Below are 72,089 nucleotides of genomic sequence, written 5' to 3' on the forward strand. Positions count from 1 at the left end.
ACTATTTCTTCTGTATCAAGCTCACGAACAATACATCCATTTGATCGAAATATTACCTCATTTCCTTGATCACACATTTGACTAACACTCAATAGATTATGCTTTAAGCCATCAACATACATAACATTTCCAGCTTTGACCTTTTCTTTCAAAAAAATAGAACCTTTACCTTTTATGAGTGCAGGGGTGTCATTTCCAAATGAGACCTTCCTTTCCTTTTCTAAGGCACTATATGACTGAAGTTTTTCTTTATCACCTGTCATATGTTTTGAGCATCCACTGTCGATGTACCACTGATTTTCCTATCCTTTCGCATATAAGGCTATCCCACATCTTTCTGGTTGTGGTTCTTTCTTTCTCCATGTTTTGGGACTCAATGAAGCTTACTCCTTCTGAGTTGTTTCCCAAAACCTACTCCTGCATTCAGAATCTTCATGACCGAAGTTGTTACAAATAGCACATTCTATTTCATTCTCAAGAACAAAAAAGTTATTGTAGGTCATTTTCATGATCCCACTCATACTCCTTTGTTTTTGAGCTTCTCTAGTCATGATGGTCTTGTAGGCAACACATTGAGCAGCTTTGTGTCCAAAGTTATGACAAGAAAAACATTGGCCATTGAAGAAATTCCTGTGATTATCAAACCTACCGACCAAATGATTGTAGTTTCCATTGACATCCATTCTTGAGGAAAATTGAGAATGATTTACCTGTGGTTGGTTGTAGCTTCTATTCATCCTTGAAGTAGATTGCCCCCGATTTACTTGGTGATCTCTGTTCATTCTTGAAGTAAATTGTCCTTGATTTACCTGGTGATCTGCATTATGCTTTTGCTGTCGATTGTCAACATGTTCACTTCTCCTTGCTACATCAAGATAACTTTTGGAGGTGGATGGCTTCTGTGCTTGAGATGATTCTTCAGTATGTCCAAGACCTGTATTGATTAGAGGAGAATGCTGCACTGTGATAATCTCATCTAAAGTTTCATATCCTTTAGCAAATCTAAGATTAAGAGCTTTTGATTTCTCAATATCTTTTCTAAGTCCCACAATTTCACATTCTAACTTTTCATTGTGTTTTTCCCTTTCAGCAAGTTGGAATGTCAGGGTATCTATAATCATATTCTTTTCTTCTAAACAAATTTTAAGTTTAGAAATTTCTTCATAAAGACCTTCTTCATCTATAGTATCCAAGAAATCATCATCTTCAAAAGCCATCAAAAGTCTATAATCATTATATTGTTCATCTTCATCACTATTTGAAAATCCATCACTATCTTCATGTGTATAATAACTCTTCTTACTTGCATTCTATTTTATGCTCCATCTAACTAGTTCCTTACCTTTGTCAAGGTTACCTTTATGAGGACACTTGGCAGCATAGTGACCAACTCTTCCACTAGAAAAACATTTGAAGGGTAGCTTACCTCTGAATCTTCCAAAACCCCATTGAAGGTTCTTGACAAAGTTTGATTCTTCCTCTCCTTATGACATATGTCTTGACTCATTGTGATCTCCTTTTCCTAAGGCTTTGAATGCAGCTTCTCTCCTGTCTGATGGTCCCCCTTTTCTCATTTCGAAAGCAGTTCGGATTCCATGCAGCTATGACATGGTAATGCTCCATAGATTCTGCTTTTCTTCTATGGCAGAAACTTTTGATTCAAACTTAGAAGACAAATATCTTAGAACCTTTTCAACCAAAATAACTTCTTTTATTTCTTCACCCAAGTTTTTCATACAATTAACAATCTCATCTATACATAAGAAATAGTTAGCCACACTTTCATCATTGTGCATTCTGAGATTTTCATACTAAATTCTGAGAGTTTTTAGTTTTTCTCGTTTTACCTAATCATCTCCTTCATAGCTCAGAACGATCTTGTCCCATATTTCTTTTGCGGTTTTGAGTTGCATAACCTTGACGATTTTTGATTGAGATAGACTCCCTAATAGAGTATTGACAGCCTTTGCATTTGTTTCATACTGCTTCTTACCAGCCGTATCTGTAGGAGTTGTTGATGGAAATGTGTATCCTGTTTCCACGATATCCCAAACTTCTATACCAAGAGATTGAAGATAGGTTGTGATTCTTACCTTCCAATAGACAAAGTTGCTCCCATCAAAAATTGGTGGCCTGATCGATGCCTCTTTTTCGTAGTTGCTCATGATGATAGATCTTCCTTCAAGCGATCAAGCTTCTTCTGAAGGACCTGCTCTGATACCAATTGTTGGAAATAATACTGAGAGGGGGGTGAATCAGTATTATGAGGTCAATTATTTTTCATTCTACAATCAGATTTGTATACGCCACTTCAGTTAGTAAAATCTGCATATGTACGCAACTGCAGTTAAGGAAACTAGCGTATAACCAGCAGACTTGAAATTCAAATTATTCTTCAGATGTTGATCATTAATTCGTGCATCAAACCATATAAACAGTAACCAGGAATAGTAAAATAGAACAGGCAGTCACACATAAGAACACAAGATATAAGGTGGAAACCCAATGTGGGTGAAAACCACCTCCTACAATTTGTCTCTATCTTCTTTTAATTAGAAACTTCCTTTTACAATGTTTTTGTACTGGTGCAGTCTTATACCAGTACGCACTTTGCTACCTGCAGAAGGCTACAACCTTCTCTCATTCTCTAGCTTCTCCTGGAAGGGAGCTACAACCCCCTTAACTCTTGTACTAGCTAAGGTACTAGTATGTAGGTGCTGACCTACAGAAGGCTATAACCTTCTCTTTTCTTCCAGGGACCACGTTTGATAAATTTTTAGATTGGATCCATAACGTCAATCAAACATCAATTATATCTGCATCAACCAATCTTCTTTGTACAAACCACAACTGAATGGAACAATCACTTCTCTGAATGTTGTAACCAGAATACAATAATAGTAACCAGACACCTGTCCTGAACCCAGAACACTACAACAATAAACAGAAGTAGCTAAAACATATTTCATGAGACGTACGCTACTTCAATATGTAGAACCTGTGTGCATACGCTTCGGTATTAAGGCCAACCTGCGTATACACTGTTTTGTATTACCTAACCATCGTGCATACACGCCTATGATATGCTGAACCTGCGTACAGATCTAGAATAGATAATTTACCCTTTTCAATTATTCAAACATCAGTTATACCCAGATTATCAGATTTATAGATCAAGTCATGCGCCAAATATAACAGATCAAAATCACACTAAGATACTTCTCTTCAAGCCTTAAGATCTTGACCCATCAATAAAACTTATCCTGTTCCTTTCGCTCAGGTTCCTCCTGGATTCAGATCCAACTATGCACCATAACCCAATCACCAGTATTCTAGTTCTTGCTCTTCATAAGATATTCAATGCTTGAGTGAATGCCCTTGCCTAATGATCTCCTTCCCCTTTTATAGTCTTAGGCCTTACTCAATACCATGGTCCAAAACCATAGAGAATCAATACCATGGACCCAATACCTGGGTTCAACACTTAAGACGAGATACCATGGTTCAAAACCATAGGTCCAAATACCAAGGACTAAATACCATGGACCAAAAATAAGTTTTCCCACATGTATGTGCTTTCCCTTGCATGAAAGTGCGTGCATACGTATACGCACACTTTGATCATCGAACCCGCGTGTATAGCGACCTGGTTAAGAGGAACCTGCGTATATCTCTTTTTCTTTCATTCTGAGAGCTTGAACTAAGATCTTCCATCTGAGTGAGTTGCCATCAAGGACAACACCTATGCTATAGCGCCAAACCTGTGTCATAATGCCAACAGAAATTAACTATGAAAATTACATAGTAAATCGTACTCGTACTAAGGTTTTAAACAATATCACTCCAGAAGAAGCCTAGAGCTAAATTAAAGTAGATGTAAGTCACTTTCGTGTTTTGGGAAGTGACACATGGGCCCATGTTCCAAATGAGAAACATAAAGCCTTAGAACCTAAGAGTGAAAAATGTAGCTTTGTTGGATATTCTAAATATGTCAAAGCATATAGACATCTTCAACCCAACTGCAAAAATATAATCATTAGAAGAGATGTAAAGTTTGATGGAAATATATCTACCTACGAGCCTAGTTCGGTGGATCTACCACCTCTCTCTATCTCTTCTACTTCTGAAAATATTCCTTATTCATATGATGACAATGATGATGAAAATCATCCCCCACCTTCTTGGGATCTTCCTTCATCTCCTCAGATTCCAAAATGAGCCTGTGCTACTCGGGATGTAGCATGTGCTCTTGTAGGCGATCCCAGAGATCAACGTCGTAAACGTTCTCAGTTCGATAGAGTCCCTTCTTTACTCACTCAAGTTTCAGGGACTTATGATCATGACACCTTTGCAGAAGCTTCAGGCCATCCAGATTAGGATGAAACTATGAATGAAGAATATCATTCATTAGTTGAAAACGATACATGGGACCTTGTTCCTCTTACAAAGGGATGAAAACTTATTAGATGCAAATGGGTTTACAGGACCAAGTTTAGACCAGATGGAAAATTTGATCAACATAAAGATTGTCTTGTTGCTAAGGATTTTTCATAAGTTGAAGGCATTGATTTAACTGAAACCTTCTCCCATGTTTCCAAAATTAACTCTATCTGCCTTGTTCTTTCCCTTGTTGCCTCTTTCAAATGGGAAGTCCAGCAGATGGATGCTAAATCCGCCTTCTTTCATGGGGACTTGCGTGAATAAATCTATATGGAACAACCTCCTAGCTATATGCAAAAAGACTCTAGCCTTGTATGTCGGCTTCATAAATTCGTTTATGGTATCAATCAATCCCCTTGGTCTTGGTATGCCAAAATGGATAGCTTTCTTTTAGATATTGGCTTTTCTAGGTGTCATTCTGACAATATTGTCTAGACCAAGAAAGTGGGTAAGTCCCTTATCATTCTTGTTATTTATGTTGATGATCTTATCCTTACTAGTAATGATCCCAACCTTATAAACCATGTGAATTCTAGCCTTAAAAATAAGTATGAAATGACAAACTTAGGACACTTGCATTATTTTCTCTGTCTTCAAGTCTTGCAGTCTAAAGAAGGTATTTCGCTTTCCCGGTCCAGGTATGCATGTGATCTTCTACGCGTCTTTCACATGGAATATTATAGTCTAGCCTCTTATCCCTTTTAGTGTGGAGTCAAACTTTCAGTCACTTGTACTTCAAATGAAGTTGATGCTACCTTATACCATGATCTTGCTGGAAAACATTTGTATTTGACCCATACCCATCCTAACGTTTCCTTTTTTGTTGGCATTGTTGCTCGATTTATACAAAAACCACATTAAAGTAATTGGAAAGTAGCTAAAATAATAATTCATTATGTTCAAGTTATAGTTTAGTTTGGGATTCATTACAGTGCAGGAGAATCTCCTTTATTGGTTGGTTTCATTGATTTGATTGGGGTGGTGACCCTGATGATCGAAAGTCTACTGTAGGTTATGTCTTCACTCTTGGATCTAGAACTATTACATGGGATTTCCAAAAACAACATGCCATTTATCTTTCTTCGTTAGAAGTAGAGTATCATCGCACCATTGAAGCTAGTAAGGAAGGCATGTGGCTTCATCAGATCCTCTCAGAGTTTGGTTTTCATCAAAATCATCTGACTACACTTTGGTGTGATAATAAAAATAACGTTCAAGTATGAAAATATCCAGTCCAACATCAGCGCAACAAACACATTGAGCTACACATGCACTTCATCATAAATATCATTCATTATCATGTTCCCGAAGTGCAATATTGTTCAACCAATGATCAAGTTGCAGACATCTTTACAAAGGCTCTCACAGAGGTGAAGTTTACTAAACTTCGATTTATGGTTAGAGTTCAGGAAGTTGTCACTAAGGGGGGATAAGCTCTAATGCCTCCTTCCTTCTCCTATTGTCTCATATTTTTACATCCTTCAATCCTATCCCAAGTTTTTCTTAAGGTGGGATGTTAGGATATTCTGACACATAGGAATTAATTAAGTATAACTTGGTCTAGTGTATAGTTAGGTAAAGTATGTTTCTTTAGTATGTACTTTTTGTAACTTACAATTTGATGGTCACGATATGTTCTAGAAATGAAGTTATTTGATGGTTCATTCTCTCCTTGGTTTACTGACACTTGATCTATGGCTTAACACCCGATTGGTCCATGATCTCTGTTTAAATAACATGGAGTGTCATTTGTTCGAGACTGTTCATGAGAGAAGCTTGTGTAAATTTTCTTTATTTTATTAATAATATTGCCTGAAGTGGTCGTGTTGGTTGAGGCCATGGACTATTTCCTTTTTTGGGAGTTTTAACCATGTAAATAATATTGGTGTACTGATCTGTGAACTGTTTGTAAGCGATGTCCTTTGGTGTTCAATCTAAGGAAGTTACCCTGTAAATTCCTACACAAGGAGTCTTGTATAAATGAGAGTAGGGATTTTGTTGATCCAAGTGGATATTGGTGTCCACCAACCTATTCCACTTGGACCCCCACCATTGTTTCTTTCAATTTTTTATTTTCCTAAATTGTAGCACAATTTACTATTTTTGGCAATTTTTCGGGTCCTAAACTTCCGGAGCCATTTTGAGGCCCTAAACAACATTTTTTTGGCAATATTCCTTTTGGTGATTTCATTTCAATCATGTTTTTAGTTATATTCCTTAGAGATATCTTTCCAATGAGGTATCATGTGCGTCAAATGGAGATAACATGACCAAGTTATGACCCCAAGCAGTTTGCTTCCCAGCTAACCCCAACGGGGCCCATAAACTCTTGGTGTTACATCTTCTTGGGTTAAGATTTCGGTTTCACAGGCTTTTATCTTAGTGTTCAATAATAAAAAGGCCCTTGAGCCTCATTGTAACTGACTTTAGAGGCATGTAGCCACCAGATCTCTTCTCAAAGATAAGCTACCATCGCCCAAGTTGGTTTCATTTCCGTTCTGTTTGTAAGCATATTGCATTATTTGATATTAATGAAAGGAAGTGTTATTTCTGTTGCATCTATGTATTTATGGTTATATTTTTAATTTGTTGTGTTCTTGTTTAAATTTGGATTAGTGATATCATAGCGATATTCTCTTTCGTTGTTTTTCTCTGCATGTCCCCAACGAGGTCGAGATATAAGGAGTTAGGGCTCGAACTGGTTGAACCTTTGCAAGGGTAACCTCATAAATCCTGATGGCCTTCCATGGGGGAAGAAAATAAAGATGAAGGAGTAGGATATCCTATCAAAATACTCCTCAAGGAGGCCCTCGAGAAACAAAGGAACGCGATGATGGATAATTTTTCCTAGATCCTTCAACGGTTGTCCATTGAAAGCACATCCACATCCAACAACCACTCTAGAGGCTCCACCAAATAGATGCAGTTGTTGTAGATAAATGATTGAATATGCTAGAAGGATATTTTTTTGTTCATGATTTTTCCAGGCAAGAAAATTTTACTTTTTCTCTTCTCAAAGCCACCACCCACGTCAAGGACTGGTGGGAAACCTATTGTGAGTAGGAGGATGAAAGTATGACCTCACTGTTTTTAGCCGCTCTGACCTGGAATTCATTCTAGGATGCTGTCAAGGAGTATTACTACCCTGTCAGGAGCTACAAGGAAAAATACATAATGTGGACCACGCTGCAGTAGGGAAGGGACCATGATGTGCCGGAGTTTAGCAATGTTTTTCTTACCCTTCGAACAAAGTTGGTTATGAAGAATTCTGAGAAACATTTAGTACTTAAATACCGCGACTTCCTACATAGATACATCTAGGATGAGATGGAGTTCCTAGACATCTCCTCGCTCGGCACGACGTAGCAATACATTGTCAAGATCGAGCATAAGTTTAAACAGAAGAAGCGAGACTTTGGATCTGCAAATCTGAAGCAAGGGAAAGGTGCCCCCAAACTACAGAACAAAGGCCAAATCCAAGGCAAGGCGACCTAGGAAAACCTACCAAGGTCACAAGCAAAGGACAACACTCTGAAGCCGAAGAAGGACACCAGAAAGTGGTGTGAGTTCCATAAGATCTCCACCCAAAACACAAGGGAGTGTAGGGCCAAGTAGTGACGAGTGGCCTGAAAAAGGGAAGCAGATTATTGATGTGGAACCAAACACCATCATTTCCACGATAAAGATCTAGAAGGAGGAACCCAAATATCCAAAGGAGGAGGGGCGTCTCTTCCACTCCAAGAGGTGGGTAAAGGGTTCCCCGTTAGACTTCATTATCGACAGCGAGAGCCAAAAGAATCTCATTACAATAGAGGTCATGAAGCGGTCGGGCTTATTGACCACAACACACCCACAACCATACACCATTGGGTGGGTTCACCAAGGACGGGATCTGCGTGTGAGCCACAATGTCACCTTCCATACAACATCAAGCCATTCATGGATGAGGTATTATGTGGCGTTACTCCCCTTGATGTATGTGATGTATTATTGGGCCAACCATACTTTTGGAAGTGACATGATATGTATGAGCCAAGGTCTCGTGTTGTTATTCTTACATTAGGAAATAAGTTGTATAGGATACTAGAGGTAGCACCACCTACTACCATCTCTTTGGTTACTACAAAACAATGCAGTAAGCTCATTTCAGAAACTGAGAAATTTATTTTCTTGATGATACACCCTCAAGGAAAGAAGAATACGGTGGCCATGACCTCCAAATAGGGCCCCTCTGCATGACAAAAACAGATGGACAAGTTCATGGAGGAGTATGGTGACATCTTCACCTCCCCCACAGGGGTGCCTTTGCACTGTCAGGTCAAGCTTTCATCGATCTAACCTCAGGTGTGTTGTTACCCAATGGACCAATCTATTGTCACTCCATTCTGGAGAATGATGAAATCAATAGGAAAATTCAAGAGCTATTGCAGAAAGGTCACATTCGGTTGAGTTCATCGTCTTGTGGGAGCCTAATCGTGTTGGTATAGAAGAAGCATGGGACTTGGAGACTCTGAATTGACTATCAGACGTTGAACAAGATCACTGTCCAGAATAGGTACCTGATCCCACAGATTCATGACCTTTTGGACCAACTCAAGGGGGAAAAATATTTCAACAAGATGGACTTCAAGTCCCGATATAACTAGATACCAGTCGAACCCTCTGATGTGTGGAAGATTGACTTCAAATCCAAGGAGGGCCTTTTTGAATGGTTGGTTATGACTTTTGGGTTGACGAATGCTCCTACAACCCTCATGAGGCTGATGGATGACATCTTGCGGCCATTCACCAAATCATTTGTAGTGGTATACTTGGATGACATCTTGATCTTCAACCAGAGTTGGGAAGAGAACCTCCACCACATCCGAGAAGTTCTCCAAACACTACCGCAACACAAGTTGTGTGCCAATTTGGAGAAATGCGCTTTTGGCCTAACCCAAGTTCAGTATTTGGGATACATTTTTGATGAATGAGGGTACCTGTGGATCTAGCCAAGATCCAAGTCATTCGAGTTTGGTCAGCCCCAACCACTCTGACAGAGCTCTACAACTTTCTTGTTCTTTCCAATTTCTACTGCAGGTTCATGTTGGGGCTCTCTCATATCACTTGGCCCTTGAGTCAACTCACCAAAGGAGGAGCGAAAGAAAAATCCTTTTTTTTCCTAAAGCTCAACAAAATGCATTCATACAGTTGGAACATCGCCTCTTCTCTGTACGAGTGCTCACATTACCATACTTGTAACAACCATTTGTGATCGAGATAGATGCATCTGACTATGCTATTGGGGCAGTCCTTACTCAATAGGAGCATTTAGTGGCATATGGCAATGAGACACTTTTAGACACAGTCTGGAAGTATCCCACTTATGAAAAAGAGATGTATTCCATTGTGCAGGCTTGCCAACAATGGAAGCATTACATTTTGGGGAAGGAAACGGACGTCCACACAAACGACTGACCCATGTAGTTCATATAGATGCAAGGGAAGTTGCAGAATGATCGCCATCAAAAGTGGTCCACATACCTGCAACAGTTCCATTTGAATATCAAGTACAAGAAGGGAAGAACAAATAATGTTGTAGACTGCCTCAGCCGACCAACGATCATGGCGCTAACCACCTTGCTCAACTCTTCTGGGCATGAGACTTTTGATTGGCCACTTCTCTACAAAAGCGACCTAGATGTCAGCCACACATACCATACGCTCTTGAAGGGTCAGCAAGTTCCAGATTTTCGCCTCTAGGATGCTCTGTTATGCCACTTGGGACACCTTTGTGTGCCTTCAAGCAAGTGTGTGAAGATGATTTGGGAAGCACACTACAGTCGGGCTGCTGGGAATTTTTGGGTCGAGAAAATGTACTACAAAAGTATTTCTATTGACCGAAACTTTGACAGGATGTCAGGAAGTACATCAGATCTTGCTCTACCTATGCCATTTCCAAACTGACCATCAAGAAGCAAGGTCTCTATACTCCGTTGCCTACCACTAGTCAACCTTGGGAATCCATTTCCATGGATTACATGTCAGGCCTTCCTTCTACTAAGCATGGGAATGAGTATGTTTTTGTGGTCGTCGATAATTTGTTGAAGATTTCCATTATGGAAGCTTATAAGAAGAGCATCACAGCAGAAGCACTGCTAAACTCTTCTTACAATGAGTGTGGGTACACTTTGGGATCCCACAGTCTATAATCTCAGATCGGGATAGAAGGTTCCTTATTACATTTTGGTCTAGTCTCTGGTTGATGTTGGACACCAAACTCACTAAGTCCACAAATTTCCATCCCGAAACTGATGGGGAGACAAAGGCCATCAACAGGATGATCGTACACATTCTGCACATGTACAACTCAAAGCATCCACACACATGGAGTGAGAGCCTCCCCTATGTCCAGCACAACTACAACCAGGCTCTCCATAGCTCAACTCACCATAGCGCTTTTGAGGTGGGAATGGGATTCCAGCCACTATGTCCCATTTATGTGGTCATACCATTTGCAGTCACTCACTCAGATTCGGCTCATGTCCAGTCTGAAGCTGACAAGTCAAAGAGCTTCATTGAGCACATTCAACACATCTTCCAATAAGTACATGACATATTGGGCAAAGCCAATGCTAAGTAAAAGCAGTGGCATGATCAACATCGGGTGCCACACAAGTTTGAGATGGGTGACAAAGTTTGGCTACATTTGCAGAACGAGTGCCTCACTGGGCCCCACCGCAAGATTCACCTACTTTGATATGGGCCATAAACCATCACCAAAGCTATGGGAGATAATGATTTTGAGCTCAACATTCCCCCATTCCTTGGCCTACACCCAGTGTTCAATGTGGATCACCTTCGGCCATACTTTCCACCATTACTAGAGACATCCAACATTGCAGAACAACTCACACCAACAAAGTTAAATCCAGACTGCATGGAACAACATGCAACTGATCGTATCATGGACATGGAGATCAAGAACACTCACCATCAGAAGATCAAATTGTATCGAGTTTTTGAAGCCATCCAACTCCTCCACGAAGTAAAATGGCTCACTAAGGACCAAGTTCAGCAGAAGTTTCCTCATCTCATGGAGGAACTCAACGTAATGGAGACCATTTCTTCCTGCGGGGGGAACGATCCAAGTGGATATGGGTCGCCACCCACCTATTCCACTTGGATCCCCACCATTGTTTCTTTCAGTTTTTCAGTATCCTTAATTGTACACAGCTTACTATTTTTGGCAGTTTTTCGGGTCCTCAACTTCTAGAGCCCTTTTGAGGCCCTAAACGACATTTTTTGGCAATATTCCTTTCAGTGATTTCTTTGAAATCACATTTTCAGTTGTAGTCCTCAGATAGATCTTTCCAACAAGGTATCACACACTTCAAATGGAGATAATATGACCAAGTTACGACCCCGGGAAGTTGGTTGCCCAACTAACCCCAACGGGGCCCATAAACTCTTGGTGTTACATCTCCTCGAGTTAGGGTTTTGGTTGTTAAGGGTTTTCTCTTACTGTTAAATAATAAAAAAGGCCCTTGAGCCTCATTGTAACTGAGTTCAAAGGCATGTAGCTACCACATCTCTTCTCAGAGATAATCTACCATCACACGAGTTAGTGTCATTTCCATTCTGTTTGTAAGCTTATTGCATTATTTGATATTAATGAAAGGAAGTGTTATTTCTGATGCATCTTTGTATTTATGGTTATATTTGTAATTTTTTGTGTTCCAGTTTAAATTCGGATCATTTGTTATTCTCCTTTAGAAAGGAAAATAAAAGAGTATCAACAATCTCAACAAATGAAAACACCATAGGAAACTAGTTAGCCCTTTTTAACTCTCAAAAGGTTTACAGTCATTTAAGTAATAAAGAAAAATTTTGTAGTTGAATATATTAGGCTTCTAAGATCATGGTCCCATGCTTAAGACATTACATCTTAGATATAGTACGAAAAACTAATGATAGAGGACTCAAGGTTACCTTAAGACCATTATTTAGCAGCAAATTTATGGAGTTCATTTTGACCCTCGACTTCATCCACGCATGTTTCTTTTATTGTAACAATATAGAGTAACCATCATATGTGTAGACAAAAATCCTTGGTTTGGTTAACACTTCTTTAGGCAGAATACCCCAATACCCGCGAGAGTCCATAACCTCATTGGGTTTGCCTAGTGGTATCATAGGTCAGTACCTACTGTCGGTAGACATCCATAGCCTCGACAGGTTAACCTCTTGAAACTATTTTACACTGAAGGCTCTAGTCCCATGTTTCCTACCATTTTAGTTTTATATTACGGTCATTTCTTTTGCAATTAGTATATGGGGGAGTGGATTTAGAAAGCCCCTTAAAGGTATATGACGAAAACTTTAAGAGTGGCTTAGATTACCTGCATAATGTCTTGGACACATAAGGTACTTATAGGTAATCAAAGGACATAGCATGAAGGATTCATTTTTAATGTGAGATGGATGAGGCTATCAAAGAATAACCAAAATACACCTAAAGTTCTACTAATAAGAGTTTGCATGTATGCTTTTGCCTTTAAAGTAGTGTTCCATTGTGAGTAGAGACTTCATCAACTCTCTTACAAGTCTTAATAATGATTCTCTACTGACCAAATATGAGATTATATCAGGTTTTACTAGCGACCTATGGGCCGCATAATATAGAATTTTAACTCTATATAATCTCATGGCATAATTAAAGACAAGACTATGAGTTACTGCTATAAATGATATGAAATTTTGTATAAAGAATGAAAATGAAATCTCTTGAAAATAATTTGTTGTGACAAAAAGTCTATGGTTTGATAATTGAATTCCTTTATTTTTAGTTTTGCATTATTAATGGTTACCTAAACTATAAATTTCTTCAAGGAAAATAGTTAAGAAAAATAGTAGAGAAAAAATAATAAAGGTTAAAGTGTAGTCTTTAGAGAAAACAATTTTAGGAATGTAATAGAAGAAAAAATATGCAATTGTTCCTAAAACATATTAAGTATCAAAATATCATAATAAAATACATTTTAATGAAACAAAGGAACTAAAACAAATACAATTACTTCCCTAAATCATGTAGGAATTTATAGGGTAAGTTCCTTAGATAGAACACCAAAGGACACCGCTCACAAACAGATCACAGATTAGTACACCAGTATTCTTGACATGGTTAAAACCCTAAAAGATGGAAACAGTCCATGGCGTGAGTCAACGGGGCCACTTCAGGCAATTTGTTAATGTTAAAGGAATAAGATTTACATAAGCTTCTCCCATGAATGATCACCTAACAAATGATCCTCCATGCTCTTTAAATAGAGATCATGGACAAATCGGGTGTTAAGCCACAGATCAAGCTTCGATAATACTGAGGAGAGAATAAACCATCAGATCACTTCATGTCTAGAACATATCATGACCGTCCGATTGCAAGTTACAAAAAGTACATACCAAAGAAACACACTTTACCTAACTATACACTAGACCAAGTTATACTTAATTATTTCCTATGTGTCAGAATATCCTAACATCCCCCCTTAAGAACAACTTGGGATAGGATTGAAGGATGTAAACATATGCACAATAGGAGAAGGAAGGAGTCATTAAATCCTATCCCCCCTTAGTGGCAACTTCTTTAACTCCAACCATAAATCAAAGTTTAGTAAACTTTGCCTCTGTGAGAGCCTTTGTAGAGATTTTTGCAACTTGATCATCAGTTGAACAATATTGCACTTCAAGAACATGGTCATGAATGAGCTTTCTGATGAACTGCATGTGTATTTCAATGTGTTTGTTGTGCTAATTGTAAATTCTGAATTTTGTATACCTTCCAAGCCTTGCACATTTTCAACCATGTTCAGTAGACTCATCAGATTCATCAGACTATCCATCAGAAGATTTGGCAGCAGATACGACAATACAGATCCATCTTTCATCCACAACTTGCAGAAGAAGCTTCAGATCAGAATTGCAGCAGCTGAACATGCATGATTCATCCACTTCTTTAGGTAAGTAAGGTATAATGTTTTCTAACCGTTAATCTTGAAATTCTTTTTAGATGCTAAAATGATGATATTTGGAAAATATTCCACTATTTCACTATTCCCTTTCTCATTAAAAATTGCCAAAAACCATCAGTTGGGGTGGAATTGCACACTTCATTTCTTTCTCTTATTCATATTACATCTTAACCCACATAGTCTTCCCAAAATAAAAACTACTACAAAATGATGAGCATATTAAATGACTTCTTAAAAATGATTGATCTCAACAAAGTAAATAATGATTGTAACATAAGAACCAATCACTAAAAATAGATCTCAACAAAGTAAATAATGATTGTAACACAAGAACAATCATTAAAAGGTGCAAATGCTTTGTAAAAATAAAAGTTATCAAAAGATGTGCAAAGTTAAAAGGAAGTCCATGATTGAAAGATGGTTGTTACACAAGAACCAAACATCTTGTAAATTCAATCAAAGGAAGCTCATATAAGAATCAAATCAAATAAATCATTGTAGTAGCTTGCATGAGGACATGCAAGAGCTTTAGCTGGGGGGTATGTTGGGCTTCAAAATGTCATACAAATATCACTCATTACCATACATTTTCCGCCTATGCTTCCATTATATCACTCATTATTCACTACCACGTCACTTCATTTTCCCTATTTTTAATCATTAATGGGTCTCATTTATATCTTCCAAATATTATTTATTTTCAAGCATTTTTAAGAGAAATTCTTGATTAAATATTAGAAAATAATATATTTTACTTCATATATGGAAAGTGGATTGTTTTTGTGACATGTGTAGGTTCCAAGGAAGCTTCCAAGACACCTTTATGTGGCCTTGAATGATCAATTTCGAATTTGATAAGATAAGCCTTATGGAAAATATCATGAGATCATGATTTCATGGAGAAGATCAAGGACAAAAGGGGGTTATGTGTCTAGATGGTTGAGATATGTATGGAACCAAAGAGAGATTAGTGGATCATCATTATGAGTTTGTTATCTCATCCCATTGTATAAATAGGAGTACAATCTCCTCCATTTGGAATCTGAGAGTTCGTTTGCACATCATGATGGAGATTTTGAAATAAAGAATCATACTTTGATTTTGTTGCTTCTACATTTAAGTCTCCTTTGAAGTGGTGTTCTTGTGGAGTTATGGCGGGCCCCCATGGCCTCACTTGCATGCTTATTTTAGGTATAATTTAATTTATGTTTTTATTTCATTTCAGCTTTTAAGTTTTTGTTAGATGTTCTAATATTGGAGGAGACCCTAAAATTCATGTGTTCATGCAAAAAGAACCATAGGATCTTGACGAATGTTAGATCTAGGTTTGTTTAGTTGTTGGAAGAGATCTTGACGAATGTGTTCTTGTAAGAGAACCATAAGACCTCAGACAATTATTAGATCTAGGTTTGTTTAGTTGTTGGAAGAGATCTTGACGAATGTGTTCTTGTAAGAGAACTATAAGATCTCGGACAAATTAGGAATCTTTCTAGACCTATAGGTGGCACTTCTAAGTTTACCTTCCCAGGTTGACATTAATTGAACTCTGATTAACATCATCAATTAGACCCGAACACTGATTTTGGATTGGATCTTTCCATAGTTAAATGGAACTTTTATTATCACACAAAAGTCTAGTCGGAGGCTACTGCTACAAACCAAACTCTATCAGGACATGAAGAAGCCACAGGGATTTCTTACTAGCTTCAATGGTGCCACAATACTATACTTCTGCTAAATAAAGAGAAATGGAATTATGTTTCTTGTAAGAAAATGTAATAGTTCCAGAAACAAGAGTGAAGACATAATATGGAGTAGGCTTCCGATCATCAGGGTCACCAACCCAATCAGAATCAGTGAAACCAACCAATGGAGTAGATGATTCTACACTATAATGAATCCCAAAATGAACTGTACCTTGAACATAACAAAGTATTCTTTTAGCCACTCTCCAAATAATTTCATATGGGTTTTGCATAAACTTAACAATAATGCCAACAACAAAGGAAAGGTCAGGACAGGTATGGGTCAGACACAAAAGTTTTCCAACAAGCTGACGATATAAGGTAGCGTAAACTTCAGGGGAAGTACAATCCTGCCCAATGTCATGTAAGAGTCACCCCAGGGTATGGGAGCCACAAGTCTCCCTGCACAAATGGTTAGATCTGTCTGCGGACCCCTCAACCGCTGAATGTGAATTGGACTGCGGCAGCGACAGAACGCCAACTGCTAGATCAGAATGGTATTGTGTTGGTAGACCCTGAACTGGTGGATTTGATTTTTGTGGCGACACCAGAATCCAACCTATTAGATCTGATCTGGCCAAGAAGATGATGGGCTATCTTCAGAAAGACAAGGCAACGATGGTCTCATGGAGTGTCAGGTGTGACCGATCGCAATATACATAAGGGTCCAACAGTAGTACTTGGCCTAATATTTTAGGGCACTAACTAAGGAGGATCAACCATACCCTTAGCCGTACTACTTGACTACCCTATCGTATACATGAGTAATCTCCCCGAGTGTTGTTCTCAGTGTACTATAGTAGCAAGACAGCCGATGGTTTATCTACTACAAGGTTTCAGGTGAGCCTAGGGGGCTTCCAATATACCTAGAGGGTACATGGAAGACAGTCCATCTGCGGTTTTGTCTAATGTGCTACTACTCGAAGGGGTACCCATAGGGGTTACAAGGGCGTCAAACAAGCGTGAACACATCTTGTATTTCCTGTGTGTATGCATCCCTAAATCCACAGGTTTATGCGTTCAACAATAGATCCCATGGTTTAAAGATGTCGGAACACGTCTCTAGCCAAAAAAATATTATGCTAAAAATGGAGATACCGTCGGGCTTGGAAAGCATTATGATAGCACTTTTTATGCTCTTGACCTGTGAGAAGATGCTAGAATACCAAATATACGAAGAAACACAACCCATAACACAAAACAAAATGAGAAATAACAGCATGTATTTTATTATTCAGAGATGAAAGCAATGGTTACTTGCCTCTTCGTGGGGGCAACCTCCAATAGAATAGGGCTCGATTACAAAATAAGACACGACCCTATTCAATGGGGATTCTCTATCCTTTATATAGGATTCATACTGTTAGTGCCTAAATCTACCTCAGGCTGAAGGAAGGCAGGTCTAGGGTAACATCAAACCACGCTTAACCTGGTAGCTAGCCCTACCAGGTCGGGAGAGGGCTCTCTCCTTGTCAATCTCAATTAGAATATGGCAACTAGGGCTTGAGATGACTAAAAATAAATGCTGATTTTAGGCTAGGTATATTAGGTTAGAGGATTTTATTTGATTTTAATGGTTAGTTGCTGGATGAAATGTAGAAGTCAGCTTTGGGTCTGGGAAATCAACTCAGATTTATAGGAGGTTCTGTGGGGTGAGGTAGGTAGGTATTTTGGCACTTTGAATTGGGTGTGATGGTGAGTATAAGACCAGTGAGGAGTTGGAGAGGGCATGCAAAGTTCATGAGTCCTCTTTAAATAGCAGAAAACATTAAAAACTAAATGTATCCTAAAGGCAGAGCACATTCCACCTATTTATCTTGATTCATTTAGTTATGAGGAAAGAAATAGATGCTGGCACATATACACATAAGAGAAACTAAATAAAAAAGGAAGAAACAATGCTAAGACACATTACCACAAGAATCCCATGAAATGCTGCGAAACCCTGGTTCATTTCCTTGCCAAACTGCAGAAGTGATTTACAATAAAGCTCAAAGCATCTACAAGACTCCAACCTTTACAAATAACTAAGAAAGTACATAATATAGGCATCAAACCACCTATGCTAGCCATCACTAGATGAATCCATGAGTCAAGGAGCTGTTTCAACAACATCTAAACTAGGAACTAGAAAATAGGCAGTGGAACAGCTTGCCTCTAAAACTATGGAAACTGATTCATTCAACATCAAACCACCTCTAACTAATGTATCTACCCCATCAAGTCATTTTTAATGAAATTTACATCATATTACATCATTTACCATCATAAATTTACAAAGGAGAAGATAAAAAGTCAACTAATAGTCAAACTAGGTGAAATTCTGAGTTTTTAGGAAAAATTGGCAAAAATTTGCCTGATGCACATCGCCCTGAGCTTGATGCGCAATGCCAATTCAAGGCTGATTTTGGAGGCCTTCCACTTCACCAAATTAGGCCCAAGATAGCTTGTTGGAAATCGCTACTTGTCTGGCTTCTATAACACTTTGAATTTTCGTATTTGGAGGTCATTTCCACCTCAAAAGTGGATTCTCCCAAGACTGGTTCCTGTGTGTCCAAAAAGTGGCAGAGAGGGCACTTTTAAAGTGTTTTTTGTCCTTTTGGTGACCAACATCTCCTCCAAATTTGATGAAATATTCTGAGTTTGGTTGTTTTTTCATGCTGAATTAACCACTAAAAGCCATTTGGCAAAACAGTGAGCCAATCCAATGCGTAGTGCCAGTGGCACTGCGCATCAGCTGAAATTTCCTGTGTTGCAAAATTTGATGTGCAATGCCACTGATTTGATGCATAGTTCCCTTTTGTAAACCAATTTTGGAGGCCTTCTCGATGTCCAAATTAGGTATAGGATAGCTTTTTGAAAATATCATTGAGTCTACTTTCCAAAACATCTTGAATTTTTCAATTTGGAGTTCATTTTCCCTGTCAAAAGTCAAATCTCCCAAGACTGGACAAAATGTCCAAAATGAGGCTGCCTAAATGCAGAGTGCTATTGCAATCAACTTTTGAAGATCTTTATCAACTTCAAATTGAGCTAATGATAGCTAATTGGAAAGATCTTTGTGTCTAGCTATCATTTCACTCATCCGGCAAGTCATTTGGCCAACCAAGCTAGGAGAAATATTAATTTTCCCAAGGTCACTCTAGAGGTGCAACAATTCTCTTGAGGCAACTATATTTTTGATATTTCTCTAAAACCATTACACCTGTGTGAAAAGTGAGGGAGGTTTTTCTTGCTTCGACTATTGTGGACAAAATCTCTCTCACTTTTTCCAAATTCATGTTTTCTTGCTCAGAAACATCATTTGAGTAAAACCTATCCTGATGTGTGGAACAGGGGATTTGTCGAAATGAAGTGAAATGAAGGGGATAAAGGGATTCTAAATTCTTGAGAAAGTTTTGGGAAGTAGGGAGAGATGTTAGGAAATAGCGGAAAGTGGAATTTCAAATATTGAGTGAGGGGAAGGGGTCCAAAATGGAAAAACATAGGGCTAGCCTGGAAAATTGTCAAATTTTAGCAAGAAGCAACGATTTGTGGGAAAATGATGAATTTGAGGTATATAAATGATGGGAAGTGCTTAATAAGGTACATTAAGGATAGGGGAAGGTGTATGAATATCAGGATACAAGTTTTGTTGTTGATTTGACCATCCAATAAAAATTACCTTCAAATCCCTATTAGAGGGAAATGAGGCTTACCCAAGTACAACTGAAGCACAAACAAGATGTAAAATGACCCATTGGAACCTGAAATGATGATGAAAACTCTTTGAATGATGGTACAATAAGTTGAATGGTGACATGGACCAATACTTGGAAGACTTTGGAAGGGGTGAAAACAACTCTAAACCTAATACCTAGTGACCAAATTTTACTTGAAGACTCACTGAACTGAAAAAATTTGACTTTGAAACCCTGAGACCACTTTGTAAGAGCATATTTGATCACTGATGTAAGGCTTCAAATGCTAACACTAACATTGGCTCCATTGGGGATGGTAGCTCCTTGGAGGTGCCAAGAACACCGTAGGCCAAGTAGCCTTATCCATTTGGCAATGAGTCAAAAACACAAACTGAAATGGATGACCGAATACTGATAACTCAAATACACAAAATGAATCTTACTCAGCTAAAAATTGACTCAATACTAAAACATAACTGACAGACTGGAAACTATACTCAAAATGGAGCTTATTCAATAAAACCTACTCTAACTGTTCCAGTCATCCCCTGATCAAGTGAAGTGAGACAACCAATGCAACCAAGTAAGAATTTTGGCTGTTGTTTGCATTCTCGGCAAGTGCTTGCTTATGAAAAACAAGAGAGAACTACCGAAAGGAAACTCCCATGAAAACTTGTAAACAGATCCAAATTTTCCCAAATTGAATAATATATGTTCTCTATTTGACTCCAAAAATACTGCATAAGGATATTGAAATTCATGTGCACTGGGACTTAGCTCATTCGATGGATTACTTTTCTCCTCCTCATACCATGAATGCAAACTTTCGTCTAAGCTTTGTGACGAGACTCTTGCTGAAAATGACAAAGAAATCGGCTGCCAGATCAAGTTCGTATCAGTACACGTTTTAAGCTCACAATTATCTAGTGGAGAAGGACTTTGACTGCAAACATCATCCAAAAAATTAGCTATCGGATCATGAAAAACTTGAAAATATTGTTGCAACCCATTTTCTATTAATTCCAATGAGATTGCATGATTTTCTATAGGCTGCCCATCTTTTATTGAAGATATACTATGCAAATTTCCTTTCAAAAACTGAAATGATTCAAAACAGAATGGTGTGGAATTGTCTGGCATCATTTGATCATATGGTCCAGCTTCCAGGTCTTCATTTCCAACTTGAAAATCAATGGAATTCAGAGGCTACAACTCTGGATATGAAAAGTCTTGAACAAGGTTTTCACTACCCTCAAGATGGTCTAGATCAAGACTGGTCGATAGTTGATTTCTGATTGCATGAAAGTTATCTCTGATGAGCTGAACAAAGCAAAACAAAAAGGCAAAGATCCTTCGCTTACTTCAAAATATGTTGCACTTTCCTCCTCACTTCCATAGCTGATATGCATCAACTGATCACTGTACTCGAGCTGCTGAAAGTGAACTTCCTCCTTCCACAAACTAGTTGCTGATTTATCTGCAAAACTAGCTTTTGTTAGAAGGACATAATCATCACGATACTAATCAAACTAAGGCAAACCATCAGTAAAAAACACATCATCAAGAATACATGTCATATCAACAGATCTCTCTTCTCCAAGATGATCTATAAAACAATCATTATCAGGTCTATGACAACTGGAATAAGAATGAAAATGTTTTGGATCAGCAACTTGTTCCTCTTCAATCAGCGAGCCATGGTCTTGAACATTATACTCATTCCTTGTGGTGATCCTTTGCATCATCTCTTCCACTGCACTTACCAGAATGTCAAGCTTTTCCTCTAAAGATGTCGATTCCTCTGGATCTATGTTCTTCATCTCTTCTTCCTTCAGCTTTTCCCTTCTGATCAACAAATTAGCCTCTACATCTACTGCACTGTTTTTCATCTCCTCAAGTGTTGTAAGGTTCCTTTCTCTCAGTTGAAACTCCATTTCCAGATCAAAGGCTTCCGGGTAGTGTAAGAGAGCAGATCCAGGAGGAGCTCTTATATTAACCAGAATCGAAAAATAGACTTGGTTAAACCTGGTAGAAAGCTGTTGTACTGTCTCCCCTGGCAATCTTTTCAGCTGGTTATACTCATCTATAATCAAGAAAGGGTTTTGTCTGACCACCCACTTGTCAAGAAAAAATTTGATGAACTGTTGGAAATCTGAGATGCTCGCATCAGGCAGGATTTTGAACCAACTCTTGACTTTGCCTTGCAAAGAAATAGCAAAAAGCCTAATACTGACATCCTCTTCATCAACTTCAAAAAGGTCAAGAAAAGACTCAAAATTCAGTACATGTCTCTTAGCAGTGATGTTGTCACATTCACCATCAAATCTTGGTAGATATAGGTAATGATTTTTAGGGTAAGCATGGGATATAGGAGGTAAAATCACATGCTTTTATCTATCTAGAATTTTACAAGGTATAGGAATATGTACAGAAGGTGTAGAATCAATCTTTGTCTCTTGAGGCCATCAGTTTGAAGAAGATCATCATAAAATTCAAAAGAAGGGTCTTGATCAAGATCAAAGGCATGCGGATATTTTTTATCCACAATCCTCAAAGGCAAACAATCAAATGTAGATCTAGGATATTTCCTCGAATACAATATACTTTGTAAAGCCTTCTTGATATTCTCGGGAAAAGAGAAGAAATAATTTATAACGAAGAACATAATGTCTTGAACGAAATTCCAACTTGAATACCTAATATTTCCATATTTTCCTTTCATGTTTATGCTGGTCAGGTTCATCCTCCTGTGGAGTCCTTGGATCTGATCTCGAAACTGATTTGGAATTTCCAGGTGAATGATTTCAGCCTTCCTATGTCTGATCGTTGTCTGCCATCAACAATCAGATTTGAACTTGATTACATTTTGTTGAGGAAAATAAAGCTACGTCCCTAGTTGAGTTGCCACTATGTTAGTGCCTAAATCTACCTCAAGCTGAAGGGAGGTAGGTCTAGGGTAACATCAAACCATGCTTAACTTGGTAGCAAGCCCTACCAGGTCGGGAGAGGGCTTTCTCCTTGTCAATCTCAATTAGAATATGGAAACTAGGGCTTGAGATGACTGAAAATAAATGTTGATTTTAGGCTAGTTATATTAGGTTAGAGGATTTTGTTTGATTTTGATGGTTGGTTGCTGGATGAAATGAAGAAGGCAGCTTTGGGTCTGGGAAATCAACTCAGATTTGCAGGAGGTTCTATGGGGCGAGGTAGGTAGGCATTTTGGCATTTTGAATTGGGTGTGATGGTGAGTCTAAGCCTAGTGAGGAGTTGGAGAGGGCATGCAAGGTTCATGAGTCCTCTTCAAACAATAGAAAACATTAAAAAATAAATGCATCCTCAAGGAAGAGCACTAAATATCAATGGATTCCACCTATTTATCTTGATTCATTTAGTTATGAAGAAAGAAACAGATGCTAGCACATATACACATAAGAGAAACTAAATAACAAAGGAATAAACAATGCCAAGACACATTACCACAAGAATCCCACAAAATGTTGCAAAACCCTGGTTCATTTCCTTGCCAAACTGTAGACGTGATTTACAATAAAGCTCAAAGCATCTACAACACTCCAACCTTTACAAATAACTAAGAAAGTACATAATATAGGCATAAAAACACCTATGCTAGCCATCAGGGGTCAAATCCATGAGTCAAGGAGCTATTTCAACAACATCTAAACTAGGAACTAGAAAATGGGTAGTGGAACAACTTGCCTCTAAAACTATGGAAACTGATTCATTCAACCTGAAACCACCTGTAACTGACATATCTACCCCCTGAAGTAATTTTTCATCAAATTTACATCATATTACATCATTTACCATCATAAATTTACTAAGGAGAAGAGAAAAAGTCAACTGATAGTCAAAATGGGTGAAATTATGAGTTTTTAGGCAAAATTGGCAAAAATTTGCCTGATTCGCAGCGCCTTGAGCCTGATGCGCATCGCCAATTCAAGGCTTCTTTTGGAGGCCTTACACTTCACCAAATCAGGTGCAAGATAGCTTGTTGGAAAGCTCTACTTTTGTAGTTTCGAGAAGACTTTGAATTTTCTGATTTGGAGGTCATTTTCCACGTCAAAAGTGGATTCTCCCAAGACCGGTTCCTGTGTGTCCAAAAAGTGGCAGAGAGGACACTTTTTGAGTGGTTTTTGTCCTTTTGGTGACCAAGATCTCCTCCAAATTTGATGAAATTTTCTGGGTTTAGTTTTTTTTTGTGTTGAATCTAAAACTACAATCCATTTGTCAAAAAAGTGAGCCAATCCAAGGCGTTGCGGATCAGCTGAAATTTCCTGTGTTGAAAAATTTGATGCGCAGTGCCACTGATTTGATTCATAGCGCCCTTTTGTAGACCAATTTTGGAGGCCTTCCCTGTGTCAAAATTATGTGTAGGATAGCGCATTGGAAATTTTGTTGAGTCTACTTTCCAAAACATCTTGAATTTTTCAATTTGGAGTTCATTTTCCCTGTCAAAAGTCAAATCTCACACGACCCGTCAAAATGTGCAAAATGAGGCTGCCTAAATGCAGAGTGCTGTTGCAGTCAAATTTTGAAGGTCTTCCTCAACTCCAAATCGAGCTATTGATAGCTCATTGGAAATATCTTTGTGTCTAGTTATCATTTCACTCATCCTGCAAGTCATTTGGCGAACCAAGCTAGGAGAAATCTTGATTTTCCCAAGGTCACTCTAGAGGTGCAGCAATTGTCTTGAGGCAACTATATTTTTGACATTTCTCTAAAACCATGACACCTATGTGAAACTTGAAGGAGTTTTTTCTTCCTTGGACTATTATTGACAAAAACCTCTCTCACTTTCTCCAAATTCATTTTTTCTTGCTTTAAAACATCATTTGAGTAAAACCTATCCCGATGTGTGGAATAGGGGATTTGTCGAAATGAAGTGAAATGAAGGGGATAAGTGGATTATAAATTCTTGAGAAAGTTTTTGGAAGTAGGGAGAGATGTTAGGAAATAGGGGAAAGTGGAATTTCAAAAATTGACTGAGGGGAAGGGGTCCAAAAGGGAAAAACACAAGGCTAGCCTAGAAAATTGTCAAATTGTAGCAAGAAGCTAGAGTTTGTAGGAAAATGATGAATTTGAGGGATATCATTGATGGGAAGTGTTTAATAAGGTACATTAAGGATAGGGGAAGGTGTATCAACATCAGGATACATGTTTTGTTGATGATTAAAAATTACCTTCAAAACACTAGGAGAGGGAAATGAGGCTTATCCAAGTACAACTGAAGCACCCACAAGGTGTAAAATGGCCCATTGGAACCTGAAATAATGATGAAAACTCTTTGAATGATGGTACACTAAGCTGAACGGTGGCATGGAAAAATACTTGGAAGACTTTGGAAGGAGTGAAAACATCCTAAGGCCTAATACCTAGTGACCAAATTTTACTTAAAGACTCACTGAAATGACAAAATTTGACTTTGACACCATGAGACCACTTTGTAAGAGCATATTTGATCACTGATGGAAGGCTTCAAAGGCTGAAACTAACACATACATGCAATACCATGGGTTAGTACCATGTTTCTGTTAATACCATCTATCTAATACCATGGCCCATTTGCAACTAACTGTGGTCCCTTTCTTTAAATGCGGGTCAACCACTTACAATTATTAATATGGGCTTTATTGACTCTTTAACTAGCTATAACTATGACTGGACCCTATTACTGTTGGAAATAATACTGAGAGGGGGGGTGAATCAGTATTATCAAATTCTTTTGAATATTCCCTCTAGATTTATAATTTAATTTATTCTTCAGATGTTGACCATTAATTTGAATGTCAGTACCATATAATAATCAACAGGAACAAGAAAAACAGACAGTCACACCAAAGAACACCAGATATAAGGTGGAAACCCAATGTGGGTGAAAACTACCTGCTGCAATGTGTCTCTATCTTCTTTCAATTAGAAACTTCTTTTACAATGGTTCTGTACTGGTGCAGTCCTTTACCAGTACGCAAGCTTCAACCTGCAGAGAGCTACAACCCTCTCTCGTTTTCCAGACTCTCCTGGAAGGGAGCTACAACCCCCTTAGCTCTTGTACTAGCTAAGCTACTAGTACGTAGGTGCTGACCTACTTCTTTTCTTCCAAGGACCACGTTTCATTAATTTTCAGACTGGATCCATGAACATCAAATAATCATAAAGTACATGTGAATCAACCAATCTCCTTTTACAATCAACTAATGAATCAGCCAATAGCCTCTTAGAATGAAGTAACTAGAAAAGAAATACCAGTAATCTGAACCCAGAACTCTGCAGCAATAGACAAAAGGCAGCCAACAAATATTTCAAGAAAAGTTCGCAACTTCACCAATAGAAACCTGCAAATATCCGCAGTTCTTCTATGTCTAGCCTGCGTAGCTCCACACCTTCTCTGTCTACTCCACACCTACGCCATTTACTGGACTGCGGATCTCCGCACCTGATCCGTCTGCTGGACTGCGCACCTCCGCACCTGCGGCTTCTGCTGGACTACGCACCTCCGCACCTACACCTTCTACTGGACTGCGCACCTCTGCACCTGCGCCTTCTACTGGACTGCGTACCTTAGCACCTGATCTTGTTGCTGAGCTGCGTACCACCGCACCTGTGCTATGGATCGCCTGCGGACCTCCGAATAGAGCCAAATTATCAGTCCTCCAATGTTCCATAGACTGTCAGATCCACAGATCTGATCATGCGCTAAAGAGATCATGACCCCTTAATTGATTTGTCTTCTCATGCTTAGGTTCAACTCTAACTCACCAACCGATTACAATTATTTCAGATCTTGTTCCTCTTAAGATATTCAACACATAAGTGCTTAGCCAATTGATCTCTTTTCCTTTTTATAGGCAAGCCCTTACTCAAACCATGGATCAAAACCATATAAAGCCAATACAAGGGACCCAAAAACCGGGGTTCAATATTTTAGATGCAATACCACGGACCAAAACCATAGGATCAAACATGTCAGATAAGATACCATGGACCAATCATAAAAATTCCCACGTGCACGCACTTCTTTGCATGAAAGTGAGTGAATTTGACGTCCGCACCTTTTGTTCGGAGTACCTGTGGGTATTTCCGCACTTTTTGTTCGGGGCACCTGCGGGTCCGCAGCTTTTGTTAAGCGCACCTACGGTATCTCATTTTCTATCATTTTGAGAGCCTAAATAGTGATTTTCCACTTGAGTGAGTTGCCATCAAGGACAACACCTATGCCATAGCGCCAAACCTAAGTCATAATGCCAACAATTACATAAATAAGGGGTTTAGGGTTGGACCCTAACAGAAGATTATGTAAATTTTCTTTCTTTTACATTAATAAATTCCATGAAGTGGCTGCATTGGCTCAGGTCGTGGATTTTTCCCCTCTTTGAGTGTTTTAAACACATAAAGAATATTGGTATACGAATATGTGATATTTTTGTGAGTGATGTCCTTTGGTGGTCTACCTAAGGAACTTACCTTGTAAATTCCTACATGGTATTAGAGCTATTCGAGGGCTCCATCCATTGGTGATCCAAATCTAAAGCCAATACAACTGCATCTGACTATCGTTTCATAAATCTATTGTTTCTGACCATTTTCAGGCCGAAAGGATTGCTCTATTGTGTTAAGAGCATCTGTTCCACTAAGCAATTGCTTTCGTTTCATGTGCAAAGATTTACAGTAGCCCTAGCTATGTCATTTCTAATATCTACAGGTATACAATCTTTATTTGCAATTATAGTTATTTATCTCTCTGTTTATTTCGGTTTATAGTCCTCTATATTTTTTTATTACCTGATCTATACCTCTCATTTTTGCGTATGCTCTTTTCCCTATGACTCTGTGCAACTCTATGCGATCTGGGCAAATCATAAAAAAAAAATTAAGGATTTTTCTCATGATTATGCTATTTCCATTGCACCTTAGCATGACCTCGGAAAACCAGAAACATTGAGGAAAATATATAGTTTCCGACCAAATCTAACATTTAGCTGTAAGGCTTGGATTTATTTTGTGTGTTCTTTTTGGTTTGTGTGGTTGTTTTTTTGTTTTGTAGGAAAAAGGGGTTTTTTTCAAGTAAGGACGCACTCCAAAGCTGCAGTAAAAAGAAAAAAGACCTTCCTCTCCAAAAATTACTGACCTTTTAGACTAGCTCACTTGGTCCAAAGTTACTTTATGATAATAGAGGTGTTGGGTCAAGTATTTCTTTTTGTTGAGTTACTTTTTCAAAAAGCACATGTAACTTATGTTTTAAAGTCACTTTATGTAAAAGTGTTCTCACACATTATAAAAGTTAGTCACTTATAATTCTAAAGTCACTTTATCTTTTATTTAAGTTACAATTTAGTGTATAGTTCATAAAGTACCATTGTAAAAGTGTCTTTAACTTATTTATAAAAGTGGATCACATAAAGTAATCTTTTTTTAAAGTGAGCTAATTAGATTAAGTTTGGAAAGGGGGATTTTTTTTTAAATATAACATTATCATTTACTTCCCAACATTCACGTAGTTCATTGACATCTTCAACAACTTTTCTTCAAAAAGCCATAACTTCTTCATCTGCAGCCATTTTCAGAGCTGTTTTCTTTTAATCGGCCTAATTTTTGAGATCTTTCCATTGGAACACTTAGTTTGAACATATAAAACTTCATTTTATTTTAAAATGGAAAGTCCACACCTAGTTATTCTTGACAGCACCAACTACTTCTAATGGCTATCCTACATTGTCGATTTACTTTGAAGTAAAGGTCTTTATAGAATAGCCTCAGGCCAAGAGCCTAAACCTAAAGATGAAGATAAGCAAGCCAAATGGAAAAATAAGTAAGATCAAGCATGTGGGTTGATAGGGATGTCTATTGCTCCATACCTTAGATTCCATATCACAGAAATTGATACCCCCGATGAAGCAATGAAATAACTCAATAAAGTTTCTGGAATTAAAAATGAAATTAGAGCCCATCAACTTGAAAATGAGTTTCTTACATTGGACCCCAAAAATTTTTCTTCCATTGAAGATTTATTGTCCAAGTTCAAGACCCTTAAACTTCTCTTGGAAGGTGTTAAGGTTAGGAAAGAAGATGGTAGCCTTATCTATTCTGTTCTTACTAAGTTAGGACCAGCCTACTCCGTGTTTGTTTCCACCTTCCATTCTACTAGAGAAGCCTTTATTTCTCAAGGAAAAGACTACAAGTCCCCCTCTTTTGATTCATTTTGTGATTCTTTAATAAGAGAGCTGGAAAAGCTCTTACATCTTGGTCTTTTTAGTATTGGAAACTCTTCTAAGAAACCCTTAGCAGCCCAACAACAACCAAGTTCAAAGAATACTAAGAAGCAACATCCTTAAAAGAATGGTCCTAAACCAAACAAGGGTCCTAAGCAATTTCAGTCTCACAACAAAAAATGAATTCAAAAAAATGACAAGGCAACTAAAAACAAATGGAAGAAGACTGATAGACATTACAACTTTTATAATCATGATGGTCATTTAGAATCCAAATGTTTTGAGAAGATGGAAGCCTTGGAAGAAGCAATGAAGAAGCATACCATCCATTTTGATATTTCTTCAACTTGAACTTCATCTTCAGGAATATCACTTTCTGCATGTGGTTTTCAAGAATCTCAGTCTGGTTATGCACTAAATGTATCTTCTTCTTCTCATTATCATGAGTGTCTCATTGATTATGGAGTTTCTTATCACATGGCAAAAAAAAGCCATGTTTTCTTCTTTAAATGATTGTAACACCAAAAATATATATGTTGGTGATGATAGATCTCTTAGAGTTATAGGGACTGGAACTATTCATCTAGACAATGGTCAATTTAATGATTTATTATGTGTTCGTAGCTTATCCTACAACCTTCTCTATATCAGATAACCCATTCAGGTGAAGGTAAAACCATTGAATTTTCACCTCATGATGTTGTAATTAAGGACCTAAGAGATCCTAGATAGATTTTAGCTACTGGAATTATTGATGATTCTACTAGGTTGTATAAGTTTAACAAATTTCGGTCATCAACTCTTCCCTCAGTATGTGTTTCTCATATTGATCAAGTAGGAAAAATTTGGCATGAGTGATTTGGTCACTTAAAATATCACTCCTGGGACGCTTCTAAGAGACTTAACCCATAAGAATCAGTTCGATGAACTGAGTAAGGTGGTACCATTCACTTGTGAGCTTCAATTTTCGGGTGGTCCCAAATTTTTTCATAGTGATGACAAGTGACCCAGATCTATGTATGGTAGAATCCAGAGCTGAAGCCATGGCCAATGAGAAGATCGAGAACATTGAAAAATATTTGGAGGCTTTAACGGTGCAGATCTAGACATTACACGACACAGTCACAAAGGGCAAGTTGGCGTTACAATCAGAGGTATATTATTTTAATGAAGGCCATGAAGGAGAATCTATTTATTATCTTCACTTCCATGTAAATCACCAACATTCCCACCCTCGACTTCCCACGCTAGACATGTACAAATTTGATGGCTCTAATCTGGCAATATGGCTATCACAAATGGACCAATATTTCACTTTGAATCACATCGTAGATGATGAGACTAAAATACATGTGGGAGGCCTTTAATTGGACCAAGAAAGATGGCAATGGTGGCAGTGGCATCAGAAATGCTATCCCAGGACAATTACCTGGCAGGCATTCACAAAATCCATTTATGACTGCTTTGAACATGAATCAAATTTTTTGGGTCGTCTTACTAAGCTTAGACAGACAGGCACATTAAATGACTATCTTACAACCTTTGAGACATTGGCCTGCCACACAACAGGTATGGCAGATGAATTCTAATTGGAATGTTTTGTAAGCAGTCTCAAGGAAGCCATCCAAGCCCATGTCTGAATGCACCACCCATCCACATGGATGGAAGCTTTCACAAAGGCTATCGAAGTGGAACGTGCTTTAGCTGCCAAGGCACCTCATCCAAATTTCATAGCCAAGGGACACCCCACCCAGGCTCAAGGCACTAGCCAAACACTTAAGGTTCAAAAGGTGTCCTCCACAGAAATGGCTGAAAGAAGAAAGAAAGGATTCTGTTACTACTGTGATGACAAATACTCCCCCGGGAATAAATGTAAGGAACCCAAATTCTTTCAAATTGATGCTATTGATCACAGTTCATCTGAGGAAGCCCCACCTTGTGAGGGATGAGAGGAGGACGATGAGGACAACCAGTAGGATAATGAGCTCCCAGCTACACCAGAAGAACCAGTTATCTCGCTCCATGCTTTGGTAGGCATTTCTTCTCCCCAAACTCTCAAAATCAGAGGTTTTATTAAACATCGCCCTCTAGTAGTATTGATTGATAGTGGCAGCACGTATAACTTTATCCATCAGAGAGTCACAGAAGCTGTTCATTGTTTTTTCAGAGCAGTCTCTAATTTCTAGGTCTAGATTGTTGATTAGGGGACAATGAAATGTGAAGGCCGCTTTGAAAATATCAAACTTCAAATGGGAGATTACCACCTAAAGACCCACATGTTTGCCATCAACATGGGTGGTTGTGACATTGTCTTGGGTGTTGATTGTCTCTGCAGAGTGGGCCCAATCACAATGATTTCTAGGAGTTATATATGAGCTTTAAACATAATGACCACATTCATACCCTTCGCGGACTCCAGGTAGGTACTCCTTCTATCATCAGCTCACATCGAATGGAAAAATTGTTAAAAAAGGGCCATCATGGAGTTATCACCCAATTTAATGCGATTTATGTCATCAAGCCCACTACTCTTCATATTCATCCTGAGATGCGACTGGTCTTAAATACCCACCAGAACGTATTCATTAAACCTCACGAGCTTCCACCCTCTAGAGTGGAACATGATCATGGCATCACTTTGGTCCTAGGGGCACAACCACCGAATGCGCACCCATATAGATACCCATTCGCACAAAAGAATGGAATTGAAAAAATCATCAAGGAACTCCTGGAAGCCGGTGTCATTTGTCCTAGCATCAGTCCTTATTCATCACCTGTGGTCATGGTGCTGAAGAAAGATGGGGAATGGTGCATCTGTCCTGACTTTAGGGCCCTCAACAAGCTTACGGTCAAAGATAAATTCCCTATCCCAGTCGTTGATGATTTGCTGGATGAACTAAATGGTGCTCAATTATTTAATAAGCTATATCTTCACTTAGGCTATCACCAAATACGCATGAAATAAATAGACATTCCCAAGACTTCTTTCCGAACTCATGAAGGCCATTATGAATTCCTGGTCATTCCATTTGGTCTTTGCAATGCCCCATCCACTTTTCAGAGCCCCATGAATCACTTGCTCAAACCATATCTCAGAAAATTTGTCCTCGTTTTTGTTGATGACATTCTCATCTACATCCTCACCTGGGAAAAACATCTTCATCATGTAGACCTGCTCTTGCAACTGCTCTGTAAGTGTTTCTAGAAAAATTAGTGTCTTGTTGAATGACTAACCCTCTAGGTTTGGTAGCTAACCAAGAAACAACAGTTTAAAGCAATTCAAATATCCTTCCTATGAGTGATAGATAAGAGAAAGATGGTAGAAGACCAACTTGGAACTTTCGCTTGATTCCTCGCCTAATCTCCCTCTCCTTTGGCTGATCCCGTAACTTCTCCCCGTACTTAACACGCTTGGAGAGTACCTGTACAACTATAGCAACAAAGACCTGTCAAAGCATCGTGATCTATCACAACATAAACATTATAGAATCAGAAATATTCTGAACAAATGAAAGCATTTATAGTCAACACAATCAATCGGGAAAAATCTTAAAGAACTTTATTGATATCAAGGAGAATTACAACCCATAAGAAGTCTGATCCAGCACCATCCTCCTAGCTTCAAGCCTTCTTCACCTCATGAATTAGCAAGAACACACCAACAATAATACAATGCTCTCTCCTCAATACTAAAACTAGCAGCACTTCCTTACAATTCATAATAATTCAGCCTTCTGATCTATTGGATGGGAGATCATTTTATAGATGATTGCAAGAGGGTGAGTCATAAATGGGGATGATGAATGCCATTCCATTTGTTGAAATTAGTTCCAAAAGAGAGAGGAATTATAGATGCTTTCCTAGTTCCCTTGGTCATCCTTGGGTGAATTCAGAGAGGCAAGTGTCACAGGAGAAGTTTCTAGAAGATTCCATGAGCAACCAACCAACAAACTATCCTGGAATTATGTCCAACCTCGCCCATCGAACTTACTAAAGGGCCAAATTGTGATGCATCTTATTTTGATAGTGTAGCAGGTGAGATGCATCTCACCCTAACACAGGGACTTCAGATATGGTTTATTTTTAGGCACTTTCTGGATGATTTCTGAGATGAAACTTTTGGGGAATGAGGCATTCAGATGACTAAATTTCTTTAGGGTACAAAACAACTCTTTTAGGGGTTGATGAGCCCTAATATCATCGACATATAGGTTTTGGGTTGATGCGCCCAAATATGTCTATAAAAGTAAGCATAAATTATTTGTCAAATTTTCCAAGTGCTCTTTTGGCATGGAAGAAGTCGAGTATTTGGGCCACGTTATGGGGTGTGAAGGTGTCAGGGTGGATCCTAAAAATATCCAAGCAATGCAAGATTGGCCCCAACCAAATACCTTGAATATTTTGAGAGGATTCTTGGGTCTCACCGGCTACTATCACAAATTTGTCCACAATTATGGTCGCATTGCGAGACACCTCACTCACCTTCTCAAGAAAAATCATTCCTCTAGACTGATGAAGCACAACATAAGTTTATGGCTCTCAAACATGCCATGTGTTCCACTCCCATATTGGCACCAGCCGACTTCACCAAATCTTTTGTGATTGAATGTGATGCTTCAGGTATGGGTATTAGGGTTGTCTTAATGCAGGAAGGTCAACCCTTGGCCTTCACCAGCTAAAAACTAAGTGGGAGACATATGGGACAATCTACCTATGAGAAGGAGATGATGGCCATCTTACATGCAGTGAATACCTAGTGACCATACTTATTGGGGCAACATTTCCAAATCCACACGGACCATCAAAGCCTCAAATATTTTTTGGAGCAATGACTATCCTCTCCACAGCAAAATAAATGGCTGGCAAAAATGTTGGGATATGATTATGAGATAATTTACAAGAAATGGCATGAAAATGTTGTAGCGGATGCTTTATCATTCCAATTTGAGGAGGAAAACACCCTACTAGCAATCTCTCTTCCCATTCCAAATTGGATTGAAGAAGCCCGCGAGGAATGGCTTTCACACCCTTCGCTCTCCCAACTCATTAATAACTTGCGACTAGATCCTAATTCGATAGTCGGCTACTCTTGGAGGGATGAGATTCTTCGCTACAAGGATAGAGTAGTGATATCACCGACATCCACCCTCAAAACACGCATTTTGGAAAACTTGCACTCATCTCCCACTGCAGGCCATGCAAGCTTTCAAAAGACTTATTCTTGCACTCGTCGTTCCTTCTTCTGGACAGGAATGAACACTGACATTCCTACTTTTGTAGCTGAATGTGATGTTTGTCAGCACCACAAAGGAGAAATAGTCAAGTCCCCAAGCACTTTACAACCATTGCCCATCCATACCTTAATCTGGATGGATGTTTCTATGGATTTCATGAATGGTCTTCCAAATTCAAGCAACATGTCAGTCATCATGGTGGTTGTGGACAGACTTTCTAAATATGCTCGTTTTTGTATACTACCCCACCCATTTACCCCCACTTTGGTGGCTCAATCTTTCATGGACCATATCTTCAAACTGCATGGCATGCCCACTGGGCCACTTCCATTATATCTGATCGTGACCCGATCTTCACCAATATCTTTTGGCAGGAACTTTTCAAGCTACAAGGCACCCAACTCCAACTCAATACTTCCTATCATCCCCAAATTGATGGTCAAATTGAAGCAGTCAACAAATGTCTAGAGACCTGCCTCAGGTGTTTCACTTCAGAAAAGCAACATCAATGGGTACAGTGGTTACCTCTATCCGAATGGTGGTATAATACTAACTATCATGCCACCACCAGGATGACTCCATATGAAGCATTTTATGGTCAACTCCCCCCTTCACCTACTTCTTATATCCTTGGATGTTCTAAGGTGCAAGCAGTGGATAAACTCTTACAAAACCATGCAACCATGCTCACCCACCTCAAATATAATCTCCATCAAGCTTAGAATCACATGAAGCAACAAGCAGACCAACATCAGTCAGAGTGCACATTTCAAGAAGTGGGTCAGGCATTCTTGAGGCTACAACCATACAAGCAAACATCAGTCAAAGACAAGGGTCATCAGAAATTATCTCCAAAATTCTACAGACTGTATCAAATACTTCAACGCATTGGAGAAGTAGCCTACAAGCTAGCCTTACTACCCATTGCAAAATTCCATCCCATCTTCCATGTATCATGCCTCAAGAAAGTGTTGGGGAACAATTGCAGAATTCAAACTAGTTTACCAGAATTGGATGAAGAAGGTTCAATCTAGCTCCAACCTGAATAGGTCCTTGAAACGTGAGAACGGCACCTGCACAACTGCATGATCAAGGAAGTCCTTGTCAAGTGGAAAGACACCTCTGCAGAAGATGCAACCTGGGAACCAACCACTATTCTTCAGCAGTTTCCACAACTTCAACCTTGAGGACAAGGCTGCTTTTATGGGGGAGGGCATGTTAGGGTCCAACCCTAACCCTCTTATTTATGTAATAGGGTCGAGTCATAGTTATAGTTAGTTAAAGAGTCAATAAATCCAATATTAATAATTGTAAGTGGTTGACCCGCATTTAAAGAAACGAACATAGTTAGCTGCAAATGGGACATGGTATTAGATAGATGGTATTAATAGAACCATGGTACTAACCCATGGTATTACATGTATGAATCCTATATAAAGGATAGAGACTCCCCATTTAAGAGGGTCGTGTCTTATTTTGTAATCGAGCCTTGCTCTATTAGAGGTTTCCCCCTCGAAGAGGTAAGTGAACATTGCTTTCATCTCTGAATAATTAAATACATGTTGTTATTTCTCATTTTGTTCTGTGTTCTGGGTTGTGTTTCTTCATATATTTGACATTTTGGCATCTTCTCGTAGGTCAAGAGCATAACAACTTCTCTCATGAGTGATCACCTAAAAAATGACCCATCATGCTCTTTAAATAGAGATCATGGACCAATCGGGTGTTAATCCACGGATCAAGTGTCAATAATACTGAGGAGTGAATGAACTGTCATATCACTTCATGTCTAGAACATATTGTGACCATCACATTGTAAGTTACAATAAGTACATACTAAAGGAACATAGTTTACCTAACTACACACTAGACCAAGTTGTACTTAATTATTTCCTATATGTCAGAATATACTAACAAATCAGTCATGAAGATGTTCTCCCAATCCAGCTGAAGAGATAATTCCTGCAAAATTCCAATAAATCATCATGGCCTCATTTATTTAGAAAACTTAGAAAAATATCTATCAACTCAAAACATATTAACTATTATGGAATAAATAATACTCCTTTAATATTAGTGTATCAGCTTGATAGTGCTAATTATTGCAGAAGACATAAAAATGATGGTGCACCAAACTAACAACTACATACACCATTTATTTGCTTATTTACTATCCTACCTAACCTAATAAAGTATCCTTTTTCAACTATATGAATACTTCCATTGAAGCCATGTGCATAAAAAGAGTATGGATATACTCACATCCAAGTTTTAACAATATACTTTAATGAGTACCTGAACTTGAGGAACCATTTGACTTGAATGATAAGATGTAAAGAGTTGTCAAATAAGAGAGTGGTGGCTCAATCTAATTGTTGTCCAGAACCAATGTTTAATGTAATATTTATGTTCTTGGTTCACTTCCTCATTTCGAACACTCTGAATATCTCCCTCTATCATGTCATGTAGATCATCTTCTTTTGAATGGTTTGTCTCTTGGATGCATACTGAATCTGGCAATATGCATGTCAAGAAATCCTTGATCTCAGGTCCTAGTAGTTTTTGCATTGAATTATTGTTCAGTATCCTCTATAGGTTGGTGATCAAAGGCAGCTTCTAGATCTTCTTGTGGATGTAGGTCATGGAAATATTGTTTTTCTATCACTTTTGGAGAGGAAGATGGGTTCTTGACTGCTGCCCATATTTCTTCCTTCTGAGAGGAAGAGATTGAGATCCCAGTTGCTACTAGGATGAAGAGAGTTCTTCCAAACTCTTCATCATATTAGGAGTCCTTGTTGTTGGTTAATGGGTGCTATTTAACACATGGATTAGTGTAGAGGGAGGGGAGGTTCTTACAAACCCAAGAAATTTTTACAATTCTTCAAGAATTGAAAAGGAAACACACATAAAACAAATGCAAGTAAACCAATCATGTGATCAAAGCACCACCATGCTACTAAGGCCCTGTTGTCACCAGGTTATCTGTTCACACAAGTTAGGCTTCTCTTCTTTCCATGAATCAAACTAATGAAAAACACACTTGGAAAGAGAAATAAGGAAAAATGAAGCTTTGTATCCAACCTTAAATTCTACGCATATGAAAAAGAAACTAGAAAATCAATTAGAGACAACTAGACTTTGGAGTAACACCATCATAGTGAATGCGTGGTTTTTCACTCACGTCTTATTGTACACTCTTCACCCTCTAGTTTCCCTACAACTAAGATCAAACATAAAAATTCTAAAAGCAACTATGCTCTAATCCCTTTAGCACCTCCCTGAAAACAACGCCAAAAATATCGACCTAAATATTTACACTATTAATTACAAATGTTAAATTGTCAACTAGGGAGTCATAGAATTAGAGGTGCGAGCACAGGAAATGTGGGATTGGAGCCTATTCTAGCCTAATCTAAAGTCAGTGACAATATGAGCAAAGTAAAACAAACTGCAGGAAATTACCACTAAGGATTCATCACTGGGACACATAAGAAACTTTTGTTATAAAGGCTCAGATCATAGTATTATGTGTGATCAATCATGAGTAGATTACTTGAGTTTTTCTCTCCTTCAATGGATTCTTGTAATTGTTAGCTAAGCTATGAGAAAACCAAACTAAACCAAATAAAAAAAAACTACAGGAAATGTTATATATCACAAGAGTCTTCACTTAATGGCACATGCAGGTGAGTGGTGAGATCTCTTGTCTTAACCTTTCTTGTTCTTTAAAATAGAAAACAATAATTCTAACATATAACCTAAGAAATAGAGTTTGCAAAGAAATCTATGATACTAGATGCATGTAAAGAGAACAAATAATAAATTTAAATTAAAAATACAATGAGGAGAATATTACCAATCTTGAGGGGTTCTCCCAATATGGAAATTTCTACTAGAGGCACTTCAAATGAACTCTAAGGATGCACCACAAATTTTGAATCAATCACCTTCCATATATTGAAAACTAAGCTCCAATTACAGTAATGAAATTATAAATCTCTTCCTCCTCCATTACAAAAGAATGATCATAGTGACCAAAATTCTCTCCTCTCACAACCCTATGAGGCTTATTTATACATGAAATCCATGGAGGAATGGATAAAACAGAATTCTCTTAACTTATATTTTGGTTAAAACCAATTTTACAATTCAAAGACCCTTCGATAACTCTCTATCCTTTGCAAATTTTTAGAAACCTTTACTAGGCTTTGTAGCTTGCCATGTTTTCTCGAAACCCATTTGGCCATTTGTAAAGACCTTTTTCCATTTCCACAAAAATCGAGGTGCAAGTTGGTAATTTGGGATTTGTACTATTTCTTTTGCATAAACATTTCCCCTGAGATAGAGGTCCACACGTGCAAGATGGTTGAATTTTGACTTAGTTTCCCCATGTCAACGTCATTACCCAAAAAAAAGCATGTCCCCAATTTTCTTCTAGAAGCTTCCAAAATTGTGACTTTAATTCAGTACTGGATGAGCAGAGTCTCATACCGGATGAGCATAGTCTGGTACTGAGTGAGCACAGTCTAGTACCAGATGAGCACAATCTAGTACCATATGAGAAAAAAGCACAAAAATATGTATTAGACGAGTTAGATTACCGAACTAACTGTAGGAACTTGTTTCTTAGACATATAAACATATAATTAAACCATCATAAAAAAAACTATTTTTTATAATCATCATTTTAATCACTAAAAATATAGAAAATTGTGTATTAGGTTTATGGTATAATTAGTGATAAATTATTGATGAAATGCGGGGAGAAGGTTTAATGAGGAGTGTATTTATATAAAAAAAATATGACAAGCCTAGAGGCCAATAGCTAGACCCTAACAAAAATTAAAGTGATTAAGGAATGGAAACTTCCCACAACCCTAGAGCATCTTCAAGGATTCCTTAGGTAGACAGGGTATTATCACAAGTTTGTTAAAAATTATGGGACAATAGTAGCGCCTCTAGAAACATTACTCAAGAAAGATGAATTTTCTTGGAATCCAAAAATAACTAAGGCCTCTGAACATCTTAGAAAGACAATGTTCCAAGCACCTATCTTAGCTACGCGAAACTTCACAAAAACCTTTATTGTGGAATGTGATGCCTCAGTAAATGGACTTCGTGTTGTTATAATGTAAGAAGGAAGACCCATTTATTTTGAAATTCAACCAATAAAGGAAATGTATTTACACAAACCTAATTATGAGAAGGAAATATTGGCAATACTACATGCACTAAAGAAATGGTAACCTTACTTAATGGGAAGAAAATTCGAGGTAAAAACAGATCACGATAGCCTTAAAAACTTTTTGGAACAAATATTATATTCAGAAGAGCAACAAAAGTATGTCACAAAAATGTTGTGTTATGACTTTGAAATCATCTACAAAAAAGGAAAGAAAAATGTTGTTGCAGATGCACACTCAAGAAAGGATGAGGATTTGAAAGCATTTCTCTGTGCCATTTCTATTATCCAACCTGATTGGATATGTGAAGAAAGGGATGAATATAATAATCATGAAGATGTGTGGACACTTATTGAAAAGTTACAGCAAGATCCTAATACATCAGATACATTTATCTGGAAAAATGATTCATTATGGTACAAATATCGCTTATATCAATATAAGAAATCATAACTCAAACAAAATATTCTTTTGGAATTACACACCTCCCCCTTATGAGGGTACTCGGGATTTTTGAAAACTTTCCATAGGCTCAAGAAGGAATTTTTTTGGGATGGCCTTATATATGATATTCGAAATTTTGTGGCAGAATGTTTTGTTTACCAACAAAATAATGTTGAGACAATTAACACCTTGGGTTTGTTACAACCTTTATCCATTCCAAGTGAGCGTTGGGAAGAGGTCTCAATGGATTTTACCACACGTTTACCCAAGTTTGAAGGAAAGAGTGTTAGCATGGTGGTAGTTTATAGACTTACCAACTATCCACACTTTTGTGCCTTATCTCATCCTCTTAAGCCTAGTACATTTTCTACTGTATTTATGGAAACAATTAAAAAGCAACATGGAAACCCAAATATTATTGTAAGTGATAGAGATTCCATTTTCACTGGAAATTTTAGAACAAATTTTTTTTCTTGTAATTGTACTTAATTAGCTCATAACTCATCTTATCAACCTAAATCTGACTGGAAAATAGAGATAGTGAACAAATGTTTGTAAGGATATCTTCGTTGCTTTGTATTTGATAAAGAAAGATCATGGGTCAAGTGCTTACTTATGGTTGAATGGTTTTGTAACACTTCCTTCCATACTGCAACAACAATGAATCCATTTATGGCACTTTATGGATATTATCCACCATCCATCACATTAGGCATCTACAGCAAGTTCTCCAAATCTTAAAGGATAACCTCACTATGGCATAAAATCAAATGAAACAACAAGACGATCAACATCATAGTGAAATAAGTTTTAATGCATGTGACTAGGTATTTTTACGGCTACAACCATATAAATAAATGTCGCTCAAGGAAGATAAGAAGGATAATAAATTATCACCCAAGTACTATGGTCCTTAAAAGGTGTTGCAAAATATTCGTACTACGGCATACAAATTAGAGTTTCCTGCATCTTCTCCAGTACACCCAATTTTCCATGTTTCATGCTTAAAGAATTTTATTGGTGACATGCTCCAATTGAAAAAGTATTTCCATAAGTTGACGTAGAATGAAAAGCCATATTGGATCCTAAAATAGTCATGGAAACAAGAACCTAAAAGCTACGAAATTGGTCAATTTCATACTATCTCATTAAGTGGAAGAACTTACCCCATGAAGGTTCCACATGGGAGGAGGAGAATTTTATACAGAAGCATCCATAACTACTCAAGCATTGAGGACAACACTTTTTTGAAGGAGAGGGGCATGTTACGTCGCTATAATACTAGTGTATTCCCCTTATTTTTATTGTTAGTGTAGCCCCCTATTATTATTTTTGTGCCCATGTAGCCCCCATATTATTATTGTCATGCGCCATAGAAGTACACTATTGTTATTGTTGTGTTCTTAAATTATTATTGTTATGTAGGCTCTGATTATATTATGACCCCTTAGACTCCTATATATACCAAGGAGGTCTTATCATTTGTATCATCCAATAATTGTTCATTTATGTGATGTAAAGAAGGTTTCCCCCTCGAAGAGAATAATTTTTAAGTTGTTGATCTATCTATTCTTATGTTTTGAGAGGTGGTTGCATAACAACGAAAATGTGTAACTCATTCATTTTTTAATATAAAATATCAATAATAATAAATTATTCAAAAATACACTTTAAACAAATTAAAATTACACTATGGTCGATCTATATACAGAGATATAAAACCACTATAGATCCATTTTAATCACCGATTTATGAATCACTAAAACAAATTAAATCTTTTGACATGTACATCTCTTTTCTAGTTTTGCATTCAAAAATAAGATTTTCATATAACGAGATTTGATCCCTCTCAGATCTGGGTAGATCCATCGTTAAGATGGATCTATATTGGTTTAAATAATTCAAGCTATTACTAAATTAAAAAAACTTAAGTCATATTTTTTTATAACTAATTTATATTTAATATAACTTAAAAAATATTTTAATAAAAAATAATTTATCACTAATGTTATGAGCATTTCAAGTAATTTAAATTTAATGTCTATAGCAACTCTTACCAATTTAAATTAGAAATTTATCTCTCTAAAGATGAGGATCAAGAAATCTAAAATAAGGCTTGTGAAGTGACTTATAGGTGGGAATTTGTTCTATTGGAAGTTCTCCCTTAAAGAAGGGAGTGAACTTTTTTCTAGTAATAAAGACATAAAATTTGGTTCTTTATTTTCTATCGTGGTTTAAATTTATCTTTTTTAATAAGAAATATGAGTTAAATAGTACAAAAATCTTACTATATTAGATTTAACGTTTTGACAAATAATATATTTGATTATTTCTTAATGGACAACTCAAGAAATATTATTTTTTTCCACATACTTATTATGAGATAGTCACTAAAATTAATGTTTTCACATTTATCCTAGCTAATATTACATCATTTTTGCAATGATAAAGATATCATGTCTACTTTAAAAAAATTTACTTATAAATACATAAGAATAGATATTTATTTTACATAATTTAAATAGAAAAGAAAATTTCATCACCAAGACTATTAGAAAATTAGTCAAATGCCTCTTAATCATCATCACATTATTTATCATTTAGTTCTTAGCCATAAAATATCTATTCATTCAAATTTTATTTATAATTATCTTTGATTCAAAATAAAATTCAAAACTCTTGCATTATCCATCAAGAAAAAAATAAAATCTCTCATGCATCCATGTAAGCCCATTTGTTTCTCTTATGGTCCATAAAAAGATGTAATCAACATTTTATACATGCACACGACCAACTTTTAGTTATGTAATGTTGCAAGAACTAGAATTTAAGTATAGTAAACATGAATTTACCTCTCATGTTAAGAATTTAATATTACATATTAATACACAAGTTTTTCATTGTTAAAGTCCTGATATATTTATTATTGCATCATTTATATTGATTTTGAAATAAACCTGACAAAAAAAAGTGTGAAATGATTAATAAATCAATAAGTATCTAAATCAAGAATAAATCTTCAATGTTGTTTCTAAATTCCCTATTTTATCATTTTGGTTATGTTCTTCCCATTTTCCTATTTGAGAAGGATTTTCAACATGAATCTTTATTCTCATAGATTTTGTACACCATTTTTTAAACCGCATTTGTATTTATGGAGATATGTTACATAGTAAAAATAAGGGAGGTTATTTTATAATATTGAAAAACTTTGATGATGGTTATAGTAGGCCTTTTAATACACATAAATAACGCGTATATGATTTTATCACTTTGTGAGTTATTTTAGATTAATACTCACAATGTCATTTGAGAAAGGAGATAATATGAGTATATTAGATTGATATCTTAATAAAATATATTTATAAATTGTTAACTCATGCTTATAATTACAATATTTTGATTCATCTTGATGTCTATCCAAACCCTATAGAATAAGTCTACAGTAAATTTGGTTTAAACACATTAAACAAATATGTTAAAATTTTAATTTTTAAATTATAAATCACACAATTGAAAATACTTAGTTTTAAGTGTAAAAATGTTTACACTGTAAAAAAAACATGTAAAAACATTTTTGAATCTTACTAGTTATATAAAATTCCAACAAGACAAATAAAATAAATAAATAACTAGTGAAATATAAAAACAAAAAACATACAAAAATAGTGTAAATGATGAAATAATACATGTGCATATTACTCTCCATTGTCATCACCCTAATTATCTTCCTCACTTGGCATGATAACACTTTTCTCAAAAATATGTTTTTCTCTATGGCCATGTCTTAACATGGACCACCAATCCTTATCCAACAAATCTGGGTAAAGAAATACCCGGTTGCAGTGTTTGGGGAAAACATAAAGTTCTTAGATCCATGCCACATTTTTGTAGAGTTGATAGATATTAGCCCACTATCTTGATCTTCCTTTACATTATTCTAATAAAAAGTGTCCCACCACTTGCACCTAAAAATAACACATTGGAACAAAGAGAAGTCCACTTGAAATATCTCTTATATATTTCTGATGTCACCTAACATCTGTTTTATTAGGATTTGATTATGGTGGCTAGCACAACTAGATTGGTCGAAATCGACTTTTACTCCATAGTCTTGTGGCATTCATTCATCATCGACATCCAACGTGAGAAAATGATGTCCATATGCCCACATATATGGGAAGAAATGCACCTATTAAAAAGTGAAAAAATTGCAGTGTCATGTGTCTAATAACATGAACATAATTAAAATAAAAATATACATGTTACAATTCAAAGGTGCATTATGAAGTTAAAAATGTACAAAAAGAGATTATTACCAAGCTATTACACCAAATTATTATGTTTAGCATATCCTCTTCAGCACACGAGTAATGACTAGATGCACTGTTTTTCTTTCTCACTTGATCACTAAACCAACTATTAGGGCATCTCATTGGAATATTTTATTTTAAATGATCAGGATAAGGCACACTTCTACTATTCAACCATTTGAATTTTTTCAATTCACTATCCCATTTCCTCCTATTTTGTTCATACAACGTGACCCACAATTGTGTCGTTTACATATTGTAAAGGATGAATTTGTTGATGGCTTCCATTTCTAAATTCATTGATTAAATCAAACCAACATATATAGTAGGTATGAGACCAAAATATGCATTAATATGAAGTTCAGTGTGAATGGTTACTGTGTAGAAATTTGAGTAATGATAAATCACTTACCCTTTATCATGCACATCTTTCCATTCATTTGGAGAAGATCCCCTTTTATTTTTTCTTCGTCCCTTTCATTGTCCCAAATCACCACACTTGGTGTGCTGCCAATCTACTTGATGTACTCACTATCATAATATAAAGACTCATACGATCTGTACCCCTCTTCCATAGACCCCTCAGGTTTTTCCCTTTGTCTAACAAAACCCTTCAATTTCTTCATGTACCTCTCTAAAAAGGACATCCAAAAACAACAAACCACTCCAAAAAATTTAACCTCATATACTAGGTGAATTAAAAGATGAACCTGCAAGTCCATGAAAATCGTCGACAATTCCTACTCAAATATACAAACAATCTCATTTATCTCTTAATTCCACCGCGGAATTATAGTCATTTGAATCTCCTTTTATGTAATCTAACATACAAATGCATATAATTTAGAAATGGCATGTTGTAGGTCTTGGTGGAAGTCATGGTTCACACACCCACACACGAGCAGAGGATAATGACAATGCAAAGTAAATAGTGCGTCATACAAAAAATAATTATAAAATATCCCATTACATAAAAATAATAACAAATAGTAATATCATCTTCTTTACATACATACTCTTAGAAGGTTCAAATGGCCATACAATTTCAACCTCAACAAATGGTCTTCCATAGTGAAGCAGCGTCGTAGTGAAGACCCATGTAAAGAAGGATTCCTCACACCCATTATAACTTCATTTGCCAAAGAAATATCATCTTTATTTAAAATCCATGCGACATCACCTTTTTTGAAAGAACAAGAGGGACCAACCTCTCCTCTAATTTCTTGTCTTGGCCAATGTTTCTTTTTAGTTTTTCAAGAAATAAGATCTCTCCTAACAACCAATGTTTCATTTTCTTTCAATGATATGTTCTTACATAAAGAATATGAAACATTTTTAAATATATGCATGGGATCTAGTAAGTGGGAAATCTTAAGATGCTCCAAATATGGGAGCCCATGAAAGACAAATTTCCTTTTCATCCCAATGGGAAATTTCTCAACATAGGTGTCAAAGAATTCTGGATCATCGAACACAGGCTCCCCATTTGAATTAAAAAATTATGCAAACTCCTTCTCCTTCTCTCTGATATTCTCTAAGCCATTCAACTGGTGTCATTATTGTGGGCCTTTGGGTTCTCTCTAGTTTACCATTGAAAGCAGATGTTGCTCTTTTCTAAGGGTGTTCTTGTAGGAGGTATACTCTGGAGCAGTCGTACACTACATTTCATAGGTGGTCGAACCACCTAACCTTCAGAGAAGGTCCAAAAAATTTACATCCATGATACCTTTTTGTTACAAGACCTGAGAACTTATTTTATACAAGGCATGTTAGCAATCATGAAGATCAGAAAAATTGAAGCGAATTAAGTTAATATGAAAAATAATATTGTTAGGTCTCTATAATACTACTGTCTCCCCCTTATTGTTATTTTTAGTGTATTCCCCTATAGTTATTGTTGTGCCCTTGTATCCCCCATGTTATTACTGTGGTACCCCATAGAAGCCCACTATTTTTATTGTTGTGCCCTTATATTATTATTTTTATGTATGCTTTGATTATATTATGACCCCTGAGACTCCTATATATACCAAGGAGGTCTTTTCATTTGTATCATCTAAGAATTATTCATTTATGTAATGTAAAGGAGTTTTCCCCCTCGAAGAGGATAATTTTTAAGTAGTTGATATATACTTTGTTCTACTTTGTGAGTTGGCTACATAAAATTTGGTATCAAGGCTTTGGATTCTAGGGTTTCGTTGTTGCAAATAGGCCATCTTGGAATTTTCGCTATAACTCTATTTCTATGAAGTTTCAGAAGCTAAAATTGCGACCACATGGATGAAAAATCTTGATGAACTTCCCATAAAGTGTTCAGATCTTGGTTCGCTACATTTTCTAAGATATCGTCCAAATAAGTTAGGGTTTTTGCATGCTCTAGAATTTAGTTGCAAATAGGTGACCTTGGGAAAATTGTCATGACTTCCTATATGAGCATCGTATTTGAATTTATTAAAAATTCTCTGAAAGTGCACAAGCTGTAGTTATTTGAGTATAATTTTCAAGGATGAAGTTTTAAACTATGACACATGTCATTCCTTACAATTTCCCTCTCCTGAACTAGTCCATAATCAAGTCATCATGGGAGATTGGGCATAATATTCTCTTAAATAATCCAATTTTAGTTTGACTTCTGGCATTGGAAAGAAGAATCAGAAGGATACCAAAAGACAAAATTCAAAACCTTGGATAATTGAAATTACATATGTTTAATAGTTTCAATACCAAGATCCTAAAAAACAAGAAAAATATTTCTATTTTTTTAAATTTTGCATAAATTTTGTTTGAAAAATGAGTTTTAAGTTATTCAAAGGGCATACTGAAGCATAGATATCATTGTTTGATTCCAAAATTATTTGAAAGGAAAGAAATGGACACACCTAGTAAGTAACCAGAAATATCTTCTATGATGTATGAAGAATAGCAAGAAATGCAACATGATATATCAAAATTACGAGAGCAAGTGCAACAAATTTCGATCTCGCAAAAAATAACAAAAAATGAATTAGAAGCCATGATGGATGTTAAGATAGGTTATATAAAAATGGAAATGGGTTTTTTTAATGATGGTTTAAAAGTAGACATGGAAGCAATTATGAATGTTAAGATAGAAGGGTTGAACAAAGGTTTGGCAAGGTTGCTAGAAGAAAGGCTTCCCAGTGGTGACAAGGTAATCCATGAAAATCATGATGAGGACAAAAAGAATATGAATTATGATTTCATTCACTCCAATTTTTGGTTTAATAACCACCACATTCCAAAGATTGACATGAGTAGCTTTGATGGAAAGGATTCAGTAACATGGATACTAGAGATGGAGCAACATTTTGATCTCTGTGATGTGCAACACACACAAAAGGTAAGCATTGCATATTTATATTTAGAACCTAATCAGTTTGTATGGTATCGATGGCTTTATTCTTGTAAACCACTTTTCACTTGGTCAATTTTTACAGAGAAAATGATAGTGTATTATGAGGATACAAAGAGAAACACCTTATTTATCGAATTGATAAATCTCAAAGAAAATGGTTCAATGACAGAGCACATTGAGGACTTCCAAAAATTGAATATTAGGGAACTGATATTCTAGAGAAGCATAGGATTTATGTCTTCATAAGGAATTTCGAGGCTGACATCCAATATCAGATTTTTCTTTGGGAACCTAATTCATTGGAGAAGGCATTCAGGGTGGTAAGAAAAGTTGGAAGAGAAAGTATGGAAATAACGAAGCCTACCACTCACAACTATAAATATGAAAGGCTTTCTACTCTTAGCCTTCCACAACCTACAAGGTTGAAACCAAAAAAATTGGAGGTAAAAGGAGAAAAAGGGCTTTGTTATAGTTTTGATAGCAAGTACACTAAAGGTCATAAGTGTGTTGAGAATAAATTATTCTACATATATTGTGAAGAGCAAGAATAAAAGGAACAAGAAACATCAAAAGAGGACGATATACACTTGGAACCAACCCTAGAGAAAGAAGAAATGAATCCAACCATAGATTGTAATGCATTGGCAGGAATTACCACTCCTAAAACGCTCATGATAGAAGGATATATCAAGAAGAAAAATGTAATAATGTTTATTGATTCAGGTAGTACTGATAATTTTATTCATTGTAATATAGCCAAGGAATTGAATTGCTTCCTCTAACTAGTGCGAGAGTTTCAAGTGATGGTTGCAAATGGAGGAACTATAAACTACTATGGAAAGTGCCATAATATCAAGCTAGACATGGGGGAATACATATTGAATATTCCAATTCTTTCCATTCAAATGGGTGGTGTTGATATCGTACTAGGAGTCCAATGGTTACAATCTTTGCAGATGATAGCTCTTAATTTTTAAGAAATTTTCTTGGATTTTTTTTTGGGAAGGAAAGGAAGTTAAATTAAGGGGGTATCGTAGGGAAAATAGGAAATACAATCATCTCTAATTCCATTAAAAATCATCTGAAGAAATAAAAACAAGGAATAATTTCACAATTATGCTCAATAGGCATTCAAACATCAAAATCATCTATTTATCAAAATCTCCAAAAATCCTTGGACATTCATTATAAGGAATTTGAGACACCCAAAGGCCTCCCACCTATTCTTGATCAGTGTCATGCTATTTATTTGATTCCAAGAATTTTTCCTCCAAACATTAGACCTTAAAGATATCCCTATGCCTAAAAGAGTGAAATTGAATGTATGGTTGCAGAAATGTTAAAGGCTAGTATAATTCAACGTAGTCAAAGTTATTTCTCTATTCAAGTAGTATTGGTGTACAAGAAGGATAGATCATGGCATATGTGTATTGATTATAGGGAGCTCAAAACGCTCACTATTAAAGATAAATTTCCCATTCCTATCATTGATGAATTTTTGGATGAATTACATGGAGAAATTTACTCCACCAAGTTGGATCTTCGTTCAGGATATCATCAAATTATAATGAATACTAAATATATTCTGCAAATATCATTCAGAATTCATGAGGGTCATTATAAATTTTTGGTCATTCCTTTTGGCCTTAGTAATACACCTTCCATGTTTCAAGGCTTGATCTTGATGAATTCCATTTCCAAACACTTAGAAAAGTTTTGTTAGTATTTTTTTATGATATAATAATATACAACAAGTCTTAGAAGGACCATGTTCAACATGTTGAAAGGGTGCTCAAACAATTGGAGGGGAAACAATTATATGAAAAAACCTCCAAATGTTTCTTTGGAGTACATGAGGTGGAATATTTGGGTCATATTGTACCTCATGAGGGTGTTAAGGTAGACCCTAACAAAATTAAATTGATTAAGGAATGCAAAATACCCACAACCATAAATCATCTTCGAGTATTTCTCAGGTTGATAGGGTATTATTGCAACTTTGTTAAGAATTATGGGAGAATATAACACCTATAACAACATTACTGAATAAAGATGCATTTTCTTGGACTCTAGAAGCAACTTAGTCCTTTGAACATATTAAAGAGATAATGTGTCAAACACCAGTCTTAGCTACACCAGACTTCACAAAAACCTTTATTGTGGAATGTGATGCCTCAGGAAATGGAATTGGTGTTGTTTTAATGAAATAAGGAATACCCATTACTTTTGAAAGTCATCCAATGAAGGGAAAGTATTTACACAAACCTATTTATGAGAAGGAAATGGTGTCAATGCTACATGCATTAAAGAAATGGTGATCGTACCTAATGGGAAGACACTTTAAGGTAAAAACAGATCATGATAGTCTTAAATACCTTTTGTAACATATATTATCTTCTGAAGAGAAATAAAAATGGGTCACAAGGATTTTTGGTTATGACCTTGAAATCATCTACAAAAAAGGGAAGCAAATCGTTGTTGCAGATGCACTCTTAAGAAAGGATGAGGTTGTGGAAGGATTTCTTTGTATCATTACTATTATCCAACCTGATTGGATAACCAAAGCAAGGGATGAATGGAAGAATGAAGAAGAGGTGTGGAAAATCATTCAAATGTTTTAGCAAGATCCCGGTACATCTAATACATTTAGCTGGAAAACTGATTCATTAGGGTAAAAAGATCACTTATATCTTTGTAAGAATTCCCAACTCAAGCAACATATTATTTTGGAATTGCACACCTCCCCCTTAGGAGGGCACTCAAGATTTTTAAAAACTTACGATAGGGTCAAGAAGGATTTTTTTTTTAGATGGCCTTAAATATGATATCCAGAAGTTTGTGGCAAAATGTTTGGTTTGCCAACAAAATAAAGTCGAGGCAATTATGACCTAGGGTCTGTTACAAAGTTTATCCATTCCAAGTATGTGCTAGGAGGATGTCTCAATGGATTTTATCACAAGTTTACCCAAGTAGGAAGGGAAGAGTGTCATCATGATGGTAGTTTATGGACATACCAAGTATGCACACTTTTTTGTATTATCTCATCCTTTTAGAGCCAGTACACTAACTACTCCATTTTTGGAAACAATTCAAAAGCTACATAGAAACCCAAAGATTATTGTACGTGACAGAGATCCCATTTTCATTGGAAAATTTTGGAAGAAATTATTTTCTTGTCTTGGTATTCAATTAGCTCATGTCTCATCTTATCATCCTCAATCTGACAGGAAAACTGAGATAGTGAACAAATGTCTGGAAGGGTGTCATTTTTTATTTATATCTGATAAACAAACACAATGGGTCAAGTGTTTACCCCTGGCTAAATTCCTTCCATAATGTATAAAAAATGACCCCATTTATGGCACTTTAGGGATATCATCCAGCATCCATCACATCATATTTAAGATAAAATTCTAAGGTTAAAGTAGTGGAAGATCACATTGAATATCAACAACAAGTTCTCCAACTCTTAAAATTTAACCTCACTCAGGTTGAGAATTGAATGAAACAATAGGGAAATCAACATCGCAGTGAAAGAAGTTTTGATGTAGGTGACTAGGTATTTTTACGGCTACATCCATACAAATAAATGCCCCTTAAGCAAGTTAACAAGGATAATAAATTATCACCCAAGTACTATGGCCCTTATAAGTTATTGCAAAAGATTGGTACTATGGCATACAAATAACATCTTGCATCTTCCCTAGTACAACTAGTTTTTCATGTTTCATGCTTAAAGAAGGTTATCAGTGACAAGCTCCGAGTTCAAAAAGTGTTTCCAAAACTTAACGAAGACGAAAAAATCATATTTGAGCCTAAAGAAATCATAGAAACAAGAACCCGACAACTATGAATTCGATTAATTTCAGAGTACCTCAATAGGTGGAAGAACTTACTCACTAAATACTCCACATGGGAGGATTAGAATTTTATACAGAAGCATCCAGAAGTACTCAAGCACTGAGGAAAATAATTTTTGAAGGAGAGAGGCACGGTAGGTCCCTATAATACTAGTGTATCCCCCTTATTGTTATTGTTAGTGTAGCCCCCTATTGTTATTATTTCTCCCATGTATCCCCCATGTTGTTATTGTTGTGCCCTATATAAGACCACTATTGTTATTGTTGTTTCCTTACATTATTATTTTTATGTAGGCTATGATTATATTGTGACCCCTTAGACTCCTATATATACCAAGGAGGTATTATCATTTGTATCATCCAAGAATTGTTCATTTATTTAATGTAAAGGAGGTTTCCTCCTCGAAGAGGATAATTTTTAAGTCATTGATCTATTTTCTCTTCTTCTTTGTGAGTTGGTTCCATAACATATTTTTATGTATGTAAACATATCAATAAACATGTAATTTACTAGAGAAAAATTCTAATCCTAGATAAACATGTATGGTGTAAGCACATGCCATACAACATAAAACTCCTCTTTGTTGTGATGGGTCTTGATACATAGTATACAATTTTCCCTTCCCATAATTCCCTAAATTCATCTACCAATGGTTGTAAGTGGTGAGCTCCAGTATTGTCGCAATAATGCTACAACTCTTGGGGCTTCCTGTCTCTAATTTTATCAACCCGGTAGTTCGTACAAACTTGGAAGCGACGGTGTTGTATGGACAAGTACTAGCTCTTGTCCCAGCTGTCACTTGGTCAGCTGGCACAAGTCCGCTAGGGCTCAAGCCAACTTCTATATGCTCTCAGAAGAAGCTTGCTAAATGATGGATGAAAGCTATCTCAAAGAAAACTAATCTACTTGGCAAAAATGAACTGAAAGCCAACCAAAGCATGGAAACCCTAGGAAACCCTAATCTGACTAGTTTGACCTCTATGATGCAATAGTGAGAGTGCAAATTTCTAAGAATGATGCCATTACCTCTAGTGATGTGAAATGCATGGACTCAAACTACTTTTATTAAAAAGAACATTGTTTTTATGTTTGTGCTTAAATGGTTGGAGTGATTGTGATTTTGTTCTTATTAGGGTTTGGTTGTGCAGAGGTGGTGCAAAGGGAAGGAAAGCTTGGGAAAGGTTAGGGAGGCTAGGGGAGGTCCCAGGGGATCTCTAGCATCAACCCACAGAATCTCCTCACGTTCAGAGGCTCAGCAACCGAGTGAGTGGGCTCCTACAGGATGTCTGCAGGGGATCCTACAGGAAACTCAGGAATCCTACAGGAAGTCTATTAATTTCTACAGGATGTCCTACCGTGGGTGTTTTGGGTGATGGTGCAGTGATGGAATGGTATGGGGGGAGATGTAGGATGGAGATGAAGCTGATGATGGCTCAGGAGTAGAGAAATAGGATGGAGAACGAGTGTATGAAGTTGGTTGGTGGATGGAAGGCTAGAACAACGAAAGGTCAAGAAAATGGAGCTACGTGGCGAATGGAGGTGTTGGAAGGTAAACAAGCTAAACAGAGGTCAAGGATGTGGCTTTGGGCGTGGTCAAGATGAAGAAGAAGGAAATGGAATGATGTGGAGCAGTGTAAATAAAACAAATTGCTTATGACTGTCACCAAGAACGAGAATTCATTAACCTATGCTACCTGTGCTATGAACTCAATGAACAACAATGTAAACCGTGAAGGGGAGTTGTGCATGAAGTTAAAATGAAGAAGTATGGTTCAAGATCAGAGTGCATGGAAGGATCTATGATGAAAATGACCATGTTGCAGCATGCATAAAGTAAAGAACTGCGTTTTTTTGGTGGTTGGTGTAGACTGCACCCCAATCTCCAAACAGAGATGGCAGTGGGGTCTCTCTCAACCTTTTTCTTGGAGCTCCAGTAAATTACAATCCTCCTATTCTATCTAAGCAACTGAAAGCAATTTAACCATAAGCTAATCCTACTCAATCTCATAAAAACTAAATCAGCAGACTGTAACTTCGAATTGCATGTTAAAGCAAAGAAACAAAGTGCTGGAACGAAAGGCAAATAACACTACAAAACAGAGGAGGTCTATTGCTCTCAGGTTGGGCCCTAACCTGAGAGCTATAGCTCCCTTAAAAGCTCAGAACTAGATCCAAATCTGCTTGCTTTTATTCATAATCAAAAGTCTAATGTCATGCCAAAACTGGCTTACAAAAAAACAAACACCGAGCTTGTGACTCGTGCTCAGAGATTCCAATGATAATTCCAAAGGTCAAAAAGCTTCTAACATGGGCTACGGCCTGCATATTTATACACAATGAAGATCAGGTAGGCTTCCTCCATTTGTGGGGCTTGGCTGTCCAACTGAAGTCAAACTGCTGTAAAACTACTGATCCTGTAGAACATGTTGGCTGCCTTTGAGCTCGGTGGGGAGAGCTGTTGGAGCTCGGAGTTAAGGTGATAATTACGAGGAAAGTCATTTAAGGCTGTAGAAAACCTCCCTATAAACCTGCAAAGTCACCTCTACTGTCTCCTTGTCTCCATTTACGTGGTCTTTTGCTCTCTTTAATGCCAAAAACCTGAAATCACCATGTATTAGCCACATAGATATAATGCCTGCCCTTCTTCCTACAAACAACACCAATATACTAAGAAATGAATGCATAAGTAATAAAAGATGAATGGTTGAGCAAGTAAAGTAGGCCAAAATGAGCCCAAATTGTACCAAAAATTGGGGCTCATCATCACCCCCCAGCTAAACCATTTGCTCATCCTTGAGCAACTTTGCTCCTGCTCCTTGTCCTTGGCCGAGAACTAGGGACCAGAACATGCTCTTCCTTTCCTGTTTTTGGTGGCCCTGCCTTTTCTGCCCCTGGTGGTGACGAGGGTGGAACTTCTTCCCTCTTTCCCGTTTCCTTGAGCTGGGCTTCGGAAGGCGATTGGCCTATCTTTCGTGTCCAGGAAGTTACTTTTGGGCTTCCCTTCTCGGGGGTGGCCGATGTTTTAGAGGGAGTTTTCTCACTGGGTGAAGTAGGGACACTCCCTAAAGTGGGTTGGCTGCTGGGTGGAGGCTGTGGCTTGCCCATTTTTATTCTCTAACTTCTCCTGGCTTCAAAAGGTAGAGGGATCTCCCTCTCTCTCTTCTCCTTTGGCTTTGTAGGTGTACTGAGGGCGGCTAGCGCAGCTGCTGCCTCCTTTTCGAGAATGCCAGCCTTCTCTTTCTTGCTTTTTACTTTCCCAGGGCTCCCTGTAGAAGGCTCCTTCCTTTCTGATTTCGGGCTTCCTGTAGAAGACCCTGCTTTATCCACTTTCGGCCCTCCTGTAGAAGACCCTTTCTTTACTAATTTTGGGCTTCCTGTAGAAGACCCTGTCTTGACCAATGTCGGGCTTCCCGCGGAAGACCCTTTCTCTGTTTTTGGGCTTCCTGTAGGAGCCTGCGTCTCTACTTTTGGGCTTCCTGTAGAAGCCTGCTTCTGTTTTCCTGTAGGCGCTGTTCTTGGGCTTCCTATAGAAGCCTGCTTCTGTTTCCCTGTAGACACTGCTTTCGGGCTTCCTGTAGAAGCCTGTTTCTGCGTTCCTATAGACACGGATGTCACCACCTTTTCTTGCTTAGCTGCATGGGTTTTGCTTTTTGCTTTGGTTGTAGGTGCTGATGAGGTACTTGGGCTGATGTGGACCACCTCCGCTTTGTCCGTTCTGCTCTTCAACCTCTTTTCTCTTGCTGAAAAGATGGGTGTGCCACCTTTTGCTTTGTCATCCTTTTCCTCATGCTTTTTCTTTTGTTCTTTCTTCTGCACTGTGGTCGGGGTCTTCTGGCCTTTTCCTCTCTTCCCCTCGGCCACTGCTTCTTGTTCCTCACTGCTAGAGGAACCCGTTTCTTCAATCAACATTTTTATGTCTCCCTCTCTTGTCAAATTCCTGAATGATTCCCATGAGAGGGGAACCTTATATGAATGGAGCGCATCCTCCACAAGAAGCTTGATCAACCCATGGTGGGCTACCTGATCTGGTATGCCGTCTTTGAGCTTTGTAGCACACTCAATCAAAGACTGTAGCAGGAAATAAGGAATGCTCAGTTTCTGTTCTACAGGAAGATCAATCCGGTGTCTTAATTCAGTGAGCAACCGAAAGTGATATGCATACACGATGCTATAACGACCTTCACAGGTTATATACTTCATGATTTGCAAGCTGACTTCGTTCCATGGTGGCAACAAACTTGTTCTTCGCACCCCATTTTTGTCCTCCGAGAATTCCTCCTCAGGTGGGAAGAATTCTTTCTTGGCCTGCTGGCTCAACTTCCGTTCTTCCTTATCCCACAGCAGACCCATTGGAAGTTCAGTGATTCTACTGATATATTGCGGGGTGAGCTTGAGGCTTAGGCCCCTGAAATTCACTGTGGCCAGTGTCTTGGATTTCGGCCTCAGGGCCTGCAAGAATTCCTCGGCCACTTCATCGTCGTAACCCTGCAGCTTATCACAAAATGATATCCATTGTGCTCGTGTGAAGAGCTCCACCACTTCCTGATTTCTCCTTAACTTGGCTGAATCAGTGGGTTCTCGTCTAATAAACCCACCCGGCATGATAACACAGTTTTCTTAACCGGAGGTGGTGATTGTGGAAGAGATTTTAGTTTACTGAGCCAGAGCGTAGAATAATGCACATAACCCACAAAATTTTATCCCTGAGGAACTTAACACAGTCTAATTACTCGACATCCTGTAGAATGACAGTATAGGCACAGCAGACAACAATTTCACCACTTTCCTATGACCCGACTGTGGACGACAACTCTGCCACCTTTAATAACCAGTTGCATGAAGAGTTCAGGGTTACCTCTTTAATTGGCCACCTTTTTACGTGAGGTACCCGCTTTCCTGTAGAAAACTGCATTCCTGTAGGATGACAGCGTTCCTGTAGAATGACAGCGTTCCTGTAGAATGTAGCGCGTGACTTTCGGGAAAGACTGCAGTCGGTCTGCGCCTTGGGTGTGCTTCTCAATCGCTCTGATAGCCAAAGGCTCGGCGTATCACACTACAGAACGATCAGGATAGCCGCTCGAGTTCAAACCGGTGGTTGATACATGCATGAATGCAATCTAGCCGATTAGATTTTGAATTCTGCGGAATTCGTGGCGCGGGGGTGAGCTATCCCTGCCGGACCGTTGGGTGACGTCACCCCATCATTCAACTGTGCGTTCACTTGCTGCCGCATCAATTCCCGCAGATCTGCCGCCGCCTCTTCGGTTAAACTCGTTTTCTCGACGGGATTTCTCTCACGTGCGTGCTGCTATTCTCTTTGTCATGGCCGCCACTCACACATCCAACTAGACCATTAACTGACCGACGTGGCCGGCCAAATGGCCATACGGTCGCTCAACCCATTCACCTTTACACTTAGCAATCAATCAAAGTAACATTCATGCAGTCTGATGGAAGGAAGGGTCGAGACACTTACCTGCGTGGCTGCACACGATGTTTCGGCTCTTTGGGACGCTGATGAGTCGATTTACCTGCTGCTGGCGAACTTACACAGTCCCGGAGGTCCATGTTCACGAGCTGCCGATGATGGATGGAATGCTTTGGTTGCATGCGCCCACGTTTCACTTCATGTGGCCTGCGCGGTGAATGGTATCCACTCTAGCAGGCTTAACTGTTACAGGACTCCTGCGGGATGTCTTGGAACAGTTCTTCCTCCTTGGGTGCATGCTGCACGATGATGGATGGCCTCCCGATCATGCTCTCGGTGCTTCTGGCGGACTGTGATGAATATGGTGTGAGATCTCTAGCGCTTTTTTCCATTTACAGTTTGCTTTTTCTCGAGACTCATCGATCTGCTTTGCTGGTGCAGGTACTTTGTTGCATGTCGACAAGGATGGTGGAACAAGATAACAACAATGTGCATGGTTGACAACGGTGGCATGCATGCGTCCAAACCCATCCTTAGCCGTGAGATCTCCTCATGAAATGAATTCTGGGCCGTTCGGAGCTTCTACAGGAAGTTTCCTGTAGAAATACAGAGCTTCCTGTAGAAAGGCGGCTCTTCCTGTAGAAAGTCTGCACCTTCCTGTAGAAAATCTGCATCTTCCTGTAGAAAATCTGCATCTTCCTGTAGAAGACTCAAGCTGTAATGAAATTGCACATACCTTGGAGAGAATGAGTATTCTTGGAGGGGGTGCTGGTGAGGTGTCCTGGCTGCATGATGAGGACCCTTGGCTTTGAGTTGAGAGGCTTCCTCTCCTCCATAGAACACCTGCATGCAATTTTACATAATAACTTGCTGAGTTTGTTTTTTTCTTTGTTTTTTTTTCTCTTTTTTTTTCTTTTTCGAAAGATAGCAGGGGTGCCTCAGTGAGGTTTTCACCCTTGCCATCTGCCTTAAGCGCCTCAAAGAGGTTTTCACTCAAGGATCTTTTCCAATCTCTTTTTTCTTTTTTTTTTGAAAGACAATAGGGGCGCCTCAATGAGGTTTTCACCCCTATCACCTGCCTTGGGCGCCTCAGAAAGGTTTTCACCCAAGGATCTTTATTATTTATTTTATTTTTTTTTTTCTTTTTTTTTTTTAGATTCTTCAGGGTATGCCCAAAGCAGGGGCAGAACCCTTCTCTATGACCAATACTGCCTTCTCCATAGTTTTGATGAACTCTTGTCTTGAGGGAGGCTTCCTGTAGATCTTCAATCGATGCCCATTGACAAGCATGGGGATGGCTTCCTCATCAATGGTCTGAATAAGAACAGATCCATTGTCATGACATTTTTCCACTGAATATGGCCCTAGCCATCTGGTTCTCAGCTTCCCCTTGAAATCTTTGTATCTGGAGTCATACAACAAAGCCCAATCTCCCGGCTGAAACTGCTTGTCATGGAGATGTTGGTCATGCCACACCTTCCGCTGAAGTTGAACCACTTCTGAGTGAAGGAGGGCCTGCATTCGGTGCTCATCCAGTCCATTCAGCTGCAAGAGCCTTTCTTGTTGTGCATGGCTGAGATCTAGATCCAGCTGAGCTGCCATCCTTAAAGTGTTGTATTCAAACTCAATGGACAGCAAAGCTTTCTTCCCATAGACCAGCTCATAAGGTGTGAAGCCGGTGGTGGTCTTCCAAGTGGTGTTGTAAGCCCATGTGGCTTCAACCAGGCGATCTGCCCAGTCCTTTCTGCTGCTGCTCACCACCTTAGTCAAGATCCCTTCTAATGCTCTATTGGTGACTTCCACCTGCCCATTTGCTTGAGGGTGATAGGGGGTGGAAGTCCTATGCTTGATCTTGTGATGAGCTAGTAGATCTTCAACCAGGTTGGAGGTGAACTGGCTCCCTTGATCGGTGACCAGCTCTCTTGGATACCCAAACTTATAGAAGATGTTTTCTCTTAAGAACTCGGCCACCTTTTCTTCTGTTGCTGCTTTGATTGCTTTGGTCTCTGCCCACTTTGTCAGGTAGTCAGTGCACACAATGATGTAAGACCTTTGCCTCGAAGGAGGGTTGATTGGGCCCACAAAGTCCATACCCCACTTCTCAAATGGCTCAAGAGTCACCTGAGGTTGGAGAGGCATCTCATCCCTTTGGGTCAGTTTCCCCATTCTTTGGCATTGGTCACACTGGCTGACATATCTTCTGACATCTTGATGAAGTGTGGGCCAATAGTAGCCTGCCTGCAGGATTTTGAAGGCAGTTCTCTTTGCTGCAAAATGTCCTCCACAAGGCCCATCATGACAGGTGAGGAGGATATCAAAGACTTCCTCCTCCCTTACACAACGCCTTAAGATCTGAGCGGGGCCAAGCTTGAACAGATTGCCCCCGATCCAAGTGAATGAGGCACTTTTTCTGATGATTCTGCTCTTCTCTCTCGAGGATAGGTGTGGAGGGAACTGTGCTGAAACAAGGTAGTTTGCTATATCAGCAAACCATGGAGAGAGTACTGAAATAGCAAACAGATGTTCATCGGTCATCTGGTCATCCACTGTTCCATCCTCATCTGCAGACAAATCCAATCTTGATAAAAAGTCAGCAACAACATTTTCTCTACCTGGTTTGTCAACAATGGTCAAATAAAACTGCTGCAATAAAAGTAACCATCTAATAATACGAGCATTCACATCTGGTTTATTCATTAAATATCTGATTGCAGCATGGTCAGTATGTACAAATGTTTGATAGCCAGTGATATAATGTCAGAACTTGTTCAGTGCATGGACCACAGCTAAGAATTCTTTCTCAGTTACAGTGTAATTCAGCTCAGCTTTGGACAAGTTTTTGCTAACAAAGTAAATGGCATATGGAAGTTTCTGCTCTACTTGTCCTAAAGCTGCACCTATGGCTTTGTTCGAGGCATCAGTGTGGATGTGGAAAGGTAGGGCCCAGTTTGGACCTCTCAGGATTGGGGCTGTCACCAACTTGTCCTTCAATTCATTCAAAGCCCTCTGACAATCGTCAGTCCAATTAAACTCCACATCTTTTGCCAACAGGCCAAATAATGGCGAGGCTAGCTTGCTGAAGTCTTTAATGAATCTCCGGTAATATCCTGCTAATCCCAAGAAACTCCTAACATCCCTTACTTTTTGAGAAGGTGGAACCTTCTTGATGAGAGAAATTTTGTTAGGATCCACCTGTAACCCTTGACAAGAGATGGTATGGCCTAGCACGGTCCCTTCAGTCATTAGGAATTCACATTTTTCAGGACTAAGGGACAAGTTCATCTCAATGCATTTGGTTAGGACTTTTCCCAGATTGGACAATGCTTCCTCGAAGTTGGCCCCATAAGGAGTGAAGTCATCCATGTAGATTTCCACTGCATCATGGACCAGCTCCGAGAAGATGCTTAAGACAGCTCTCTGGAAGGTAGCAGGAGCCTTGCATAGCCCAAAGGGAAGGACTCGGTAGGCAAAGGTACCCCAAGGACAAGTGAAGGTGGTCTTATCTTGGTCTTCCGGGCTGATTTGGATTTGGTTGTACCCGCTAAACCCATCCAGGAAAGAGAAGAACTTCTTTCCTGCCAGTCCATCCAACACTTGATCTATGAAAGGTAGAGGGAAATGGTCTTTCTTGGTAGCTTTGTTCAGTTCTCGGTAGTCCACACAGATTCTCCATTTCCCATTTTTCTTGGGAACCAACACCAGAGGGGACACCCATTCACTATCTGAGATGGGGTAGATGAATCCGGCATCCAACAACTTTTGCAATTCTTCCTTGACAATGTCCTTAAGGGCTGGATTCATTCTCCTCTGAGGTTGCCTAACCGGTTTACAATCCTCCTTGATGTATATGTGATGGGTACGGACTCCTTTCATCTCCTTATAGCTCCAAGCAAAAGCATCTAGGTGGCTGGCCAACAGGCTACACAGCTCCTTTTCCTGAGAAGGAGACAGGGAGGAGCTGATCTTTAACGCTCTCTCAGGGCCGAAATCCACATTCTTGACTCTGGGAGTGACAGGGTTGGTTGTAAAAAGATCCACTAAGGTGCTAGCTTGGGCATCCTCCACCAATTTCTCTAAGGATAGTGCACTGGAAGGTGGATTCTGGATCAAGGTCTCGATCAAGTCATCCTCGGTTGGGGGGTCTCTTCTAGTGGTATCTAGGGTGCATAGAGATGTTGAGTACACCTCATCTTCCTCTCCTTCTTCCAACCAGAGTGGTAAGTCATGTTCTAAGGAGGGTTGGGCAGGAGGGTATAGGACTAGCTGCTTGGACATGGGACCATTTTTGATGGTCATGTTTCCTGCACGACAACTTATGTAAGCATCTGTAGTAGCTAACCAAGGCCTTCCCAAAATGAGAGGATATCCAGTAAGCTTTGCCTTTGGTTGCAGAACTAGGAAGTCTACAGGGTATTCCCAAGAGTCAATAGAGACCAGGACATCCTCCACAATCCCTTCGGGAGTCACGGTGGAGCGATCTGCTAGTTGCAGTACTGTCGAGGTCTTCCTTAAGGAATCCTGAAGATTGAGTTTGAGCATAGTATCCCTGGTCATCACATTAATAGCGGCCCCCAGATCAATCAAGGTGTGAGGTATGATGGTGCCATTGATGTGGACATCCACCACAGGACTTCCAGGATCTAGGTACTTTGGGCAGATGACTTGTCCTAACATAAGGTCAGACAGTTGTCCTATGACATTGATGGTTGAGGCATCTTTCTTACCCCTACCTGGGTGTTTGAAGCACTTTTCCTTAACAAACTTGTTGTATATTGGCACATCCTTGATGGCTTGGAGAAGTGGTATTTTCACACACAACTGCTTGAGCTCTCCCAGAAGCTCATCCTCCTCTGGGTTGGGTTGTGTGGTGGCTGTTAGTCTCTCAGGAAAGGGTGGAATAGCCTTTGGTTCACTTTCCTGTTTATCTTCCTCATCCTCTGGGGGAGGAGGTTGGCGATCCGGAAGGGTCTTTCCAGATTGAAGATTGATCTCCTGGATCTCCACAGCATAGGTAGGACATGATGTTTCCCCAGTGTATACCTGCTGGGCCTGTCTATTGTTGGGGTTCGGGTTCGGTTGAGCAGGCATTTGAGGTTGTCTTGGAGGAGCAGGAGGTAAAGGATGAGGTTGAACTGGTGGTGGAGGAAAAATGGCAGGAGGAGTGTTGTATTGGGGCCTCCACCCCGACTGAGGTGCATTCTATTGAGGCTGTGACTGGGCATGTGAATGATATGAGTGAGAAGTGGGTTGAGTAGGGTACTGAGGTGGATAAGACCATGGAGGAGGCATGGACCAGGAAGGATGAGCAGGGGGACCCCAGGAAGGCATAGGAGTCGATTGGTTGGGACTATAATAAGCTTGAGGTGCCCCTTGTATTCCCTGCTGATAAGGTCTAGATCCTTGTGGCCTCCTTTGGTTGATGAAATAGAGAGGTTCAGTGGGGGCTTCTGTCCCTTGGTACATGGCTTTAAACCCAGGTAAGGTTGGACACTGATTTGTCGGATGGTCCTCCTCACAAACGAAACATACTTCGACCGAATGCAATGGGCATTCATTCTTAGGGTGTCTTCTTGTGCACCTAGGGCAGAAGACAGCCAAGGCTCTCTCAGCTTCTTCCTTCTTCTGCTGGATCCTGAATGTGTCCAGCTGCATGGCAATGGTCTGTCTCACCTCACTCTTAAGATCTTCTAATTGGTTTGCAAACTCATGTTTGGAGAAAGGGACACCAGTGGAGAGGAGATTTCCTCTACCTCGTTTCCTGGCTGCCCTGGAGTGATTTCTAAACACAATCTTGATGTCCTCATAAGGCAGTTGGTAAATGTCCCCCCCAGCTAACATGGGAAGGGTATCTAAGAGGTCTTCAGGGACTCCTCGGAGCAGGACCAACTTGAGGGATTTAGGGTCAAGTGTGCACCTGGCCCGCTTATAGCTGAGTTGGAACCTCTCCTCATAATCCTCTAAGGACTCATCATTTCCCATGGTCATCCGAAAGATTTCTCCCTTGGTTTCCTTGGACCTACAGTAATCCCGGTACTTGGTATTCAAGGCTTGCTGCATTTGAGCCCAAGTAGTGATACTATTCCCAGGTAAGCCCATGAACCAGCGTAATGCTGCATCCTTAAGAGTTGAAGGGAAGAGTTTTAGCTTCTGCTCATCTTCAGTATAGTCATAGGTTCTACAAAGGACAGCAAACTCAAACAGGAAGGTATCAGGATCTTCAGTAGTCAGTCCATGGAAGTGAGGTAAGGCAGAGGGGCTAATGTTCTTCATTTTCATCTCTCCATTGGTCTCTCGGATGGGGAAGGCTCCTTCTATTCTCTCATCTTCTCTTCTATTGTCAGCCATAGCTTCAGATGGAGTGCTCTCTAACTCTTCTTCTTCTATAGGATCTTTGTATATCTCAGGATGTTCACCTATAGGTTCTTCTGGGTCACTGTCACCAAAGAAGAGAGAAGGGTGACTCAAAGATGTGGTGGGGGTGTTGGGTAGGAATTTGCCTGATTTATCTTGGTTCCTACGAGTCATGAAATGGAAAAGACTTTCTCTTTTTTGATTGTTTTTGCTTTTTTTCCTTGGTACCTGCAAAACTGAAACAGATTGATCTACAACTAACTATAAAGATGCAGAATTAAACTGAAAGCAGGAAAGAACTAATCTACTTTGCTCAAATTAAATTGCAGGAATGGAAACACTAGTCTACGCTTGCAGAATTGAAAGGTTAATCTATGAAAGCAGGAAATGCTAATCTATGAAAGCAGGAAATGCTAGTCTATGAAAGCAGGAAATGCTACTCTATGAAAGCAGGAAATGCTAATCTATGAAAGCAGGAAATGCTAATCTATGAAAGCAGGAAAGGTCTATGCTACTTTTGCATAATGGAAATGAAATAAGCTACTTAGCAGAAGGCAAGAGTAAGAAAATAGAAGAAAAGCAACAATTACTAATACTCTGACACTTCCCCGGCAACGGCGCCAAAAAGATGGTGAGCTCCAGTATTGTAGCAATAATGCTACAACTCCTGGGGCTTCCTGTCTCTAATTTTATCAACCCGGTAGTTCGTACAAACTTGGAAGCGACGGTGCTGTATGCACAAGTACTAGCTCTTGTCGCAGCTGTCACTTGGTCAGCTAGCACAAGTCCGCTAGGGCTCAAGCCAACTTCTATATGCTCTCAGAAGAAGCTTGCTAAATGATGGACGAAAGCTATCTCAAAGAAAACTAATCTACTTGGCAAAAATGAACTGAAAGCCAACCAAAGCATGGAAACCCTAGGAAACCCTAATCTGACTAGTTTGACCTCTATGATGCAATAGTGAGAGTGCAAATGTCTAAGAATGATGCCATTACCTCTAGTGATGTGAAATGCATGGACTCAAACTACTTTTATTAAAAAGAACATTGTTTTTATGTTTGTGCTTAAATGGTTGGAGTGATTGTGATTTTGTTCTTATTAGGGTTTGGTTGTGCAGAGGTGGTGCAAAGGGAAGGAAAGCTTGGGAAAGGTCAGGGAGGCTAGGAGAGGTCCCAGGGGATCTCTAGCATCAACCCACAGAAGCTCCTCACGTTCAGAGGCTCAGCAACCGAGTGAGTGGGCTCTTACAGGATGTCTGCAGGGGATCCTACAGGAAACTCAGGAATCCTACAGGAAGTCTATTAATTTCTACAGGATGTCCTACCGTGGGTGTTTTGGGTGATGGTGAAGTGATGGAATGGTATGGGGGGATATGTAGGATGGAGATGAAGCTGATGATGGCTCAGGAGTAGAGAAATAGGATGGAGAACGAGTGTATGAAGTTGGTTGGTGGATGGAAGGCTAGAACAACGAAAGGTCAAGAGAATGAAGCTACGTGGGGAATGGAGGTGTTGGAAGGTAGATGGGCTAAACAGAGGTCAAGGATGTGGCTTTGGGCGTGGTCGAGATGAAGAAGAAGGAAATGGAATGGTAAGGAGCAGTGTAAATAAAACAAATTGCTTATGACTGTCACCAAAAACGAGAATTCATTAACCTATGCTACCTGTGCTATGAACTCAATGAACATCAATGTAAACCGTGAAGGGGAGTTGTGCATGAAGTTAAAATGAAGAAGTATGGTTCAAGATCAGAGTGCATGGAAGGATCTATGATGAAAATGACCGTGTTGCAGCATGCATAAAGTAAAGAACTGCATTTTTTTGGTGGTTGGTGTAGACTGCACCCCAATCTCCAAACAGAGATGGCAGTGGGGTCTCTCTCAACCTTTTTCTTGGAGCTCCAGTAAATTACAATCCTCCTATTCTAGCTAAGCAACTGAAAGCAATTTAACCATAAGCTAATCCTACTCAATCTCATAAAAACTAAATCAGCAGACTGTAATTTCGAATTGCATGTTAAAGCAAAGAAACAAAGTGCTGGAACGAAAGGCAAATAACACTACAAAACAGAGGAGGTCTATTGCTCTCAGGTTGGGCCCTAACCTGAGAGCTATAGCTCCCTTAAAAGCTCAGAACTAGATCCAAATCTGCTTGCCTTTATTCATAATCAAAAGTCTAATGTCATGCCAAAACTGGCTTACACAAAAACAAACACCGAGCTTGTAACTCGTGCTCAGAGATTACAATGATAATTCCAAAGGTCAAAAAGCTTCTAACATAGGCTACGGCCTGCATATTTATACACAATGAAGATCAGGTTGGCTTCCTCCATTCGTGGGGCTTGGCTGTCCAACTGAAGTCAAACTGCTGTAAAACTGTTGATCCTGTAGAACATGTTGGCTGCCTTTGAGCTCGGTGGGGAGAGCTGTTGGAGCTCGGAGTTAAGGTGATAATTACGAGGGAAGTCATTTAAGGCTGTAGACAACCTCCCTATAAACCTGCAATGTCACCTCTGCTGTCTCCTTGTCTCCATTTACGTCGTGTTTTGCTCTCTTTAATGCCAAAAGCCTGAAATCACCATGTATTAGCCACATAGATATAATGCCTGCCCTTCTTCCTACAAACAACACGAATATACTAAGAAATGAATGCGTAAGTAATAAAAGATGAATGGTTGAGCAAGTAAAGTAGGCCAAAATGAGCCCAAATTGTACCAAAAATTGGGGCTCATCAGTAAGATGACATACATATTCTTCACTTTTCTTCTACCAGGGACTATGAGAGCCAACATAAGATTTTCATTCTTCGTGGACAACCATGGGGAAATATTGTTATTGATCATTACTACAGGAAAAATAAAATATTTGGTGTTTTGGAGGGAATATGGGTTGACACCATCCATGGCTCTGTTGAGTCGTAGACTCTATACTTCATCCTTAAAGTTTTTAGGCCATGCATCCTCTATATGCTTCATGATTATTGAATCTACTGGGATTTGCATAACTCGACTCACATCTATGTGAGGCATCTCATCCCTACAAAATAGCTAATTATTTACAATGAAAGAGCCTTTGAATCCTTGGGATTATAGGAATGTGCCTCAATATCATATGAGGAGGACCATGTGATTTACTTGATTTTTTTATTTACGGTACCTATCATGCCCACTTTTTGGACATATCTCTTTGTCTGCATATTCTCGTGTATAAATAATACAATCATTCAGGCATGCATGATATGATATGTACTCAATATACAACATTTTCAACAATTTATTTGTCTCTTCACAGCTACCTATAAAGACATTATCACTGGGAAGAACCTTATCTTTGAATAAAATGCAGTTGGTGGGAAATATAAGTGGACAATGTTAATATTTAACATTCATACAATTCACCATTTTTAATGTTGATTTTGTGACCATATTTCTTAAAATATAAGGGACTTGATCAATTATTTAAGTTAATTAGCTCAATATTGCCAAGAAATATGCATTCGACATGCTAAAATTTGCTTTTAACTTGTATAGTAATATCGTTGTCCCTAACTGAGTAGAATTTGACTAGACACTAGGTTCAAAGAGAGGGGTAATGGAAGCATATTTTAGGCTTTCAAATAAGGTATCAGTGATATGAGCATCATCCCCTAGCTCATTATTCTAGAATTCATCTAACAATGTTTCCTCTATGGTAGTTGTATCCCATAAGTAATCATCCATACCAACCTCTATTCAATTTCCTCCAGTGCCAACTTGTGATGAAGAACTACTATTGCTATAGTCATTCGGAATTGGTAAATATGGACATAATGGGAATTGAATAGGTGGTTGATTCAACCATTATTTGTATACTTCCTTTCTTATTATTTCTCTTAATTCAACCTTCTCTCGATTTGGTGTTGTAGTGGGGTGCGCTAAAATATGGTAGGTGGGTTCCTCATCATCACTAGAATCACAATTTCAAAAAAATATTAAATGTTAGTACATCAATGATATTAGTAAGCACAATGCAACTGTTTTGTTGAAATTACACTATACCAAATAATTATTTCCATCATTGATCTCGGATTGTGGATGGAGGATGCCATGTTCCAATTGGGAGGGTGAAGCAACTTTCCATTTTCATCTACCAATTGTTTGTGATATGTTGTTCTTGAGAAGATATTATGACATTTTTGAAAGGGAGGAATATTTTCTACATATAAACTTGATTCTAAATCAAGATCCTACAAATTTGAATTCATTTTTATTCAAATTGACGTGGATAAAAAAAAATTCAATTAGATAACTGAAATATAAATCAAATATGAACTTACTAGATATGGAGAGGGAGAACTCCGTGAAGGAATTTGAGAAATATGGAACGAACTGAAATTTGAAGAACTAGATATTTGATATTATGAGATATTCTCCCTTCATTTGATCAAAACCAGAAACAAATTTTGTGTACATACCTAAAATTAATTTCGATAACCATTAACCACAATCTACATTTCAATATAGTTTTCAAACAATTTTTCAACAATAAGGCGACATTAAGTTGAAAATGTATACTATGAACTATTGTAACTCATGTGGATACCTCCTAAAGGATAATTGGAGATGAATATGCCATTTCGTGTCAAAATAAAATTTCAGATAACTTTTAAACTCTATAAGTGCTCTTGTCAAAACTAACAACATCGATGTGTTTAAATAATAAATGCATTGATGCATTAACATAGTAACAACACCAATTTCCAATATTTCCAAAATAAAAAAGAAGTTCTATCATATTGGTTCTCTTATCAAACCACACGCAGCTACACATTTAAATAAAAACTACATCGATCCTTCAAAATAAAAAATGCCCCTGTTTCCAGGATTTTGAGAATTAAGAAAGCGAATTCTATCATATCAGTTCTCTTCTGAAATTAACGACACTAATGCATTTATAGAAAAAATACATTGGGGTTTTAAAATAATAATTGAACTAGTTTTCAAGATTTTGAAAATTAAAAAAAAACAATATATCATATCAGTGCTCTCGTAAATAAGACATCACGAATGCATTTAAATAAAAACGTCATCAATTTGCACCTAGAAGATTTCAAAAATAGAAAGGAATTCTATGATATTGGTGCTTGTATAACAATTACCACACTGATGCATTTAAATAAAAATTGTACCACTGCGTTGAAATATTAACCACATCGTTTCTAGTATTTTGAAAAAAAAAAGAATTATATCTTGTCAATGTGTTTAAAAAATTAATGCACTGGTAATTTGTCATATTCTATGTGTTTTACTTCTGAATGCATCGGTGTTGTTTACTATATAACATGCTAATGTTAAAAAAAGTGAAAAAAAAAGAGCGAGTTTTTTTTATTCATATTGAAAAATAAGCAATAGTTGATTTTTTGAAATATGATTTCATAAAATATTTTAATTAGAAATAAGTTATTCATTATTTCTTTATTTTTCCCAAAATTTCAAGGGAGAGACTTGTAAGAGAGACATACCAGTAGCACTATGCAGCAAAATAAAATTTTGGAACATTAGAACTATTCAAAAGATCAGTAGTTGAAAGGTATGATGATTCACTCAAATCCCTGCATAGTAAAATTTTTAAACATTGTTGTTGATTTTACTAATAAAATAAAATGAAATTTGTTTTAGTTTTAGTTGAAAGAGAGATCATTTGCAAGAGATACACGCTGGGAGCATTGTGGAGCAACATAATATTTTGGAACCATAGAAACATCAAAATTTAAAACGTATGGTGATTTACTCAAAACCTTGCATAATTTTTTATTTTTATTTTTTTAATTTTACTGTTAATTTTTTTTACAATTTCTGTTAGATTTATTCAAAAGAAAAAGAAAAATAATGAATTTGAAAACCTTGCATAATAAAACATTTACTATTGATTTTACTAGTAAATTTTTTATGATCTTTGTTCTTATTTACATTTAATTAAAATTAAAAAAATAAAAAATCAATACTTACCTTAAACCCTTGATTCTTCTTGCTTATGTGACTACAAAATTTCACTTAGGGTATAACTCCCTCTACCACTTCAAAATTATGGTTTTTCATTTTAGGCACTTTAGATTGAATGAGTTTGTGTACTTACTATATATAGGGTGTTTGACTTGTAAAGTAGGAGGACCACTTATTGAATTAGCACTACAAGAAAAAAGGACATTGGTGAGGGTCGAAAAATGTCACCATAAAAATTGAATGTCACCAAAAGTATAAGTGTTGTGGTGGCGTTCAAGGTCCGTCACCAATAACAATTTATAATGACAGAGAGTGACCGTCACCATTTCATATGATCAATGGTGACGGACCTTAGTCTTCGTCACCAAAAAATTGAATGTCAACAAAGGTGACGTCACCAAAAGTATAGATGGTGTGGTGACATTCAAGGTCCATCATGAATAATGATTATAACAAAGGATAATTACCATCACCATTTCATATGACCAACGATTTATTGTGATGGACCTCTCATGGCCATCACTATTGATGCATATATATGGCGATGTTCGTTGACCATTACCATTTCATATTTTGGTGGGAGTCGAAAAATGTCACCATAAGTTCATTAGTGACGGTCAAAACAGTCTTTATCACCAAAAAATGAATGTTGCCAAATGTCACATCACCAAAAATATAGATGTTGTGGTGACATTCAAGGTCTATCACAAATAATGATTATAATGATAGATGGTGACCTTCATTCTTTCATATGAACAACAATGATTTTTGGTGATGGACCTTTCATGTTCGTCACTATTGATGCATATATATGGTGGTGTTCATTGACTGTCACCATTTCATATTATGGTGAGGGTTGAAAAATGCCACCATAAGCTCATTGGTGATGGTCAAAAGAGCCTCCATCCCCAAACATTGATCATTGTCATTCCATAAGAATATGAAGGCATGATGGAATTGAACCACGAACCGCCTACTTGTAAAGCAGGTTCTCTTCCATTGAGATAAGACCCTTTAAATAATTAGACTTTAAAATGTTAGACCTTGAAACTTTATAAATTGTAAATTCTACAACTTTCAGCAATTATAAAACATTGTAAATTCTTCGCAAATCTTTTACTAAACAAGAAAAATAACACTAAAGCTATGGGTCCCTACCTAATGGTTATGGAAGTTATGGAAAGTGGGTGGAGGAAAATAGTTACGTATAAGGTACTTAATATTTTCAATTAAATACTCAATTAGAATTGAAACTTTGAACATGTTTATAGCCTATAAATAACCTATAATTATCCAACCTAAAATCTACAATTAAACAAAGATTTATTTCTCACCTTCTGAATCATGTAAATATGTTGTGATGACATAAAAATCTGTCTTGAAAAGATTTATTTGCATGCTAAAAAGTACGAAACTTAATATATATGATGCAATTGTGAATAATGAACTACATTCTTTAATTCTACTACCTATGGGGTCCAGAAAGCTAACTGGTAGTGCTTCTTGTTATTAATTAATTCAAGAGGTCAAAATACAACGATAAATAAAAATGATCCTGAAATGTAACCACTAAACATATGTTAAAATTGTAAGAAAAAAGTTTGGATAATATCTATTACACCAACAAAAATATCAAAGGGGCATTCAAACACTTCCAAATCCATACCAAGCACAAGTATCCAAAGATACAATTGCATGGATACAAGATAAGAACTCTCTACCTCTCAATGATAATTATGTCCTCCCACAAGTACTTCAACTAGCAAAGGGGTGTGAAGACAAGAGCCTCAAAGAAAAAATAACTACATAATAGAAAAATACACTCATCTCGCTCTACCTTTATAGAATAGATATAGGGGAATAACAAAAACATCCATAGAGAGTAGGATTAAAGTGGGAAAAATAATGATGATAAGGAAAAAATAACCAACAATGAAATCTACTAAATTGAGAATGTGTCCACATGTACTTAAATATTAGAGGAAACAAACGAACCCAACATGATTTATTATGCACTTGATAAAATGGCATTTACTTTTTAGTGAAAAAGAAAAAATTACCCAACCCATTTTCTATTGTCCTCTAGAATAAATCCTCTATGTATGGCATTGGATTTTTGTGCTACACTCTACGCTTACTGTCCAACATTAAAATAAGAGTTCCCAAATTTATTTCTAAATATGTTTCATTTGTTTGAGTTTGGGCCAAATCTAGTCAAATATTGTCAAGTTTGGCTAATATGCAATGACCTTAATTATGTTTTCCTAAGGTAGTCAACAATCTTGACCCAAGATTTTGAAAATGAATTTTTATAGAGATGACTGATCTGACATATTTTGACAAAATTTCCATTATGTATATCTCGAAAAGAGAATTTGAGCTAGCCTCTTCTTACCACAATGTGGCTAGATAAGTGAGACAAATTAGAACCAATAGTATCCACTAAGAGATTGTGAGTGACAGGCATTGATTCTAACAAAAGATTGTCGGAGCTTGCATCTGAGTTCAACCATTGTTTTTTACGTTGTTGCATCCACAAGAACAAATGTAATTTTGTCATTAAAAAGGCTTGAACATTGATATGGGAAATTTCAACACCTCACTTTTACAACTAAGCAAGCCACTATTTCAGAATTTATTTTACTTGTGGAGTTTTATGCCAAATTTCTATTGGGGAATCAAAATAAGCTTGATTTTTTAGACTTTGCCCAATCTTTCCTAGGTACATGTCTTGTGACTGTGTTGTCCACATGGATATAAAATTTTGAAAACTCATCTCTTTAAACAAAAAGCTCATACCACAATATAAATAGGCAACTCG

Source organism: Pinus tabuliformis, chromosome Q (genome assembly GCF_031772625.1).
Source record: "Pinus tabuliformis cultivar Carrire ecotype Pingquan chromosome Q, CPIR1, whole genome shotgun sequence".
In the NCBI taxonomy this organism is placed as follows: Eukaryota; Viridiplantae; Streptophyta; class Pinopsida; order Pinales; family Pinaceae; genus Pinus; species Pinus tabuliformis.